The 72,089-nt window shown below is 37.7% G+C and overlaps 1 non-coding gene across 1 annotated transcript; it reads right to left on the bottom strand.

Moving 5' to 3' along the window:
- Positions 1–35,163: 35,163 nt before the first annotated feature.
- On the bottom strand, positions 35,164–35,268 carry LOC114050257. Its single transcript, XR_003569964.1, has one exon. It is a non-coding gene; the product is annotated as a U6 spliceosomal RNA (small nuclear RNA).
- Positions 35,269–72,089: the final 36,821 nt, after the last annotated feature.

The raw sequence follows: 72,089 nt of genomic DNA on the forward strand, positions 1-72,089 counted from the left end.
AAGGACTATATACTTTTCAAAGTAGACATGTAAATCATTCTCTATATAATATTGAATGTATAAGCATCAGTAAGAATTTATGGAACACCTGAAATTTCTAAAGGGGAGATGTTAAAGAAATACAAATCATTTTTCCAGTCCTTGAATATTTTCCAGTTCAAATGAAGTGAATAAGCATTAAGAGTTTAGCTTGTCCCAGGCACTGTGCTAAGCGCTGGAGAAACAAAGAAAGGTGAAAATAATCTTTACTCTCAAAGGCCTTAAAAACAAATAAGGCATTCATACATACATTGCAACCAATTTTTCCTCCCAAATCAAGTAAAGACATTTTTTGGGGCAACACAACACAACATAACACATAACATAACCAAACAGGGTCCTCTGCTCCTTAAGGGAGATACAAATTAAGGGAGACCCCAGCTTAAGGGGGATGCCCACTAAGGGGGACACCTTCCAGTTAAGGAGGATGCCCCCTAGCCAAGAGAGGCTAGGGATTCTCATACTGTAAAACCTGCAGTGGGCTTGGAGATGAGGTGACCAGAGACAGACAGGCAAAGAGGGTGAGGAGTTGAGATAACCAGGGAGTTTTGGGCATCACCTATTCCATTGTTGGAGTGGGAGAGGGGGAAAAGGTGAGGGGACTCTGTTAGTTTAGGTTTTTCCTTGACCAGCCTACTTGAATCTCATTGTTTCCTAAAGTGCCTTTAAGTGGTACTTGAGATAATGGGCCTCTCATTGTTCACTCTATTTGAGTCTCATTATTTTTCTCCTCAAGAAGTAGACACCCAAATTCATTTGGGAAAAAGGATAAGGGTCATGCATTCTTCATCAATCCCTCCTCAAATAATAGGGACCCAAATTTGTTTGGGGACATGGGCCAAGGTCTCATCTTCCGGAACTACTTCAGGCTGACAAGGTATGTAGAGCTGTGCCTGCCTCACTGGGTCCCAGGGGGAGGTTGACTGGAACTGAACATAGGTCACATACTTGCAACCAATTTCAAGACAAGATAGTCATAATGGCAAAATAGTATTAGGCAAACTAAAGTAACATGTATCCTCTGACACTGTCTCCCAGAACCAGTCTGTTACATCTTGCTTCTTAGGGGTCTATGGTACTCTGAACAGTTCAGATATCTCTTTCCTCTGTCATTTGCTTAAGCCCCCACCAACTCTGTTCTCTGCCCCCACCCCACATTCATTGTTAGGGGGCCAGTGGCTAGTTCCTCAGTTACATTTAACTACTTAAAATTGCTTTTGCAATGGCTTTTATACATTTCACAAAGGGATATTTGTTTCAAAGACATAGCAAGAATAAATGTTCCTCATCCTAACACTTCAAGTGGGCATACTTCCCCATACCACCTTGGTTTATAGGGAGAGAAGGCTCCACTTAGCTCAGTTCCAACATAGCCTCTGTCCCATCATTTTCATGTTTTGATATGCCATAATGCCTGATGAATTTTATCTCAGCTATCTCTGCCCTGGTCTTGGATATTACTCCCAAAGGTCTCCCCTTGCTCCTCAGGTAATCGATGCTGTAGTGGTCATAAACCCATGGACTATGGAACAACAGGCTATAGAAGCAACTTCTGGACCTTTTGAATTCATAAGGTCCAGAAAGCTCAAATCCTCTCACCAAAAAGACGAAAGAAATGCAAAGTAGGACATACACCTTTTCATTGAGGTCTTTCCCCTTATACCATAGACTTTTACTGAATGCAATCAGTGAAAAAGCCATCAAGATTCCCCTAGAGAGAAAGAGGCAAAAAGAGGAATGGGCTAATGCTGATAGGACTTTTTTTAAAACTTCTGTAGGCAATCACAAGAACATTCAACACGTGGGTCGCTAACTTCAACCAGTTTGATAAACATACAAGCTCCTCCCCTCTCTCTAAGTTATTTCCATCCCTTATCATGATTCTTCATGTAAAAAACTTCCCAGGTTCTCCACATGGAGGAATTGCACTAAGTAAACAAACTGATGGGATCTGTACATGATTCAGCTCCCAGTTACCTAACTTCATAAGTACTGAAGAGATAGAGCATAAAGCAGAGAAAGGTTTCTGGGGTAGGTAAATTGTGAACTGCATGATGAAAGTTGTAGATGATAGAATGTGCAAGGAGGAGAAGCCAGAAAATCAGAGGATAGAAAGGTAAGACAATTGGCTTTCTGGGACAAAGAAGTCATAGTGAGTACATGAACAAAAATCCTAGATCGAATTAGCAGCCAACAGATATTCCCATCAAAAAGAAAATAAAGTCTCTCTCTGTGTCTGTGTCTGTCTCTCTGTGTCTGTCTGTCTGTCTGTCTGTCTCTGTCTTTCAAGTATCTTCTGGCTAGAAATTCCAAGATTCTATAATCTTAAATGAGTTTCAAGAGATACACTCAACTAGAGAAACAAACAAAGAAATGTTTTGACCTGTGCGTAAATTGGATTTAAAGGAGGCAGAACTTTTCAAAGTCATCAGCCTCATTCTTTCTTCCAGAGTTATGGAAGTCCAGGGACAAGACAAAAGTCAAGATGACTGGTGATGTTTAGAAGGCAGTGGATGACCTTGGCCTTTATATATTAAGGTCATTCCCAGACCTCCGTTTGTCTGAGACAAGTGACTAAGGAATAGCAACTGAAATTCTGGAATTGTCTTTAAAGTCTCCTGTAAGTTAATAAGGGGCAGCTAAATTGCATAGTGGATAGAGCACCAGGCCTGGAGTCAGGAAGACCTGAGTTCAAATCTGGCCTCAGACACTTACTAGCTGTGTGACCCTGGGCAAGTCACTTCACCCTTTTTACCTCAGTTTCCTCATCTGTAAAATGAACTGGAAAAGGAAATGGCAAACACCATCTTTGCCAATAAAACCTTGAGTTGACCATGGCTGAAAATGGCTTGAACAATAATAAGATAATTGATAATCCTTAATTATGACCTGACAAGGAGAGGTTGGCTTCTTTAGTAGAATGTTGACTTTGAACTCTCATTTATAATATAGTTCATCCCTAACTTCCAAAAGTACGGACACTGCTCAAACTGCAAAGCCCCCATTTATGAGCTGGCGAGGCAGTTTTCAGGAAGGAGAACCTCCTGAGCTCAGCAATATGGGGACAGGTGCTATTTTTCCTTAATAGGGCCAATTTGGAATTTAGTATGTCATGTACCCAGACATGATGTGACATTTCATTGGCAACAACCCATGTCTTTGGAATTAACTGGAAAAAAAAAAGTGCCTCCCCTGTCATTTGAAAGTGACTTGAATAAATTGTCTAAAAGGCCAAGAGAATGTTTTTTTTTTCTTTTAAAGACAAAATTTCCATTCCATTTCTTTCCAGACAGGCTCTTATTGAAAACATTGATCATGCTGCCACTAAACTTGGATTTTTTAGACTTCAGATTTTAAATAAACAACTATCTGTCTCCTTTCCATCTCTTCTTTTACCCTTTCCACTAAGGAAAGTTAAATATCACGTTCTTTCCCAGAAGACCAGGAGCAACAAAACTCAGAAATGTTACTGACATATTTAATAGAAATTATTGAAGCCAAAATGACAATAATAGATCCCCCTCAACCAATAAAATACTTTCTGCTTTTAAACTACAGGCTCAGCCTAACCCCAGATTTTAAAGAAAAAATTACTTACATGTTATTAGAATCCCCATTTATGATATAAATCCAATGAATTCTTAGCCTTTTGCATTAATTGTCCCTTTTTTTCCATTGCTTCTGTCACTACTTTAGTCCAGTCCCTTATCATCTTATTTCTACATTCTGTAATTATCTCCTAGTATGTCTTCTGTCTCCAGTTTCCCCTTCCCACCTCTTAGTCCATCCTGAAAACCTCACCCAGAGTACTTTTTTCCAAGTTGTAAACTACTTTCTGTAAAATATGCAATGATTCCCTATTGGGAACTCCACCATATCTAGATTCTGATCCTGGAATTAAAAACCCTCCATCATCTACCTCACCTTACCAATACATTTTTACTTTCAACTTATCACCTTCTGCCTTCTGGTCCATTAAGGTCATTCTCATGACTCCTCCTACTTCTCTCAGTCATTTACTTTATGATTCTTCTATGATTCGCTGATTCACTATTCTCTCTATATAGAATGTCTTCATAATTCTCATCACTGATTCTTCCCAATGAAACTTTTCCTGATGATGCCAGCCCAAGTTGATGTCTTCTGTCTCTTATTCTTCTTTTAATTCATAGGAACATAGATGCTCAGATTGGGGCTATTTTTTTTTAGGCAATTGGGGTTAAGTGACTTGCTCAGGGTCACACAGCTACTAAGTGTCAAGTGTCTGAGGCTGGATTTGAACTCAGGTCCTCCTGATTCCAGGGCTGATGCTGTATTCACAGCACCACCTAGCTGCCCCAGATGTTCAGATTGGAAGCAACTTCAGCTACCATTCAGTCTAAATCTTAACTGAAAAATGAATCAATAACGTTACTAACAAGTGGTGATCAGGGCTTCATTTGAAGATCTCTAGCATTAGAGACCTGACAAGATTCCAAAGGCAGGTAATTCCTTTAAAAAAAAAATAGATAGCTTTAATTGTAAGGTAGTTGTTACTTATTTTGTCTCCCTGGAGCATTTATTCATATCTATATTCTATATCCATATCTATAGTCTTTGTGCTGTCATTTGGGTCCATACAGAATAAATCTAATATCTCTTCTAGATGACAGTTATTCAAATATCTAAAAAGAAATTATCATCTTTATCCCTCAGATCTTCTCTTCTCCACCCTAAACATTCCCATTCCTTCAAACCAACTTTACTATAGTATGGATTCAAGTTCTCTTGGAAGCCTGGTTTTACTCCTTTGGAAGTATTTAAGCTTGTCAGTGACCCTCTTAAAATGTAGTTCCTGGAATTGAGCACAACATTGATGATGTTGTCTCAAAAAGGAAAGATACAATGGAATTAATCATTTCTCTTCCTTTGAACATTATGCTTTGATTAATGTAGTCTAAAATCACATTAATTTTTTCCCCACTTTTTCTATCATGTCACATTTTCAGCTCACATTCAGGGACTTTGGGGGAAAGCCCTTATCACGGAGCAGTGCTCTCTATGACACTTCCAAGAACTGAAATTTTCCTAGTAGTGAGGCACAAGGGAAAAAGTGAATCCATTGGTCAAGCTCTACAAGACAATGAAAAAAAAAAACTGCCAAGAAGGGGAGGTTCCAGAATGGATAGCTTGGAAATGTTGATTCCATGAGGAATACAGAGAATAAATAGAGATTGCTGTTGTTTGTTGTTATTGTTAGTCCTTTGTCCTTAAGGAGGACCAGTGAAATCATCAGGATGTCTTGACTTGCAAGTGAATTGGACTTAAGGCAAAGCTGTGAGAAGATTTCAGCCCCACTCTCTCCTCAGAGTCATCAGAGTCCAGGGGCAAGATATAGGTCAGGATGACTGCCAAAGGCCCAAGAATGTACTAGGAGACTTTGACCTTTTTAAGCTAAAGTCTTTCCAAGGTCTTAGTTCGTCTAAGGTAACACCCATTCAGTAGTTAAAGTATATGTAAGAATTAAGGTAAAAGATGACCTACTTTACCTTCATGAAAGAATCAATTAGGGAGGGGAACAATTGCTATTTACATTCACTCTGAGCCATCAAAACCCAAATCTTGAGCAAGTGAGGCTTGGACTGGGGCCTATTATTGGCCAATCAGTGAGAGTCAGAATGACTTGGGTTTAAAGGCATAGTCAAGTAGCTCCATTTTAGTCCCAATGGGCTTTGTCAAAGCCTGGTTTTCCAGAGCTGTATTTCAAGAAGTCAGAAATGAAAACTACATGAGACAAAAGAGTTAATCATCCTCTTTTTTTTAAATGATAGAACAAATAATCAGGGAAGAAAATAATCTAACCCCCCAAACTCCAAGCTACCTTGAGAAGTATAAGTGATTAAAATTTATAATCCTTTGGACAGAGCCATACACATGTAAGGGTATCCAGTTGGACAGAAGAAGAAGAAGGAGGATGAGGAGAAGGAAAAAGAGGAGGAGGAAGAAATATAGCAGCATTGCCCAACTGTAACTGGCCTGTTGGGTCCCCCAGAAGGGCAGCTGCTACTACTAACAGATTGTTCATTCCCAAAGAGGACCAATGACATCAGCAGGGCAATGTCTTTACTTCGAAGTGAATTGGATTTAAGTAAGGTAGAGCTGAGCAAAGTCATCTGCCCCACTCTTTCCTCCAGAGTTATTGGAGTTTAATGGCAAGACATACATCGGGACAAATAGCAATGGCCCAGCAAATAGAGATTGTCTAATTCTAGGGGTTGTGAATAGAAAATGGGGGTCTAGAGTAGACAGAAAGAGATGTTGAATAATGAAGAGAGTGGGTGAAACTCTCTAGAAAAGGGGCACAAAAAGGAAATAAAAAAACTATTGAACAGGACTAGTTGAAAGGGAGAAGCTACTTTACTTGACAGGAATCTACTTGATTAATTGAGAGGAAAAGGCAGGGGAGGAATTGTATAGCCATATAAAAGTAGAAAAGAAGGAACTAATGAGCAAAGTCCAAAGGGATAGAGGGTAATAAATGAATCAAGTGGATAAGAATGAGGGATAGGGACTCATTGGAAATAAATCCTCCTTAAAAAAAAAAAAGAATAAATTAAGCTTAACTTAAGCATAACTTGATAAAAACACAATGTTAGAAAAAAATGGATGAAAATATAAACTTTACTCTCATAATTTTAAATGTGAATGGATTGAACAATCCAATAAAATGAAAAAGAGCAACAAATTGGATAAGAAAAAAAAAAGCCCTACAATCTGTTGCTTATGAGAAACACATTTATAAAACAAAGACAAACTGAAAGGCATGGAAAATTTTTTTTACTATGCATCCAGGGAAAACAAGAGTTTCAATCATTCTATCTGACAAAGCAATAACAAACATTCAAAAAATAAAAAAGTGATAAACAAGGAATCTACATTATACTAAAGGAACCATAGACAATAAATTAATATTAATAAAAATTCATATGCTCCAAATGCCTTAGCATCAAAATTCAAAAAAGAACTATTATCTGAGCTACAAGAAGACATAGACAGTAACCTAATAATGACAGGAGACTTTAGTATTCCTCTTTCAGTTTTGGATAAATCTAACAGTAAGATAAACAAATGGAAAAATATGGAACTGAACAAATTGCTAGAGAAACCAGAGTTATAAGATTTATGGCATCTTCTAAATAGGACTACAAAAGAATATACATATTCACAAAACCACATAAAACTTTTACAAAAATTGACCATGTACTAGGGCACAGAAATATGGAAAACAAATGTAAAAAGGCAGAAATAGTTAATATGTCCTTTATAGATTATAATATAATAAAAATAGTAATTTGTTCAGGAATACAAACAAAAGACTTAGATCCAAATAGATACTTAACTTTGAAATCCTAAATAATAAGTAAAAAAAAAAAGCCCCAACAAATCATAGAAACAATAATTATGTAAAAATAACCCAATAATGATAAAACAACATCCAAAATTTCTGGAGTGCATCCAGAATTTCTGGGGTGCCACTAACATAGTCTTCAGGGGGAAAATCATAACCCTATAAACATACACAAACAAAATAGAAAAAGAGAGGATTAGTGAACTGAGTATGCATTTAAAAAATCAGAAGGCCAACAGATAACAAATGTAAAATCAGTACAAAAGAGAAAATATTAAAAAATCAAAGGTCACTAGTTAAATTGGAAACATGATATACATGATGATAAATAAAATGATAGATGATAATGATATTGTTAGAATTGATAAATAAAACTAAAAGCTGGTTCTTTGCAAAAGACTAATAAAATTGATAAACTTTTCATTAATCTGATTAAAAGAAGGCAGGAAATTAAATAAATAAAATAGCAAATGAGCAAAGTGAGATCCCAGAAAAACCAGGAGAAATAATAAAAAGAATCAGAACACATTATTCACAGTTATATGCTAACAAAACCAAGAACACAAAAGAAATAGAAGAATTTCTTCAGAGGTAGAAAAATATGCAAACTATCAGAAGACTAGATGGAATTTAAAAAAGTGATAAAGGAGATGGTTTCAGAAAAACTGAGAAGACTTATATGAATTGAAGCAAACTGAACTGAGAAGAACCAGGAGAATGTTGTACATAGTAACAGAAATATTGCAATGATTAAAAAAAAAAATTGTGAAAGACTTAGCTACTTTGATCAATGCAATGACCCAAGATAAATTTCAAAGGATTCATAATGACAAGTGCTATCCACCTCCAGAAACAGAACTGATAACTTTTGAGTGCAGATTGAAGCATATTTTTTCTTGCTTTTTTTGGTACCGTGGCTATTATAGAAATATGTTTTGCATGAATTCCCATGTATAATAAATATCATATTGCTTGCCTTCCCAATGAATAAAGAAGAGGCTGGAGGGAGGGTTAAAATTTGGAACTCCAAATTTTAAAAAAAAGAACATTAAAAAAAACCCTAGGGAAGAAAGAAAAGCATATATTTTGAATGTTGCCAATGTGTGGATTTGTTTTCCTTGATTATGCTTATTTGTTACAAGGTTTGCCCCACTCCCACTCAAGGTGGAAGGATTTGGGAAGGAAAGGAGTACTAGCAATAATGCTGCTAAAAAAAAGAAGAAATTTAAGAAAGGCGAGTACTTATAGCCTTTTTTTAAGCACAGAAAAAACAGGAGGAAGTTCAGAAAGAGAGACAAACAAAACAATTTTGAAAACAATATGTTGACTTTATTACATTCTTTTTAAAATAAAACCTGGATGTAATAGAGATTTGTGGTTTCTTGTACAACCCTGCTTTTCTGTTCTTCTGTGTCTATGGAAATGCTCATGTTTGTTGATGATTGTCAAGTTCAGAATTACAATATTGTTTTTAAGGAAAAAACCAGATAGAGATCTAAAATAATCCAATCTCAGAAAAAGAAATAGATCTAGCTGTAAAGGAACTACCAAAGAAGAAAACTATTGGTCTCGATGGATTCGCAGGAGAATTTTATCAGGTTTTTAGGGAACAATTAGTATTCATACTTCACAAATTATCCTCAAAAACTGAGAAAGAAAACACTCTAATCTTCAGCACAGCATTCAACTTTCTGATGGGAGATCATCTAGCCCATTTGTGTCAATATCTGAGCTCAAGTCTCATTAGATAACTGACCCAGCCTGTCTTTTGGGGGTAATGTTCTCTCATGTTTTCCTCTCCAGGCAAAGATTACACTTCTCTACCCCTCCTTTATCCTCAATCCTCTAATTACTGGTAGGTGCTGGCTTTGCCTTAGGTGGTACATGACAACCCTGTTATGTTTTTATGCAATTAAAAAAAATTAAATGTATATATTTACCATGATTTCTATGGATTAATTTTGAGATTTTGTTCTAGTTTGCTAGGGTTTTTTTTTTGTATTCTGATCTATTATCTAAAATATTAGCTATTTCTTGCAGTTTTGTGTTATCTGCATATTTGTACTTCGCAATTAGTGTCTTCTTAAATACCTTACTATTCTCTCATGATCCTAATGCATCATTTTTCATAAATAATATACATATTATACATGCATATGAGTAGATGGACATACAAATAAAATCATAGCAATTTAGAGTTGGAAGGGACCTGAGAAGTCATCTAGTCTAAATTTCTGCCTGATTCATGAGTCCTCTCTACCTGTAGTATGTGCACACACACACACACACACACACACACACACACACACACACGAGCATGGGATTTAAAGTCAGGATGATCTGGTTTGAAGAACTTTCTCTGACACATATCAGCAAGGTCACTATGCTATAGTGACTTGTTTCCTGTATACCAGGCATTTTTCTCTCTCAAATTACAAGTTACAGACAAGTCATTGAACTTAGAAAGAAGCATCCCCATGGAGGATGGAAGAAGCAACTACCCTGAAAATACTTTACATAGATCAAGTCATAGGCCTGAACCAAAAAAAAAATCAAATATGTTCATCTCTCTTTTCTCTCTCTTCTCTCCTTTTCATCCCTCAGAATCAAGATAATCACAGATGCACATAAATGAATGAACAAGTAGAATATTCTTTTCATTAATTGTGTTACATACCTATGCTTCATCACTTAACCTAGGTTATGTAGTACCCCCTCTGAGCTACCACAAACATTATTTTTCTTCAGGAGTTCAGAAGGTAGCACCTTCATAGACTGACTGTAGATATACACATAGATATATATATAATATATATCTATATGTACAGAGAGAGAGAAAGAGAGAGAATGAGAATGTTTATCTTGCCCAATAGATTTAGCTCTGGTAGATACAGGAAGTCTGGAAGTCTTGTTACCTAAGTAGATCTCCAGGCTTGTGGCCACCATCATGTTTGCCCCTCCATTCCCCCTTCCTCCATCCCTTACACATTATATCTGGGCTTTGCAGGATGCTGAGTAGCAAAGCCAGTGCAACCAACAGGGATGTTCTCTACTCTATTCAGAACCCAAACCCATCTTTCCTCTGTGCAGAGACTTCATCAGCAGCAGCTTCTTCACGATGCACTATAGTGATCTCAAGGCTTTGGGAAAAATGGAAAGCATCTCCTCCTTAAAAAAAAAAAATAGGGTCCCAGCTTATGTGAAACTTCATCTGTTGCAAAGTCAAAGGGAAACAAGGGTTAAGGAGCCTTCCAGTAATTTCAAAGCCCTCCACAAAGCCAATCTGGATAATTGTGATAAAGATAACTCATTGCCTAGACTGACCCTCTGGATAAGAGGGATGGATTCTAGAATCCATCCAAGGACAGGATTGCACAATCTTCTACTTGGCTGTTGTCAAAGACACAGTTCTGGATTATATCCAGCAAGACTCCAGCCAGTCAAGATAACAACAGATCCCACTGAACCTCTCAGGGTGTTTTTCCAGGTGCTTCACTAATCTATCTTCAGTCTATCCATCATTCCATCCATTAGTATCACTACTTCATATCTATTCTTTTGTATTACCATTCAGTTATTAAAAAAAAAGATATTAGGAGGCCAAGCAGATGTCTTTTTTAAAATCACTAACATGAAATTCTCCTTAACTCTTAAATGTTGTTAGTGGATTCTCCTCTCCAATATTTTGCATATATTTTGCATCAACGTATTGTCACCATTCTGTAGAATATAAGCTTCACCATTTCACTTTTCTTTTCATATCCCCAGCACCTGGAACAGTATCTGGCACATAGTAGGCACTAAATAAATCAATCAAGCAATCAACAAGTAGTTATTAAGCTAGTTTGCACAGTAGCATAGAATGTTAGGCCTGGAGTCCAGAAGACTTGAGTTCAAATCTGCCCCTCCTTACTAGTTATGTGACAATGGGTAACTTAACCTCTGTTTGCCTCAGTTTCCCCAACTATAAAATGGACATAATAATTGCATCTATCTCTCAGGGATGCTGTGAGTATCAAAAGGATTAATATTTTTAAAATAGCCCAGTTCCTGGCAGATAGTGGGCACTTAAAAATGTCTATTTCCTTCATTGCTCCATTCCTTCCCCACTGTGTATTCTTCACAAAGCACTGTGCTATTTTGAGGATACAAGTACAGTTGAATTGAAATGAAACAAAGAGAAACAGCTTAATTGCCAATTCAGCTATTTAGTTTTGCTGTTTTCATACCTTCTCCACTGCTGTACCTCTTTCCTTTCCCAATTTGTTCATCTCCTTCCTTCCTTCATCCATCAAACAGCTCTGAAACCTCAGTTATCTCATAAAGAGATATAATTTTCTTTCAATCCAACACTGTCTCAATGTGTGGTACTCTGTATTTGTGCTACAAAATACCACTTAGCTTGACTTTATTGTTAGTGTGATATGTGTTTACTGAATCTATTTAAGAACCTGTCTTCAGTTTTTACAATTGTTTCAGCATCTGTACATTCTCAGAATGTAGATTTTTCAGCTTTCTTAGATTATAAAAGACTTACAAGGCAGGTTTGTATTTAACTTGTTTTAAACAATTACCTCTCTACAGACAGGGACTAAATGATTATTTGTTCATTCACTCTGATTAGGATAGTGCTATGGACTAGTTGTCCAAAATCCATAAAAAATGGCTTATAATTTCTTTGGTCAGTTTTATGTCACTTCAAGGTGGCCTAAAGGCTGGCCCCCAGTGTGGAGATGAGAGTACTCCAATGTAAAATACCCATTGAGTTCAAATCCCAACCCTGATACTTGTTATCTCTGTTATTTTGGCTTATGGACTTAACCACTATGGGCCTTAGGCTCTCATCTTTAAAATCAAGGGTTTAGATTAGATGACTTCTAAGATTCTTTCCAGGACTATATTCATGTTCCTCTTAAAATAGCCACTAAAGTAAGTTGCATTGCTAGATATTCCTCTATTGCTTCATGGCATAAAGGTAGCCCAGGTCTTCCTACTCTTGTTCCAAATCCTACTCCACTGTGTCAATAGTAGAGCTCCACTGTGTTGGGAGGGCAATATGAGTTGTAGTGTTGTCGGAAGGCCAGCAAATATGGAACCCTAGCATCCTCTGGCCCCCTTTTGTTTACATGGTTCAACATGGCTTAGGATCTGGAAGAAAGCATTTTCTCAATAATCTGGCATCTGTCCCCATTTTCCTCCCAGAAGCAAGGCAGAGGAGAGTTTGAATCTCAGTTTGGGGCTGGTGTTGCATCCATTCCAAAGTCAGCGGGCAGACTCCCAGCACATCTATTTCAAAGGAACGGCTGTCAGAGGCAAGGCTGCTGCTGGGTAGGAGACCAAAACACAAAAGGAAGCCACATATTTCAAGATCTGACGCAGTCAGAATGCTGTCTCCTCTGTGACAGATGACAAGATTCCACAGCCAGTTAAATAACGCTTAGCAATGTGTCTCTTACACCCTACTGCTCAGAGATGGGCACTTTGCACATTGTGGGCGGACTTCTGCTTTCTGCCCTCTGTAGATGCCCTGATTCGTGATTAATGGAAGAGGCAGAGGGATTTGGGAGGTGTGTTGTTATAGGGAAATGGCATTTTTACTGAGGTCTCTAGGCAAGCTGCCTAAACATATTCAATTCAACAAGTTTTTATTGGGCATCTACTCTCTGCCCAGGACTGTGTTAGAATTACAGAATCTTGAGTTGGAAAGGACCTCAGAAGGCACACAGCCCATCTTGTATGTATACAAGAATTCTTTTTATAACATGCAGTCTTCAAATGAAGATCTCTACTGAGACAGCCCACTCTGATCCTGGATATCTGTAATGGTTAGAAAGTTTTCCTTAGCTGGAGCCTAAGTCTGGCTCCCTACAATTTCCACCTACTGTTAATAGTTCTGTCCCCTCTGGGGCCAGGCAGAACAAATTTAATTCCCTTTCCACCAGACAAACTGAAGACAGCTATCATGTTCTCCCTAATTCTTCCATTTTGCAGGGTAAACATTCCCAGTTCTTTCAATCAGTCTTCACAGTACTTAATCTGGAGTTCAGCCTGGTTTTATCCTCACAAAATACCCCTGCCTGGATAAATTAATCACTTCTAATCTCATCTGGGGCAGCTAGGTGCCCCACTACATCAGTGGATGTAGTGTCAGGCCTAGGGACAGGAAGACTCATCTTTCTGTGTTCAAATCTGGCCTTAGACACTTACTGGCTGTGTGACCCTGGGCAAGTCACTTAGTCCTGTTTGCCTTAGTTTCCTCATCTGTAAAATGAACTGGAGTATCTTTGCCAAGAAAACCCTTAATGGGGTGACAGAGTCAGACATGACTGGATTTCATCACTGTGCTGTTGATTCAAGTGTTGGATACTATCTCCCTTAGCCTCCTCTCCTCTCTGATTGGATGGCCAGAGGGTAGAGTACTAAAGTTCTCCCAGTGCCTTGGACTTCCAGCTCACTCCACTTTGAATCTGAAGCTCTGCCTGGTTTCAACTCCATGGAATAAGATGCCCTCATGCTGAGTAGTCCCAAGTGTCTACCTCTCTTTTACAGTTTTTGGGGGTGTGTGTGTGTGTGTGTGTGTGTGTGTGTGTGTGTGTGTGTGTTGTTTGTCCTTACTAGATGGTAAGCTCCTTGAGGGCAAGAACTATCCTTTTTCTTATTTGTTATCCCTAGCATTTAGCACAGTGTCTGTCACATGTTGTTACAGTTGTTTTTCAGTCATCTCTGACTCTTCATGACACCATTTTGGGTTTTCTTGGCAAAGATACTGAAGTGGTTTGCCATTTCCTTCTCCAGCTCATTTTACAGATGAGGAAACTGAGGTAAACAGGGTGAAATGACTTGCCTAGAGTCACCCAGCTAGTACATATTTGAGGCCAGATTTGAACTCAGCAAGATGAGTCTTCCTGTCTTCAGGGTCAGTGCTCTATCTACTGTGCCACCTAGCTTAAAGAATTTTTATTAATTGAATTGAATTGGTATGGCATAATCTTGAGGTCATTCACCATCTAGATGGTCCTCCTCAAATTCCTTTCTATCTTATCAGTGTCCTTCCTGAAATGTGATCCTCAGAACTTAAGCAAAACTCCAGACACCGTCTGACCATGGGAGGGTATAGTAGGACTTTCACCTCCCTAATTCCTCACCCTGCCAGCCCCTATAAGCTCCAGAACCCATCTGGGATAGCCAAAATATTGGGGCCCCTGCCAATACTGAAGTTACCCATGCCCTTACTGCTTTACTCAGGCTATGACTGCTCACAGGGCTTTGATGACATATGAGCTAACAGTTCTTTTCCTTCTGGTGAGATGAAGGACTTCCAGGCCTTTCCATCTACCCTGACACTGCCTCTTAAAATTTTCCAGGCTTTACAATATGTTCTACTTATATGCCCTGTAATCCCCAGTTATAGTCCTTGGACTTACTTTATATAATATAAGGACCTTTGGATCTTGTCACCTACTGTACTGCTAGATCTTTAGTATTGTCAAGTTTTTTCATCTGCCCAACAACTAAACTTTCTTTTATGTGTTCTTTTCCCCAGTTGAAGTGTGAGTTCCCTGAGAGCAAACTGTTTCACTTTTACTCTTTGTATATCAAGCACTTAGCACAATCTTTGAAACACAGTAAGTGTTCAGTAAATGCTTGTTCCTTCATTCATTCATTCCGTGGTACAGGACACTATGACTCTCTTAACATACTATGTGATTATATTTGCTTTTTGGGTTACCAGATCAGCTGTTAACTTGAAGTCCGTTCAGACTCCCAGATCTTTTGTTTCAGACAAATTGCTTTTGGCTGTCCTAAACATCTCTAATCTTATACTTGTGACATCTAAAGTCACACCAGGGGTGAACACTGCCTCTAATATTGTGACTGATTCACATTTCTATAGCAATTAATGGTTTTAAAATAACTTAAAATACTTTCTCATTTGATTCTTCCAACTCTGTGAGGCAGATAGTGCAAGTAGTAATTATACCTATTTTATAGATAAGAAAACTGAGACCCAAAAAATCTAAGGCATTTTTCTAAGATCCTAGAACTAGTATGTGGCACAGCTGAGAACTGAATCCAGGTCTGTTGACTCCAAGTACAATTCTATTTCCACCAGCTAATGCTGTCATACAAAAAAAGTCCCCTCCCTTAAGGCGATTACAGTAGTTTAATGAGACAGTAAAGGAACACACATAGGAAATAATTATACAGAAACAAAGGAATGAGAGAATTTAATGAATTTTTAAATTTACTATAATTAATTTCCAAAATTTATGATATAGGCAATAAATACTATGGGCTATTTAAATTCAATGTTGTCTTGAGGTAATAGTAATTCACATAGTCTGAGAACTGGGTTGCTGTTTGTCCTTCATTCTCTAAGAGGACCATGACATGTGCCATGACATGCAAGTGAATTAGATTTAAGTGAGGGAAGCTGTGCAAAGTCACCAGCCTCACTTTCTCCTCCAGAGCCAGCTAGTGACCAGATATGCATCAGGACAACTGGAGATGGCTCAGGATGCATTGGGGGACTTTGGCCTTTTCAAGCTAAGGTCTGTAACAGGTCTCAATTTGACTGAGGCATCACCCATTCAGGGATTAAGGGTTAGTAAAATGAGGCAAAGAATGGCCTCTTTAAAAAAAAAAAATCTGCTAAGGGAAGACCCTCCAGGTTGCTGGCCAAAACAGAAACAATTATTGTTTGCATTCATTCTGAGACAATCAGTTGGGCTTGGTATGGGACCAAAATTATTTGGGATTAAGGCTGGTCTTTTAAGAGAAAAAAACAAACAACACCAAAAAAAAGTTTCAGAGATTAAAATTTAAGATCACAGCAGACACCTAGCTTGGGCAACTCACTTCAGAGGGATTTTCTTTAGCAAAAGCATAGTATGACAACAGTTATTTGAGAGGGAGAAACCTCTTTCCTCCACATCTTCACCTGGTTACCTGGCCCATTCTGGGAGGCTTCTAAGACCCATCAAATGGGACTTCCTATCCATATAATAGGGAGAACTCTTCAGACCTGAAAAAAAAAAAACTCTTGGAACAACATTTAACATTGATGTTAAATGGTTCTTAAAAGGTGAGAGCATCTATCAATAAAAGAACCAGTTTCCTTCCCACAATAATAGTGTTTTCAAGTTTGCAAAGCATTTTCCCTCTACCAAAAGAAATACCTTGCACTGTATTATAAGCTCCATTTTATATAAAGAAAGCTAAATCTCAGAGAAGTTAAATGATTTGTCAGGGCCAAATATAGCTATGGAAAGCATCAGAGGTGGTATCTGATAACAGGCCCTTTTTCAAATCCAGTAGTATTTCTATGATAAACACTATCTCCTATGGTAGGGAAGGTTTTGTTGTGGAGGAGCTAGTACCTGAATCACTTGAAAAATCCTTGAAGTACAGGTAGAAGGGAGGGCCTTCCAAGGTAGGGGGACACCTTAAGGAAAGGCATGAAGGCTTTCCAGTACCTGGAGTAATTGACAGTTACCCAGAATATATATAAGCTTCTGTTTGACCAAAAATTAACTCAAAGCAGAAAAAAGCATTAAATCTTATTGGTTCAAACTCTTCCTTCTTGCCTTACTTTGACAGATTTTCTTCATGCCTTGGAAACAGGTTCATCATATATACATATATATATATATATATACACACACACACACACACACACACATATGTATATATATGTATATATATATGTATGTATGTATATATATATGTATATATATATATGTATGTATATATATATATATAATATGAGTTGTAGTGTTGTCGGAAGGCCAGCAAAGATGGAACCCTAGCATCCTCTGGCCCCCTTTTGTTTACATGGTTCAACATGGCTTAGGATCTGGAAGAAAGCATTTTCTCAATAATCTGGCATCTGTCGCCATTTTCCAGACTGCAGACTGCCAGACTGCATCAGAGACAGTTCTTTCAGAATAACTAATTCATTTGGTCACTGATGGCACTGTTTACTCTTGATGGATTTGTTCTGTGCAACTTGGAAAGGGAGCATGACCCAGGATAACTAGAGAAAGATTGGGTGGGCAGGACAAGAGGGGTGGGGAATTCAGAAAACTGCATCTATTTTTTCTTATTGGTGAATTGGAGAACAAAGTCCAGAATCTTTTTTTTTAGTATTTAGCCTATAAGTTAATGATGACTGCCCTGGCATTCCCCTCTCCATCAAGATCTAGGTCTTATTTTAGGGGAGCTTCCTAAAGTGGGTCTTCGGTTTGCAGTTCATTCTCTGCTATATATTGCTATATATACTATTTATTGTATAATTTCATGGAAAGAACATTGGATTGTCTGTCAAAAAACCCAGATTTTAATACTGAGCCATTTATGATGTAGTTGTATGACATTGGGGAGGCCACTGGATCATACTGACCTTTTCTCTTCTCATCTGTAAAATGAAGCACTATAAGATTTCAAGTTATAAAAAACCTTAGAAATGATCTAATATAACCCTTTCATTTCACATATTTCAGAATTAGAGAGTGGAAGGGACCTCAGTAGCCATATAGCCTAGCCCATGCCTGAATGGAATCTCCACTGTAACATAGCCACAACTGGTCATGCTACCTTTGCTTAAAGACATCCACAGTGGGAGAACCTATTATCTACTGATATGGCTCATAGCATTTTTGTATAGTTCTAATTGTTAGGGAATTTTTCTTGATGTTAACTTTGTCTCTTCCCAACTTCTACTAGTTTTTCTTGGTTTTTCCCCCTGAGTCCAGAAAAAACAAAACAAAACAAAAAAAAGCAACAGTCTAACTTCTCTTCTACATTGGAGTCCTTCACATACTTGAAGACAGCTATTATGCCCCATGTGAATCTTCTTTTCTACAAGCTAAATATGTCCAGTTACTTCAGCCCATGTCCTTGATATGATGTGGACTCAAGATCATTCACCATCCTGGTTGCTCTCTTTTGGACACTCCAGTATATCAATCCTTTTCTTAAGCCATGGCACCTGGAAGTGAACACAGTCCTCCAGTGGTCTGATAAGGGTAGAGTCCAAAGGAACTACCATTTCCCTGTTTTTGGAAGCTGTGTCACACTTATTGCAATCCAAGATCACATAAGCTTTTTTGGTGGCCACATCATACAACTGATTCACTGACCTTGCATTCCACTAAAATCTTAGATCACTTATGTACTGTTGTCTAACTATCCCTCTCATATTTTTGAGCTTGAATTTTTTCATATGTAAGGGCAATACTTTATAATATTATTTTACATTAGTACCATTACCCTATAAAATTTTCATTTAATTAGATTCAGCCCAACCCTAATCTGTCAAGGTCCTCTGAATCTTGATTCTGTCAAACACTTCGTTAGCTATACCTATTAACTTTTGTGTCACCTGCAAATTCGATGACCATAGTATATGTCTCTATTGTTTGTTCAATTATTTTCAGTCTTGTCTCACTCTCCGTGGCCCCATTTGGGATTTTCTTGGCAAAGATACTGGAATGGTTTGCCATTTCCTTCTCCAGATCATTTTACACATGAGGAAACTGACGCAAACAGGATTAACTGAGTTGTCCAAGATCACACAGCTAGTAAGTGTCTGAGGCCAGATTTGAACTCGGGTCTTTCTGACTCCTGGCTCAGTGCTCTAACCACTGTGCCACCAAAGTGCCCTCCGTACCATCTATGCTTTCATCCAAATCACTGATAAAATAGTTAAACAGTACAAAGTCAAGTACAGATCACCAGGGTACTCCACTAGATATCTCCTGTCATGTTGACATTGAACCATTAACACCTAGCTTTTGAGTACTGTCACCCAGTTAGTTTTTAATTCATCCAACTACATTATCATGTAATTTATACAGCTCTATAATTATTATAAAAGAAACTTTATTGAAAGCTTTGATAAAATCTAGGTGAACTATATCTACAGGATCCCACTTATCTATTTATTTAGAAATCCTATCTAAAGGGGAAATTCAGTTAGTCTGGCATGACTTCTTGATGAAGCCTTGTTAGTTCTTTATAATCACCATTTCTCTTTTTGCGTGTTCACCAAACATCTCTCTAATGTTCTGTTGTGGAGTTTTCCCAAGGATCAAAGAAAAGTCTATTGATCTATAGTTTGAAAACCTCTTCCCTTCCCTTCTCTTCTTCTTCTTCTTCTTCTCCTTTTCCTCCTCCTCCTCCTCCTCCTCCTCCTCCTTCTATTCTCTCTCTCTGACTCGGGATAACATTTGTCCTTCTCTAATCTTGTAGTACCTTTTTTATTTTCCACAATCTTTCAAATATCACTGGTGGCATCTCAACAATTATATCTGTCAGTTATTTAGGGATCTGATAATGTAGTTTAACAGATAGATAGTTAAATGGCTAGTCAGATAGACAAATGGATGGACAGATAGATAGATAGATAGATAGATAGATAGATAGACAGATGCATTAATTGAGTGCTTAATATTTGCCAGGCACTGTACTAGGCATCATGGGTCCAGTGGCTGTGTAGTCACAATGGAACGTGTCTTGTTCAGAAAGCTCATATCCTTCCTCCCTGCCTGGGAGACACTGGCCTCCACAAGAAGGTTGGCAGTGGTGGGTAGAAGTTTCTTCAGTGTACACTAGGGTTAGAAAGTGGATATACACCTGAAGAACAGATACCCCGGCTGCCATGTCTCAACAATTACAGAACTGATGTTTATTTGTGAAATTAATTGGTCTAATAAATGGAATCTGTTGGTTACAAACTTGAACAGTTTGGCATTTCTTCAACTCTTCGTCTAATAAAAAGTAATTTCCAGTCTTTTGAAGAAAAAACAAGAGATCTCTGGTAGAAGGACTATTTGTAGAATTGCAAATAATTGGTCACATGGAACACAGTGCATTCCCTTAAACAGAAACAAAGAGATCAAATGCTGACATTGCAGAGACTCAATTTCCATCCCTCTTCATTCTCTTCATCTACCCACCAACATACCCTTCATGCACAACACCATGAATTTCAGAGAATTTTCCCCAAATATGGAATGGGAATCTTAATGGCATGTATATAAATGAATGAATGGGCCTTTATCTCCATTCAGAGGTTGGAGAATCAGGTTGCTTTACTGATAATCTCATGGTGCGCCCTACTATGATGGATTGGGAGAGCGGGGGAGTGGAGTATGGACTAGAGAGGTTTATATTTTTCCCAACACGGGTATGTGATAGTATTATTATTTTTTTGAGAAACCCTAGGTAACTGTCTTTATCAATACAATGACTTATCTATGCCTCAGGGTGTTTTGGGATGTAAAATTCTTTGCAACTTAAAGTCTTAAAGAAGGAGTTCTTGACCTTGGGTTGGTGAACTTGTTTTTTAAAATAATTTTGACCATTCTATTTCATCATAATCCATTTTCCTTATAAAGCTATCTATTTTTATGCATTTGAAAGCATTATTCTGAAAAGAGATTCGTAAGTTGGACCAGACTAACAAATGGGTCTATGACACAAAAAATGTTAAGAACCATGTCTTACAATATTTCATAGTGGTAAGTGAATAAGTGATTTACCCAAGGTGACAAAGTCAGACTGCATCAGAGACAGTTCTTTCAGAATAGCTAATTCATTTGGTCACTGATGGCACTACTTACTCTTGATGGATTTGTTATGGGCAATTTGGAAAGGGAGCATGACCCAGGATAACTAAAGAAAGATTGGGTGGGCAGGACAAGAGGGGTGGGGAATTCAGAAACTGCATCTATTTTTTCTATCTAGTCTCTTTGTATATGGGTGGTGAATTGGAGAACAAAGTCCAGAATCTTTTTTTAGTGTTTAGTCTATAAGTTAATGATGACTGTCCTGGCATTCCCCTCTCCATCAAGATCTAGGTCTTACTTTAGGGGAGCTTCCTAAAGTGGGTCTTCGGTTTGCAGTTCATTTTCTGCTCCATAATTGGGGCCTGCATGGACTTACTTAGTCTCCTCCTTCAGAGAAGGGGGAAATTTTCTTTAATTTCAACATTTTTCTAACTTACCAAGCAAGTATTATTATTGTTATTTTTATTCCATGTGGTTCCTCCATTTAATGAAATAGTTACCAAATTTGACTTGGCATTTCAAAGTCAGGCAAAGAGATTTTCCAACATGCAGGGTGCTTTGGGGTATAAGATTTTTATGCTAATTTAAGTTATTAATATATTTGAAAGTAGAATACTGAAATGTCCAGGAGAGAAAAGGACTTATTTTTAGATGTTCATCATAGCATATGTATATGACAAGTGTTAAATAATAATAAGATTGATTCCTTAACCTCTCCAAGCTCTGAGGAATAATAGCTCCATATGTACTCACAAAGGAGCAATGACCAGCATGTGCTGAAGATGGTACTGGCAGCCAGAGGAGTCCGTGTTTCTGTCAACTGCCAAAATGACTTTGTGGTGCCTTCCCCACATCCCCATTTGATTTACTTCTTTGAGACCTTTTACAATATTAAAAGGGACTTAGTTGGAGGCAACAAAAAGGACCAAAATTTGAGGATCCTCAAGGTTGGGGTTGTGGGGAGGGGTAAGAGGAGAAGTAGGGAACATTTCTATTGGGAGGGAAGGGAAAATTTCCTTATACTTTTTAGAGACACATGCACAAAAAAAATGTAAATAAATAATGTTCCTGGATCTGGCATGGATGAGGAATTCTGAGAGAGAAGAATGAAGTTGGAGTCACTTTTGTATAGCAATTTGCTACAAATATCCAAACTTTGGGTTCAAATTAAACATTAAAGTCAGTGAAAATGTACATTGGATAAATTGGTAATCAGAAACTGTCGTTCTTCCAGAAACAGTGATACTTTTCTTAAAAGAAAGAGGAAAAAGAGAGTAAAGTCAGGCACTGTACAAAGCATTGGCAATACAAAGAAAGGCAAAAAAATCCCGATTTTTAAAAGGCTTACACTCTAGTGGGAGAGAAAATATGCTAAACTATGTACAAATGACATGCAGATAGAATAAACTGGAAGTAATCTTAAAAGGAAGGCATCAACATTAAGGGGGTTCAGGAAAGGCTTCTTGCAGAAGGTGAGATTTTAACTGGAATCTGAAGAAAGTCATAGAAGTCAGTTGACAGACATGAGAAGGAAGAGACTTCTAGGTGTGGAGATAGCAAGTGAAAAAGTAGAGCTGGGAGATGGAATATTGTGGGCTAGGAGCGGCCAGGAGGACAGTGTCACTGGATCACAAAACATGTGGAGGAAAGCATGCTGTAAAAAGCCTGGAAAGGTAGGATGAGATCAGATAGGAAGCCTTTAAACATCAAACAAATCTGATATTTGGACCTAGAGGTAAATGGGAATCACTGGAATTTATTGAATAAAGAGATGATGGGGTCAGTCCTGTTCTTTGGAAGACCAGTTCAAGAGATGAATGGAAGATGGACCGGAGTGGGAAAGCCTCCTCCTTCTTTATCAAGAATGTTCCCTAGTGCCTTCTAAGTCAGAAGGAAGAAATTAGTGGTACACTAGGTAGGCTGAGAGGCAGCAGTAGTGGAAGCAACAATATCTTGCTATCTGGCTTGTCTCCCTACCCAATAGTCATGGGATTATAAATGCACTCTACCTCTTTTATTTTTCCCCTCTGGATTTATTATTTCCCAATCTTAGGTAAGTGAATATTATACACAGAATACATAAGGTTATAACTTGTGAGCTTTAAAAGGTCAGAAGAGTTATCAAAATTCTCCTCAGTTACCAGAGATGGCAGCAGGAATAGTCAAATCCAGGGAGAAGCCAACCTGATAAGTAATCTGCTTGCCCCTGCCCAACAGTGAACCAAACTGGCAGCTGAGAAACCATGCCTTAAAATCAAGGGAAGTAACTTGTCCATCGGCTATGATACACTGCAAGTGAACTTGATAGAGATTTTTTGGACCAGGAAGTAGCACTCCTTTCTGCGTGGGGGGAGTTTATTTTGTTTTGAAACAACTACTTTAAATTTAAGTACCCTATCCTAACATTTATTAAGTACACATTATGTGCCAGGCATGGTGCTAAGCATATTACAAATATCACTTATTTGAGGGAATACTATTGTGCTATGAGAAATAATGAAGCATGGGAAGATTTGTATGAACTGATGCAAAGTTAAGTGAGAAGAACAAGGAGAACATTGTACACATTAATAACAATATTGTCATGATGATCAATTGTGAAAGAATTATCTACTCTGATCAATACAATGATGTGAGACAATTCCAAAGGACTCATGATGAAAAATGCTGTTGACATACAGAGAGAGAACTGATGAACTCTGAGTGCAGATTAAAGCATACTTTTCCCCCTTTATTTTTCCTACTTTTTTAGGGAAACATGTCCAATATGGAAATATGTTTTTCATGACTTCACAAATATAATCGACATCACATTGTTTATCTTCCTAATGGTTAGGGGAAGGGCTGGAAGGAGGAAGAAAATTTGGAACACAAAATTTTTTAAAAATCAATATTAAAATAAATGAAGTATATGTTAAAAAAACAAATATCACTCATTTAATCTTCATAACAACTGGGAGGTTGTAAGGGACTGTCTGATGTTGGCTACTGCCAAGTGGGGGTTGTGGCAAGATTGGGGTAAGATCTGGGTATTTGGAAGTAATCGAGGCAGGGGCTGTGGTAGGCGGAGTTGTGGTGAACTGGGATGGGCTGGATACGGAGAAGCCCTGAGGCAGTGGGCAGTGCTATGTGAGATAAACTGGGGAAGGATCAGGATATGAGGAAGTAGCAGAGCACGTGCTCCTGAGGCAGGGGGCTGTGCCATGTGGGAGTGGGACAGCAGAGGACGAGTTCCCTTTGCTTAGTCCCCTCCCTATATGCAACGTCAACCCCAGACGCCTCCTTCCTATGTCCTTCCTGACTTCCTGGGTCACATACCTTCCCTTTGTGTAGCACTGACCCCAGACGCCTCCTCCCGGTATCTGGGCCTGACTTCCTAAGTCACGTACTCTTCGTCTATGCACTAATCCCAGACGTCTCCTTCCTGTATCCGGTCCTAGCCTCCTGCGTCACTTCCTCTCCCTTGGTGCGCTAAACTCAGACATCCCCTTCTGGTATCTGACCCTACAATCATTGACTAGTAGGCAGGCTGAGGAGGAGGGGCTAAGTAGGTAAGTAGGTATTTAAGGAACGATCGTGGTCGGATCACGCTCTCTTTGCTCCTGCTCTGTTGCTCTGGCCTTCCTGCTTGGCCTTGCTGTGATGGCCTCTGAATAAAGCTGTGGTGTTGGCACCTCCTGGTAGGCTCGTCTCTGTGTTTATCCAGTTGAATACCGAAGACTGGTAAGTATGACTCTGGCAGCCTACTCCTTATAGGAGGAGAGTGCATGGCGCGGCCGGCACAGGAGGTAGGTACTATTATCATCGTCATTTAACAGTTGGGGAAATTGAGGCAAATAGAGGTTAAGTTACTTGCTCATTGTCACACAGATAGTGATTATCTGAGGCTGGATTTGAACTCATCTCTTCCTGACTCTAGGACGAGTGCTCTGTCCACTGTACCACCTAGCTGCCTAGGGACCAAGTGAATGGTTAGAGGAGAGAGTATACCTCAGTTTAGAGGGAGTAATGGTGGTTGTTTTTGGACTTTGATTTCTGCTATACCTTCTCAGTAAATACCCCTTAGTAAACACAAAGATTCCTACTGCTGTGCTTTGCCTCATCTGAGCTCCTTTGCCTGAGCATTCCTCCCTTTATCCTGTAAACTTTTGGGTGTCCAATCTACACTGGATAAACCTAGTCACTCTAGTGTCACTCTTTATTTTTTAATTGATATTCAGTTTAGTGGTCTTTTATTTTATGTAGAACAGATATCAGCAGAAGAGAAGACCAGTTCTAGGATATTAGACAATACATTGAGATCCAGTAGAGATTTGCAATTGTATTCAAGTTTTTAGAAGCCATCATAACATAGCCCTGACCAAAACTAAAAAAGTCCTAATTCAGAAAATAAAGCTAAAATTACAAATAAACATAAACCATTGAGGATTATGGAATTGTATGGATCCAGGAATGTTCAGGACACAATCCTATGAGAGATTAAGTCTTAAGCAGATACAAAGGTTCAGGTATATGGATGGGTGGGCCACAAGACTGCACATAATTAAATGATGCCACAAGAAAACAGGCAATGTTAAAACAAAATAAAATGTTGAAAATAGAAGAAAATTGCAGATATCTCTTATAAAAGTAACTTACCTAGAAACTAGATCAAGTAAAGATAATCAGATTATCAAATAACAACTTCAACAATATCCTAGATACCATATTCCAAAAACAACATGAATGAAAACTTTGCAAACCAGAAGGCACAGTGGAAATAGAAGGAATCCCTTGGTCATTTCTTGAAAAAGAAAGTATCTTAAAATGAAATCTCCCAGGAATATCCTAACCAAAGTGAGTGTGGGAAGTAAGCATTTATTAAGCATTTATGTGTCAGGCACTGTGTTATGTGCTTTACAAATATTACCATAATTCATATAGAACTTCTAGACTAAAGAAAAAAATTTCTACAATCAGAGTTTATTATCATAGAACTACAGTCAGGATCATATAAGACTTTGTAGCTTTAACTATGAAATATAGGAGAATTCAGATTCATATATTTCAAACGGCAATGGGCTAACACTTGCAATCAAAGGTAACTTGCTTACTAAGTATAATCATACAGGGAAAAAAATTGATCTTTAATGAAATAGAAGACTTCCAAGCATTCCTGATGAAAAAAAAATCAGGACTGAACAAAATCTGTGAAATGAAAAAAACAAAAGTAAAGAGAAAGCTAGTCATGTAAATATATTAGAGCCATTGGAATGGACTATATGATGAGAAAATATTTATATTCTAATGAGCAAGAAGAATTGAGTGTCCCTTTAGAAGCCTAATATTTTCATGAGTCCAAAAGAAAGTTAAGTAAGACAGATAGACAGTTTTGGTCTATTGTTGCTATATTGAATGAAGAAATAAAAGGGAGTGGTAAATAATAAGCTGAGAAGAGAAGGGGAGGAAGTGGATAGAACTTACTAATTCATATAACCATGGTGCATGAATAAAAACTTTACAAATAAGGAGGAGAAAGGAAGGGGAAATGGGCATCATATGAAATTCATGTTCATTTAAACCAGAACACATATACACATAAACAAACATAGATTGGTGTAGGAAAATATAAAATTTAAAACAGAAACAGGCAAAATAAAAGGAAAGGAGAGGGTAGAAATGGGGGAGGATTGGTTATAAACAAACAAATTCCAACTTTGGAGCATGAAGGAGACATTAAAAGAAAGGAAAGGATGAAAGCCTATACTTGGAGTCAGGGCAAAGAGAAGAGAATAGAATCAGTCAGGTACCCTTTTTAGCACCTACCACATGCCAGGTGTGGTGTTAAGTGTTGAGAATATGAAGAAAGGCAAAAAATTAAAAGCAGACAGCTTATTAGTGTTGAGCAAATTTTCTCTCCCTAACTACTTTATAAAGAAGATTGTGTAGACAAGGAGAAGAAAAAGTATAAAACAAGGGTGGGGAACCTTTGGCCTGGAGGCCACATGCAGCCCTCTAGGTCTTCAAGTGTGGTCCTTTGATTGAATCCAGGTTTCACAAATTTGACCTAGAGGGCCACATATGGCCTCCAGGCCAAAGGTTCCCCATCCCTGGTATAAGAGGATAAGATGGAGGGAAATGAAAAGTTAGCTATCATTACTGTGAATGTTAATGGGATGACCACCCATAAAATGGAAGAGGGTTCAGAAAGCAGGACTGAACAATATGTTGTTTACCAGAAAAAATATTTGAAACATGAAGATCCACATAAAGTTAAAATAAAAGTATGAAACAATGTACTATACTCCAAGTGAATTCAAAACAGCAAAGGTAGTAATCATAATTTCAGACTGCAGCAGTAAAAATAGAAATGGTTAAAAGAGATAAGGAGAGAAACTACGTTATGCTTAAAGGCATACAAGTACAATGAGCTCATGTTAATTTGGCGACATATTCACCAAATGACAGTGCCTGATACTGTACTTGAAAGTGTTAATTGATTTATAAGGATAAATAGTCTATAAAATTATAATAACTAGGAACCTGAGTATTCCTTTTTTTAGACCAATCTAACAAAAATCAATCAATATATTTATTAAGTGCCTATTATGTCCCAGATACCATGCTAAGCACTGGGGATAAAAAAAAAGGACAAAAGATGGTCTCTGCACTCAAGAAACTGACAACCTAATGGTAGAGACAACACACACACACACATGTATATATACACACATATATACGTGTGTATATTATATGTGCGTTTATGTGTATATACATATACATACACACACAAACAAGCTATATACAGGATAAAAAGGAATTAACACAGGGAAGGCACATGAATTAAGAGGGTTTAGGAAAGGCTTGCTGTAAAAGGTAATATTTTAGTTGGAACTTAAAGGAGGTCAGGGAAGCTAGTAGACAAAGTTGAGAGAGAGCATTCCAGGCATGGAGAATAACCAGAGAAAGAATCAGAGTCAAGAGATGGAGTTTATTATATGTGGAATAGCAAGGAGGCCAGTATCATTGGACTTAGGAGTATGTGACAGGGAGTAATGTATAAGAAGCCTGAAAAATTAGGAGGGGCTAAGTTGTGAAGGGTTATGTATTTGATACCCGAGGTGATAGGTAAACACTGGAATTTATGGAGTAAGGAAGTGACATGATCAGACTATGCTTCAGGAAAATTACTTTGGTGGATGAATGGAAGATGGATTGGAGTGGAGAGAGACTTGAGGCAGGCAGATCCAGCATAGTCCAGGTGTGAGGTAATGAGTGCCTGCCCTAGAATTAAGAAGAGAAGGGGATGTATCTGATGTATGTTACAAAAGGTGAAATGCATAGGCCTTGACAATAGATTGGATATGAAGGGTGAGAGATAGTGAGGAGTTAAGGATGGCTTTAAGGCTATAAACCTTGGGGACTAGGAAGATGGTGTTGTCCTCTATAATAATAAGAAAGTAGGAATTTAAGAGAGGGTTTATGGGGAAAGCTAATGAGTTCCATTTTGGACGTGTTTAAGATGTCTACTAAACATTCAGTTTGAGATATCTGAAAGGTAGTTGAAGATGTGAGATTGGAGAGTAGAGAGTTTGGGGTAGATTTGAGAATTACCAGCATAGAGATGGTAATTACATCCACAGGAGCTGATGAAATCACCAAGTGAGGTAAAATAGAGGGAGAAGAAAAGAGGGCCCACTATATAACTCTGTGTGAAACCTATGGTTAGAGGGTGCAATCTGGACAAGGATTCAGCAAAGGAGATTGAGAAGGAGCAGTCATATAGGGAGAAAGAGAATCAGGAAAGAGTGGTGTACCCAAAAACTAGAGACAAGATACAAAAAGAAAGAAATTAAGAATGTAGCATTGCAAATATTAGATATTATGGCTCTCTGGAAATGACTGAATGTGAATAAAAAGAAGTATACATGTATTCTAAGCTGTACATTGCATCTATACAAAAACTGGACGTGTATTAAGGAATCAAATCCTCATAAACAAATGCAGAATGGTAAAAAATATTAAATATAATCCTTACTCACCACAACACAATAAATATTATAGTTAATAAAAATACACTTGAAGAAAGAATTACAATATATTTGGAGAATAAATAATTCAATCCTAAAGAATTAGTAGATAAAAGAACAAGCCCTGAAAATAATAGCTACTTTTATCAAAGAAAACGAGAACATTGAAACAACAAACCAAACCTTTTGAGATACAGCCAGAAGAATCCTTTAGGGGACACACACACACACACACATGTACACACATGTACATATATGTGTATGCACATGCACACACACATACATATACATGTACATGTATGTATGTATAAAACCAAACACCTACATTAACAAAAAGAGAAATAATATATAAAGGATTTGTTATGCAGCTAAACAAATAAATACACACCTAAAACCAAAAGACATAAAAATCCATTTGAACACCAAAATAAAACTTTGGGAAATGAAAAAAGAGATTTTTAGAATTAAAAACAAGTCACCATTAAACTAATAAATAAAACATACCTTTTTGTTACAAAATATAAAATGGACAAAAATTGCCTAATCTGGTTTTTAAAAGAGGAAAAAAACTAATTGCCAGTATTAAAAATCAAAAAAGAGAATTTACAATAAAGTAAGTTCAATTAAATGAAGTTACCAGAAATCATTTTGCTCAATTGCATGCTAACAAAATGGATAAATTAGATGAATAGATGAATGAATTAATGTTACAACTTTATTCTAAGATATTGGGGGACATAATGGAAAAAAAAAAAACAGGATGAGCACACAGACAGACACAAGACCATATGCTCTTATATGCACTCCCTTCTCTCCTCTGACATTGTTATCACTCTGGCGTAGGCCCTCATTATGTCATGTCTATACTATTGCCTATAGCATGCTGGTTGGTCTATCTGCCTCAGCTCTCTCCCCACTTCAGTCCATTCTTTATTCAGCTGTCAAATTAGTCATCTTAAAGCATAAATCTAACTATGTCACTCCTCTATTCAGTGAACTATAGGGGCTCCCTATCACCTCCATAAAAAATTCTCTGTTTGACATTCAAAACCTAAAGCCCCCTCCCTTTTCAGTTTCCTTATACCTTTCTCTCCTCTGCCTCCACATATCCTTTAGTCCATTAACACTGGCTTTCTTATTGTTCTTTGTATGAGACAATTGATCTCCAGACTCTGGCAATTTTAACCAGCTGTTCTCCATTCCAGGAATATTCTCCCTTCTCATCACTGCTTTCTTGCCCCTCTGGCTTCTCTTAAGTCCCAGCTGAAACCCCATCTTCCATAAGAAGTCTTTCCTGATACTTCTTAATTCCAGTGTCTTCCCTCTATTTATTATCTCCAATTTATCCTGTTCATATTTTATTGTAATTGTTTGCATGTTTTCCTCCCTCCTTAGCCTACGAGATTATAGCCTTAATCTTAAATCTTGATTTTAAGAATGAGATCTTTAAAAACATTTTTTGTTTGCATCCTTAGTACTTAGCACAATGCCTGGCACATAGAAGGTACTTAATAAATGCTTACTGACTGGCACCTGCGCACACATGCTTTCTAACACACACTAACATTTTTAATTGAGCACACAAAACATAAGCGAAAGATAAAACACAAAAAATAGAGAAAAGATGTTTTGGGGTTAGGGGCTCATAGACTGGGTAAGAAAGAGAAAAGGTCAATGAAGTGAAAGATATAGAGTCAGTAGGTGAAAAAGTGGTGATGAATGTGAACCAGTGGGTTGGCTGGTAGCAGAGAGAAAGATTGGTTGGATAGGAAACAGTATTGCATTAATCAGCAAGTAACCGCAGGATTCTAGTTTTGTTGTATTATTTTTTTGAAAGCATTATAATGCCAAGGCATTGGGGGGAAACGTAATAACAACAAAAGAAGCACAGCCTAGTTAATTAAGAATAGCTTTTTTGGGCATTTCAGCATGTTTTCTCCAAGCAGAGAGAACAAGGTAAGAACTTTACTATTGCCAGTTTCACCAGTGGTTCCTTGAGAGTCACTATTTCTCATGTTAGTTAGCCCCTTGCCTTTTTATTGAGGCTAAAAAAATGGGCAAAACAAAAGCAAAACTGACTCAGTTAACCTCTTCATACCAAACAAAACAATGGCATGTAATGTAGAGTGCTGAACTGTGGGTCAAAAGACTTTGATTCTAGTCCTGACTAGTTTTTTTTTTAACTAGTCCAGACTAATTACTTGTGTGATCAAGAGCAAGTTGCTTCACTATGCTAGATTTTCATTTCCTCATCTGTCAAATGATGGGGCTTAATTAACCTTTTTGAGATTTTCACTTAATGCAAGGATGAAACTTCTTAACAATTGCAGGGGACCTAATGTAGAATGGATCGCCTTCAGGCGTAGTGCATTTCTCCTCAATAGAGGCCTTCATGTTGGAAGAACACTTTCTTGGTACATCGTAGAGAACACTACTGTTGGTTTGCTCCAGGTTAAACTCAATGACCTTTGGCATCCCTTCTATCTCTAACCCTGAGATTTCTGGAGGAAAAAAGACTGAATTCACTTTTCAGCTGGATATTTTGGCATGGTATAGACACAGCTGATTGTAGCCTTGTTTCCTAAGTTAGCAAAGGTTTGGTATAGCTGACTCTTTAGGCCAGGAAATTTGTAATGTTGACTATTTTATTTCTCTTATTCTATAAAATCAAGCTATTCCAGATTGTATATTAACTAAGATAAGAAATGATGATGCCTAGTCTTTTAACATTTGGAGGTAACAAACATGCCAGGCTGAATGCAGAAAAAAAGATGACTTTGGAAGCTGGACAGAACTTCAGAGGTCATTAACTGATATCTGAACCATGAATCCCTTCTAAATATCTCTGACAAGCGCTCATTCACTTTTACCTTGAACAATTGAAATGATAGAAAACTCATCACTTCTCAAGGAGGTCCTTGATTTTTAGATAGCTCTAATGTCAGGAAATTCTCTTTATGTTGAGTTGAAATATGCCTCTTTGCTACTTCCACTGATTGGTTTCAGTTATCCCTTCTGGAACCATATCCAGTACAAGTCTATGTGCTTTTCCATTTATCAGCCATGTATCTGAAGACAACATCCATGTTCTTCTAAGTCTTCTTTTTTGCAAACTACGTATCCTTATGTCAATCATTCCTCATAAGACATCATTTCCTAACCTCTGATGATAATGAGAACTGGCTTAAATTTGTCAATATCCCCCTTGAAGTGTGGCATTCAGAACTGACTCTCATGCACCATATTTAATCAGATTAATGTACAATACAGTGGGAATATCACCTCCTTCCTTCTGGAAAATATACTCCTGTGATTGACTGTGTGAGTAAAACATATCATCCCTTTGCATTACTTCCTTCCTGACTCCATTCTTGGAGACATGAATTGCAACAATTGAAATATTGATGGATTCCTAGTTTTTGTTCCCTTCCTCCATCCTCCCCCACACCTCTTGTTTGACCCTCATTACGTTTTCTGACCCTACAAGATATCCCTCATTTGTTCCCTAGAGTATTCCCTTAGATCTGCACATCACTTTGATTGCTCTAACATCTGGGATTCGTCACATGCTTGTGTTAACCGTGACCATCTGCAGCATTACCCAGCAGGATTTAGGAGACACTCAGTCAGAAAAATCATCCCTACTAAGAACAACATATGGAAAAAATTAAGAAAAGACATCTTCCATTGAAAGCCCTTTAAATATATATTTATGACAGGCACTCAGAGAGAAAGATACTGTCTTTCCTCCACAAGGGTTAAAGGAAGAAATCTACTTCTTCTGAAGATTACACAATTAATTATGCAAAATAAATGCAAATGTTTGGCATGCTTATGTGTAAACACAGGGATTTTCTCACAAAGTCTTGTTTAGAACCAGGCGTCGCCTCCAATAGAAATGTCTCTCATTTTCCATGGACTCTCCTGATACTTCATATGAGAACAAATGAAGATTTCATAATTAGGGATAGGGGAAGCCGGCCACGTTTTCCTGGGTTGGTTCATTGAACATCTCCAACTATTTTTCCAATGCTTTGGGTTTGGCAAAAGCCAAAATAAGTTTTGCCAAGCATTTTTCCCTTAATTTCTAAATCCATGTGCATTAAGGGAAATTTAATCCGTATGTTTCTGATTCATTTACACTTAACTCATCAAAATGTTGTTTTGTAAGAGGCATTTGGTCTACAACAAGACTTATGAGCCCTGTTTAAAAAAAAAGCATACAAAAACATCCCTGTCATCTTAGGTCCAGAGAAGGCTGTTCACCAATTTCAAATGCATAGACTGAATGCCATTGATTTCTTTGCAATGTAGCTATTGGGCTTCTGTTGAGTCCTAGACTTTCAAAACAGCTCTTCTTACTTTCATCCATCTATGGACTGGGGACTCCAAGTGTACAGAGTAATGAAGAACTAATTCCTTACAATTTCTGTATATTCTTGCTTTTGGTCTGAGTGTCCTATAATACTGTGGTCATGTGTGGCTGTTCTGACTTTCCTGATAGGGTCTTTCTGCAGCATACTATGTTCTTTCAAGGATGGATCAGATTAAATACTGACAAATATTGGTTTTGGGGAGTTGTGTTTGTTGTGATTGTGGGACCTAGAGAAAGCAATGGCAATGAAAAAAAGGTCAGATGACCATAGGGATTGGGGGTGGACTTCCTATATGAAGGGACTGAGATTGAAAGGAACACTAATTCAAATCAATAAAACAATTATTAATGTTGTATTATGTTCAAGGCAAAGAGCTAGGATGAGATATTTGATAGAGAACTAGCTATAGAGTGAGTGAAATCTATGTTCAAGTCTTACCATTGATATACACTGGTTGCATAAACATGCAGTTAGTCTCTCAGTGTCCTCAGATAATTCTGTGAATGTCCCATGGAGTATTACACCAAACATAGAGCGGAGGGTGAAAAGGAAGCCAGACATTGATTGCTTCCTAGTTTAACTTATGATTCTTGTTAAGTAAATAATAAACTCAGCTTTTTCTATGCTTCTGAAGAATTATTAAATGCTGTCAGTACTCTCTCAACATCCCCCAGACTAGCTGCTAATCATTGTTATTGGAAATTTCCATACTGTGGGTTCCATACTCTGATGAAAAGAGATGTCTTGTACAAAAACAACAACAACAAAATACAGCATCCAAGGCCCTATGCTAAACATTGGGGATACAGAGAACAATAAACAAATGAAAATAGTCCCTGCCCTAAAGAAACATCAGGTCCAAACTTAATTTTACAGCTGAAGAGGTTAAAACCCCAGAAATTTTTCTCCAAAGAGGTGAAATGATTTCTCCAAGGTCACACATTTCATTTCCATTAGAAAGAAGATCTATTTATCTGGACTACCCAGTTTAGAAGTCACTCAATTTCACCACACAAGAGGTTACTTCTGCAGAATAGAAGAGAATACACTATTTTGGGGGTGTTGCAAATAAATGCCTCCCTAAAAGCAGCAGAACAGAGTAGATAACCTCCCAAATCCTTACTAAGTCCTATTCATGACCACCACTCTCCATCTGTTAGATGGAAAGTTGGAATGGTACAAGATAGTGTAATAAAGGCCTCTATAGTTTGTACAGGTTCAGGAGCAGTTGATTCAATTCAGCAAGTATTGTGTTTTTACTATATACAAAGTGTGAGACAATATTGTGTAGTGGAAAGATTGCTGAACTTGAAGTCAGGAATTTTGAATTAAAATCTCAACTCAGTCTCATACTACCTATGTGACCAAGGCCAAGTCATTGAATATCCATGAACAACACTAACAACTCTCCAAGAGTATAAAAGATAGATGGGTTCCCATTTTTCTTGTTGGAGGAAGTTCCTTCCCCCCCCCCATTCCCCTCCCCACACAAAATACATGGCCTTGGTATTGTTTTAGGTAAAAGGTACTGTTGTTATTCAGTTGTTTCAGTCATGTCTGATTCTTCATAACTCTTTTAGGGTTTTCTTGGCAAAGAAACTGGAGTGGTTTGCCATTGCCTTCTCCAGCTCTTTTATAGATGAGGAAACTGAGGCAAATAGGGTTAAGCAGCTTCCCTAGGGTCATACAGCTAGTAAGTGTCTGAGTTCAAATTTGAACTCAGGTCTTCTTGACTCCAGGCCTGGCAGTCTATACACTGTGCCATCTAGATGCCCTAGAAAAGAAATATGAAATGCTTCACAAATTTGCTGCATTCTTATGCAGGGGCCATGCTAATTTTCTCTGTACTGTTTCAGTTTTAGTATATGTGCTACTGAAGTGAATATAAAAGGCACTCAGAAATAGGAAAACAAAAATAATGGAAAAACTGACATGGTCCTATCTCAAGGTACTTATAATTTTGTATTGGAGATAAGGTATATACACAAATAATTATAAATTAGAATATGCAGATCAATTACTAGAAATTTTTATACTTGGGGAAAACTATACAATATGTACTGAAGAAAGAGAAAGTCATTGCCTCAAATCAACTTTTAAGACAAATCCATTTGGTTTGGGAAAAATATGAGACACTAACAAGTCATGCAGAGGAGAGGGACAAGGGATTCAACCCATTTGATAGCTTCCTATTTTAATTACTGATCCTTGCTTAGAGTCTATTAAACTAAATTATTCTAATACTTCTGAAAAACCATTAAATGCTGTCAGTGCCCTTTCAATTTTGGTACTCTGTAGCAAAACCCCAGTTCCTTCACACTAGTTATTGCTCTACTACAGCCGTATACAGATACATGTACATGCTTCTGAGAAAATAAGTACAAAAATATGAGAAAAAAACTATGAGAAAGTTGAGGAGGGAGGTCTTAATTCTTGCTGAGGGGGATCAAAGAAGCCTTCACGGAGGAGGGAATATCCCTTTCCTCAGAGAACAAAAACTTACTAGTTTTGATAGTTGTGTTATCCTCTGTATTCAGACTGTACAGATGAGGACATAATTCAGTAACTTTCTGTACAAAAAAAGTATGACCATGGTGGAGTGGGGAGGGGATTGAAGGAAGGGGTTTACCAAACTTTTTGAAAACCAGACTTTTTAACCAAAAGAAATGGTTTTATGCATTTCTACCTTCTATCCACATTATCACAAAGCTTTTTTCTATCGCCCTAAAATGACTGTCTCAGATTCTCCTTTCTAGAACTGGCCAGGCTTGCAGTGAATGAGTAGGATGTAACAAATAGCCCAGGCTGGAAATTTCACTAGTTATTTCCAAATGAAATTACGCTAGTTTAATTCTGCCTTGGATTAGATACTGTTTATATTAAAATGGAGTAATGTGTCCTTTCCAAATCTTTGAAGTAGGCATCACATATAATTGGCCTTATAAAAATAAACTGACTAGCCAATCAGACCATCCATCTAATCTGTTTCAGGAAAAAAATATTAATGTGGTAATGTTTTGGTTTCACCAAACCTCTGTATATTTAGATTAAAAAAAAAAAGAATTATTTGTTCCTGAAACTTTTCATTTTTCCATGATCACCCTCCCACTTAATTAGAGCCACTATTCTCCAGAGAACTATAATAAAAGGGAACTTTTTCCCCTTCTAACTTGGTGCAAACTTGTGATATGCAGTCAATATTGATACTTTCCTTAAAATGTTTCATGTCCTTATTTCTAGGACAAATGAAGGGCTAAATTTAAAAAAAAAAACAACAATGAAGAAATGCTTTAGTAACAACATGTAAACAGATCTTATTTCACTAGAATCAAAAATAATGACAGGCTCGTACTTTTCATGCTTGGTTTCAGGCCCCTCAATTTTGAATTTTTCCAAAGTTGAAACATTTATTTCTTTCATCCCTACAAAAATAACTTGACTACTTCTCTGTTTTCTTCTTTGGCTCTTATTCCTCGTCTCTTCACTGGCTGCCTTTTCTCTTCCTGCACCTTAAATATGATATTCCTACAATACTCTGGCCTTCTCAGCCCTCTTCTCTCTTGTCTCTATGGTCCTTCTTTGGCAATCACACCCATTTCCATGTTTTCAGTAGTCCCCTATGAGGTTGACTTTAAAAATAAATCTCCAGGTTAGATCTTCCTCTTGAGTAGCCAACCAGTATTTCCAACTACATTGAGGACATCTCAGCATCAATGTCCCATCACCACCTCCAGCTCAAAATTGAAAATTTTCTTCCAAAACCTACTTCTCCTGACTTCCCTGTTTCTATCAATGTTAGCATCATTTGCACAGCTACTTATACTCAGAACCATAGAGGCATCTTTGATTCCTCCCTCAAGAACCATGTTGTAACTTTGCTTCTCCTTGCCCACCCCATGCCTACGTAGCGCAAAGCTTTGCCCATAATTGACGCTTGATAAATAGTTGCTGAATTAATGAATGAATGAATGGCTTCTCTCAATTGTCCACATTCCATCCCTCTAAGATTTCCTCCCATTTACACCGCATATATCTTGTGTGTACATGATTGTTTATATGTTGCCTTCCCATTTAAATGTGAGCTCCTTGAGGGCAGGGATCTTTTTATGTTTGTTTGTTCGTTTTTGTTTTTCCTTTCTTTATATCCCCAATGCTTGGCACATTTAGAATTCTTAATCAGTGATTAAGTTAACAATCAGTGATTGTTGATTGACTGACAGGTATCTCTCAAAATGATCCTCTTCTTTCAGTTTCTACTGATGGCAGTCCGGTCCAGTTTTTTTTACCTTTCATTTAGACTATTTGAAGAGAATCTTTTTATAAAACATTTTTACTTCATTAAACATTTCCTAATTATATATAAAATGTTTTTTAACAATAATTCAAAAAATTTTGAGTTCCAAATTATCTCTTTTCCTTCTGCCTCCCCCCCAAGGCAAGCAATTGATTTTGATTATACATGTGAGGTCATGTCAAACACATTTCCATATTAGCCATGTTGCAAAAGAAAACACAAGCAAAATAAAACAATACAAATAAAGTAAAAAAAGCATACTTTAATCTGCATTCAGAATTCATCAGTTCTCTCTCTGGAGGTAGATAACATCTTTCATCATGGGTCTTTTGGAATTATCTTGGATCATTGTCTTGATCAGAATAGCTAAGTTTTTTCACAGTTGAGCACCCTTACAATTTTGCTGTTACTATGTACAATGTTCTGGTTCTGTTCACTTTACTTTCCATGAATTTGTATAGGTCTTCCCAAATTTTTCTGAAACTATTCCCGTAGACTCTTAATTAATTTTCCTGTATCTAATCTTTTATTCCTATAATGCTTCCTTCCTATCACTGACAGATTAATCTTCCCTGAGCAAGTTTTTTTCTCATGTAACTCCTTTGATCAAAAAACATCAATGATTTCCCATTACCTATTAGATAAAGTCAAATTTACTTGAATTAAGGTCACTCACCTTGTCCAATTTATCTTACCAATCATATTTTTCCTCCCACAATTTACATTGTAGTCAAATTAAACTGTTTTCTGTTCCCCAAATATATTCTTCCAACTTCTACTTCTGTGTATGTGCTCAAATCATTCCACCACACTCCAGAGAGTAAAGACTACCAGACCACAACAGGACCTGCTTCTCTCAATAGCCACAGTCCAAACCACCCCGCCCCCTCTTCCCTACCTACTCAGAGTTTCACCACTGTACTCCTAAGGGCCACTGGATCATTGGAGTCTCTTTCCTTAAAACCTCATCCTACTTCCTCATTAGGTCGCAGTTGGATCTCCCTTCCAAACAATTGTGGACTCAGCTCTCTTGTGACTCTTGACCGTGGAGTCAACATCACCATTTATACCTTGCTCTGCCACTATATCCTAATTACCTCTGGGTTTTGTCCTCCAATCCATCATGGTACCCTAAGGAACACTGGGCCTTTCCATTGACTGCAGCTAAACTCTCCTACATGTGTTGTCTCCTTTAATAGATTGGGAGTTCTTTGTGACCAAGGACTGTCTTATATTTATGTTTGTGTTCTCAAAGCATACAACAGTACTTAGCACATTGTAAGTGTTTAATATAAAGGTTTTCCATTTGATTTCATTCCTTTAACATGAATTGTCATGGTGACTATACTGTGCTTCCATACACATACACATCTACCCTTTGAGATTCCAGATCTTCTTAAAGTCCAGCTCAAATACCTTCTCCTCCATGACACCTCTTTTGACTTCTAGCTACTAATTTTCTCTCTTGCTTTTCTCTCTGGTACCAAATTGTACTTCTCTTCTGCATTTATCTCATTCATAGTTGTACTATAACAATTTTATGTATCTAGCCTACTAGATGTCATGCTCTGTAAGGGTAGAGGCTGTGTTTTATTTATCTTCATATTCTACTAGCACAATGCTTTGCACATAGTAGGTACTAAAAAATAAATGGACAGTTAGACAGTATAACTAGAACAAAACCTTTGAATTTATTTTGAGTGGGTGATATATTTTACATGACCTTGAATTTAGTTATGAAGGTTTTTTTTGTTTTGTCTTAGCAAAGCACACAAGTATAATAGACATCTAAATGTCTCAATCATATAGCTATTTAGAATGTGAAGAAGGATGAATTAGAGAGCTGCAAAAGAGAAGAGAGGTATAAGAGAGAGAGCACAATTAGGAGGTGACAGAGTATCAGGCCTTCAATGATACTCTAGCAAAGGGTTAGTGAGGGAAAGAAACAGGTTTTCCATTTGGAGAAGAAAACATTTGAAGAAACATGGCTGTGGCATGTGAAATCATGGCATGATTCTTCCAGAAAGGCAGACAGCCATACTCTTCTTATGTTTTACTGGCTACACCCAAAGGCTAATGCACCAATTTTTTTTTTTTCATTTTCATTTTCTCCCAGAGTCTTCAGTGGTTTTTGTTAAGATATAGTTAGGGTACAGGACAAGATCAGAGGTTCAAACTTCATGGATTAAAAAGTTGGGTAGGTCTCCCTCTTTCTACTACTGCCAAAGAAAAAAGTCATTGAATTATTTTTTTTCAAAAACTCAGTTTAGTTTTATCAACATCATTAAATACTATGTGTAACAACACCCTGTGGGCAGCTAGGTAGCACAATAGATAGAGGCTGGGCCTGGAGTCAGGAAGACTCATCTTCCTGAGTTCAAATGTGGCCTTACTAGCTTACATACTTACTAGCTTTGTGACCTTGAGCAAGTCACTTAATCTTGTTTGCCTCAGTTCCTCATCTGTAAAAATGAGCTAGAGAAGGAAATGCCAAAGCACTCCAGTATCTTTGCCAAGAAAATGCCTGGACATGACTGAAAACGACTGAATAGTAACAATAAAAAAAGATACTATACTAAACTCTGAGGGGAAAACTTATATTCTAATGGGGGTTCCAACATGTAAATGGAAAATGAAATATAAAATCAGTTGAGGAAGAAGAGAGCACTAACATCTGAAAAGTTTCAAGTATAGTGCCCAGAAAAATAACTTCATCTGAAGAGATTTACTTCTGCTTTCTATTCCTTTCTACCCCTTTTCTCTGATAAAATTAACCAGAACTAAGCTTTAATTCCTAGAGGTTCATTTCAAATAGTCACAAATGACTGATTCCATGGAATTTTAAATTGAAAGCACCATTTCAGTGTTTGCATAGACAATGAAAGGGAAGATTTTGAATGAATTCAGCAACAAAGCATAGAAAAAAGAGACAGGAGTTGCTATATTAAAAAATGGTTTCTGGAAGTCACCCAAGGATGCTTACTTTAGAAAAATCTTGGGGTTAACTTGCCCCCCAGAATATCTTCTAGAAGAGGTTTTGTATCAGGGCATCTCTATGATACTGATGGATTAGAAATGTAAAGGGTCCTCTGTGTAGTGCCTTTTAATTTACTCCAAATCACATTATAAGAATGTTCTGGAGGAATTCTGTGAATCCAAGAAGGTCATTCCTCCATTAGTGGAGAGAGTTTCCACACTAGTGAGTCCCCCATACCAATGAAATCATAGTTCCATATGCCCCTCCCCCCCAAAAAATAACATTAAAGCGGTGTCATACTGTGGAGGGCCTTTAATGTTGGAATAAAAAGACTGGGGTTTATGCTATAGCAAACCATTGGTGGGTTTGGGTTGGTTGGAGTGCTATGACCCTTCTCTCGCTGCTAAGGATTCCCTCTCATCTCTGGTCCAATGCCCTGATGTCCTGGCATATCAGGTTTATAGGAACATGGCAGATAAAGCAAAGGCCTAGTTAGGTGAGCTGTGCCTGGGCTATGGGAGCACTGGCTGACTTTTCCATTTTGTGTTTCTCAAGCGTAGATGACCAATCAGCAACTCTGAGATGGATACCATGGGCAGTTTTGTGAATTCAAGAGGTTAGTGCTTCTGGATTTCTCAGGCTCTGCTAGATGTACTATAAAAAGAACTCTTTCTACACCCCTTACAGATCTTCATGGAGGAGAGGTGGCAGGCAGGAGGCAGCCTGCAAAAAGAGGGGTCAGGCTATATTGTCTCATTGTCTCTGACTAATTCTACCACCTATCACAAAGCACTGAGGAAAATATTTAAAGCTTAAGTTACCCTGCGGACACTTAACCTTCTGTAACTGTTTCCACATCTGTAAAATGGGCATAATAATAGCACCTTTATTCCAAAGCCATTGTGAGAATCAATTGAAATGACATCTAAAATGCTCTGCAAACCTTAAAGTACTATGTAATGCTAATGATTATAGTAATAGCAGCAGCAATAGTAGTAGTTATATTTCACTTGGTTCTGCACTGTGCAAAATTTCCTCTAGGTCCATGTTTTTGAGCAAGCCACCCAAGTCAGGGATTGAGATCCTTCTCTAGCTGGTATTTATCTGGGATACATCTCCTCCAAGAGGCTCTGGAATAGGTGTAGAGAAGATACCTTCTGTAGTAAATGTGGCAGAACCTCAGGAATCCAGGAACACTGTCTTCTCAAATTCACAAAATTACCCCCAATATCCATTTTAGAGTTGCTGATTCATCACTTATGCTCAAGAAACACAAAATGGAAAAGTCAGTCAGTAGCCCCATGGCCCTGGCCCAGCTCACCTAACTAGGCCTCTGCTATAGCTGCCATGTGCCTACAGTTGCTGTGTTTCTGGGGTGGGGAAAAGGATGTTGTCCTTCTCTCCAGCCCCTTGTGATAAATCTACTGAAGGGGAGCTACTTGTCACATAAGAGAGTGGAAGGAAGAATGCTAGTTGGAAGTTGTATCTTCTTTTTGAAGTGATGCAGCTGCTCCCCCTCCACTGAAGTCACTGAAGTAAGGCACCAGTATAATGATTGGTTCTGTTTAGTTGTTTTTCAGTCACGTCTGACTCTTTGAGACCCCATTTGAAGTTTTCTTAGCAAGAATACTGCAGTGGTTTGTCATTTCCTTCTCTAGCTCATTTTATAGATGAGGAAACTGAGGCAAACAGGGTTAGGTGGTTTGCCCAGGGTCACGCAGCTAGTAAGTATCAAAGGCTGGATTTGAATTCATGTCTTCTTGACTCCATGCCCAGCCCTCTGTCCATTGCACTACCTAGCTGCCTCAATGATTGATTTATCATCCCCCAAACCATATAAATCGATCATCATTGAGCCAGCACTTTGTTGGCCAGAAGTAGTTCTGTTCATACTTCATGAGAGTGCAGCACCACCGTCTTCCCCTTAGAGTCACCAGGCAATAGGAAGTTCTAAAGGGTTGTTCAGAAGTGTAATGACGTGACCTTATCTGCAATAAAGAAATTGAATAATGACAGTGATATGAAGGATGGATTGGGGGCAGATCTGGGATGGGATTTATCATATATCTGAGTCATGGTGAACAAGTACTAAGAAACTCAGTTGACCTGGATCTCCCCAGATATTCCTATGACAATATAGCTAATCAATTGTGTACACATCAGTTCTTTTAAAGATGTAGAACATTTTAATATAATAGGAAATTAGTCAAACTGATGCCAAAGTCAAATTATTTAGTCAGTTACCATGCACCTCGAAATGTCTGGTTTTTTTTTTTTCAGTAGCGATTTGCACTGCTCTATCTGCCTCCTATTGCTTAGTCTGCCTTGAGACCAAGGGCACAGATTTGCAAGATGATCAGTTAGAAGAACGAACATAGTCTATGGCCATGAAATTGATCCCTATAGTTATAGAACTTCTTTCTTTGCCTGCGTTAGTTCTTAACTAACAGCTTTTTAGTTACAGGCACAGTGAGTCAAAGCATTTGGGTAATGGAGAGAATATTTCACTTTTCATCTTATAGATACAACCCCATTGGTCCCATAAAGAAATAAACTTTGTCTTTGTACTTTCATCCAACATCTAAGCAATTAAGTAAAAAAAAAAAATCAATGGATCCATTTATGGTTGCTTCTGGAGTGCCCATCTCTCAGGCTAGCTACCAGAAGTCTCAAATGGCCACTAGATGTCAGGCTTGCAAAATAATTAAATGGACACTGCAAGGCCATCTCTTGGACTTTAAAATTACAGAAATTTTCCTCATGTGTCTGAGTGGGATTCTGCTAACCTGGTGACTGTGACATTAAGTCACAGGTCTTAACTCATATAGAGCTGTGTCCAGTTGGGAGGTAATTTCTAACTGAGAGTTTCCAGGTCTGAGATTTGTGCTATTGTGACTGACCTTGTTGGGAAATTGTAGTGCCAGGGACACAATTCTGCTTCTTTTCTCTTCTCTTGACTACCTATATGACATCATTGTTGCCAAGGAAGAGTCAGTCAGTTAACAAGCATTTTTTAAGCGATTACTATAAGAGTCAATGAGGCAAAGATAGCTTTGTTTTGCTAGGTCAGTGATTTGTACTTCAATTTAACAAGACTTTATTGAGCTTCTAATGTGTATAGATATGGGGTAGATACTAAGGTTATCTAAGCTGTTATTATACTTGTGGAGCTAATACAGTGATAGAGCACATACAAAGATAACTATAAAAGAAAATAATACATAGTAAAAGAATTATAAAATAAGTGTTATGTGAGGCTCAAGGGGAAAATTCAGGAACAGCATGAGACTTTTCAATCCCAACTTTTGCCTCTTTGAACATCCTGACCTTCCTATTCCTTAACCTCCTCAACTCCCATGACCTCAGTCTATGAGTATTTCAACTACCCATAAAAATGTTCGTATATTATATATCTATCCCCTCACCCTGCTCAAGTGAATCTGTCCCAGGCCCAGAATTTCTCCTGGGTTATCCCCCCAACTCACACTCACAGGTTGAGTCCACAGGGGACCACTATCCCGGGTTCAAAGTACCCTGTGAAGCCTCAGTCTTAGAATTTTAGGATATGAGCCCCCATAATAGTATGTTTACCTTGTCTCTAGTCAACCAGAAGACATAATCAAGTCAAAGGCATTTATTAAAATGCTAGAATAAAAGGACCGACGTAAAAATATTCTCTCCCATAAATCAGGGGCATACTTACTCATAAATATACACCATGTCAGTAGGAAGAGTGGGCACCTACAGAGTTCATGAATAGAGAGGCAAACAGATAGGAAACTCATGTGGCCAAAGCACATGAAAAGAGGAGCCACTTATACTTCAGATGCTATAGGGCCACTAAGCGCTTGTACAGTCTCATATCTCACCTCCATGCTGTTTCACTGTTTGCCTCAAGTTGCTGTGGCCTCCAGATTCTCCACTAAAATCCTGGCCTAAGTATTACAAAACAATTTTCTAATAAGAGAAGAACTGAATTCAAACCCTACCTCAGATACTTACTAGCTGTGTGACTCTGGACAAATCACTTATACCTCTGTTTGCCTCAGTTTCCTTATCTGTAAAATGGTGATAACAATAGTGTCTACCTCTCAGGGTTGCTGTGAGGATGAAATGAGATATTTGTAAAGAACATGGCAAACTTTAAAGCACTATATAAATGCTAACTTATTATTATTACCTTGGAATCAGCAAAGACTTCTCCAGGTCTCATTCTTTATAGTCTCCTTTGCTGGACAACCTGACAACTCCCCATGGCCTCTTTAGCCGGGTTGGCTTCTTTTCTCTTAAACTCTCTAAATTACTTCTCATTCAAGTAAAGAAGTTGGTAAGTAGGTGAGAAAAGCCTATTATCTTTTCAATATTTCTGATTTGTTATATGCAAATAGTCCACTCAAAATTTCTGGTTCCTTCCAAATCTAATGGACCACTTTATAAGATGAGAATGTGCCACTCAAAAAGTAAAATGCTTTTATCGGGTAAAAATGGACCATTCAGATCCCTGAAAAGGTAGTTGCTTTATAACGTACACTAGTTAGGATTCTGTCAAGGTGGGTAAGAAATAGAAGGTCACTACTGAGGAAAGACATCAGAGAAATCTTAAAGGTGGTAGCATTGTAAATGAAGATTAAAGGATGGTTAGGAATCCATCAGGGAGAGAGGAATTATTCCAGATATATGCAAAGATGTAAGAAAAGCATGGAGGTGGGAAAGTACAAGGTGTGTATGGACGAGAATGTTTAGGGAGAGTAACAGGAGAGGACAAGGCTGGGGAGCTAGATTTGATTGCTTCGAATGCCAGGCAAAGGATTTGCAACTTTTTTTTTTCATCAGGTTTAGAGCTGAAAGTGACCTTAGTGATCATCTACCTCCTCAATTTTCAGAAGTGGAAACAAAGCCCTAGAGAGGTGATTCTACTCTGGAAACTAGAGACGAAGGTAGACCTTGAATTCACATTTTCTTGACTCTAAATTCAGTGCTTTCCACTACACTAGGCTCTCATTTCTCTTTTTCCCTACCCTTTAGAAACTGTAACTTCTGTAGTTCAGAGGGAAGTCAGGGAAAAAAGTGGAAATGACTATTGTATCTGGAGAAAAAAAAAAGACAGGCCTCTGTTAGAGGGATATAACAGTTATAGTATCTTATAGGCTGCTCCTTTGACACTAAAACCTTCCTAACAAATCAAGACAAGTTAGGAGAGGGAGCCTGACTGGAGAGGTGAGGTCAAATTGTTAAATCTCTCTGAGTCTGAGAGTAAGGCACATGGTCAGACTGTTCTAATTGAATAAAAAAGCCAATGTACTAGATCTACTGAAAGTCTAAAAGGCTGACCTTCAACCTATCTTGGTTAATTGATACTACAGTTGTTATTCAATAGAAGAAATGGGCTTGGTCAAAGACTAAGACCATATCCTAAGAAAATAGAGTCAGAACCAAGCCCAGAGGCTGAAAAATGGCCCTATAGAGGTGATCCTGGATAAGTCGCTTCCCCTTTTTGCACATAGATTTCTTCATTTATAAAATGAGGATAATAATACATGAACTATACCTACCTCATAGGGTCCTTGTTAAGAAAATGGGAAATAAGCATTTAAATAGCTACTCACTTTGTGCCACGAATTGTGCTAAGTGCTATACTGATAATATCCCAGTTGTTCCTTGTAACAACCCTATGATGTAGGTATTATCCTGATCCCCATTTTACAGTTGAGTACACTGAGGTATATACAGGTTAAGTGACTTGCCCATATCTGAGGATGGATTTGAACTCAGGCCATCCTGACTCTGGACTCAGTGCTCTATGCAGTGTGGCATCTAACTGTCTTAAGAAGCTCTGTTAACCTTAAAATGCTTTAGAAATATGAATTATCTCTTCATTTTGAAAGTGAAGCTGAAAAACAAAAGACAAGATATACAGGGATGCTATTTTTCCTGGGAATTTCCTGTGTATAGTGTGTTATTATCTTTTAATACAACAAATGATGGTTCGAGGTACAATTGAAAACAAGTCTGATTTTGAGTCAGAAGAACTGATTAAGTTTAAATGATTGAATTTAAACTGAGTTTCAATCCCAGTAGTGCTGTTTACCCTGTGAGTTTGGACAAGTCTCTTCACCTCTCTGGGCTTCGTTTCTGTTATCTGTAAAAATGAGGGAGTTGGGCTACATGCTCTCAAATGTTCTTACCTGCTGAGAATTCCTGGATTATTTTAAAATGAACACAGGCCTGTTTCTGAACAAATCCAGTCTAGAGTGACTAGGTGAGAGGCCTAGAAATAGTGCCAGTTGAGAAATGATTAAAAGAGCTGGGAATGTTCATCCTGGTGAAGAGACTATTTTAAGGGCAGGAGTGATTTTCACCTGCAAGTATGTGCAGGCATATGGAAAAAGGATTACATTTATTCTCTGAATTCCAAGGGTAGAAGTATGCCCAAAGTGGGAAAGTTAAAGAGAATAGATTTGAGCTTAATATAGAAAAGAACTTTCTAATTATTCCAGTCCAAAAATGAAACCCACTGCCTTGATTGCTGGTGAATGATATCTGAAATTGTTTGAGCAGAGGCTTTCTGTGTTCTTGTCAGGAAGGTGGTAGTGTCTGGCTAACTGATATTCATTTCAGAAATAAATGTAGCACTCTATGGAGCATAAATTTATTTTAAGAAAACTTTAATGGTAATGCATTGTAGGGAGGCTATATCTTAATAACAATGCTAAACATTTTTCAGAACTTAATCAGTTCTAACATATACACATCACCAAAAGCTAACAATAAACAGGGGGAGAAATATTAGCTTTAACAAACCTCTCATTGGACATTTTCTCCTCTCTAATGATGTATTTGTTGAAATTTAGCCACAGACATTTAATACACATTCAATGATTAATTGATTGAGAAAATTCCTGCATCCAGGAAGATGCACTAGATGACCTCAAAGATCCCTTTGAACTCCATGATTCTAGATTTTATGTGGTTTATCTGAATACTTTTTTTTTCATTATGAGCTTATTTAGTGGGTTGTATTTCCAGTTCTATCACTACCTGTGAAATATAGGTAAGACACCTGATATTTAATTTCTTTGCCTGTCAACTGAAGAGATTATGATGGCAAAAAAGGCCCCATTTATCTTATATTGGTCAAGAAGGCATTAAGATAGTATTCATTGTCAGATATCTGGATAAACAACCAAAAGGCTTTCCATCTTGTTTGTTCTAGAAATTTCATGTGATATAGATCAACAAGCATAAGTAGGAGATATAACTCCTGACTTAGGTCAGGGTCTGAGAATAGCAGGTCCACATTATGCTACCCTTTTATTCAGGGCTTTACTATTTTCATGACTGTCATTTAGAATCAGATAACATTGGTAATGTTTTTCTGTGTTTACTTGGACCTTGGTTAGATCTCTGGTCCATTGATCAATCAAGTATCAAGAGTATAATTATCATTTACCAAGAGAAGTGCTAAGCCCTGATGATACTAATACAGAAGTAAAACAAAGACTTCCTTGGAGGGGCCTGCAATCTAAGTATTCAAGAATTATATTGAGGCCTAGACTCTGGAAAGAGCCAAAGGGAGAGGGACTTTTGTTAAATTCAATTAAAAAATATTTATGAAGTACTTACTAGATAGATAGATAGATGGATGGTTGGATAGATAGATGGATAGATGGATGGATATATTTGTATGCATATGTACATATGTATATACATATATATGTACATACACAATTATATTCAATTCAATTGAACAAACACTTATTAAGCTGATAGCTCCAATGAGAGATACAAAAACAAACTAAAGCTATCATGCTTTCATTCTAGCAGTTCATAATAATCTAGCTGAGCAGGGATGACACGCATATACGAAGTATTAAGTATAGTAACTCTAGTCCACTTTCTCAAGCCCAACTGTGCAGGAGTTAAGATCTCCAGAACCATGCTGCTACTTCATCTCCCCTAGGGGTTCTAGAGGTACTCGTCCAAGGGTGTATATGGTTCTTCTAATAATATAGTTCTGAGCTCCATTCTGGTGTATTCCCCTCAATATCATTGTCAATGATTAAAAGCCCCATTATTATTTGATAGTGCCAGTTAGCATCTCCCCAGTATCATTAAGCCAATTGATATCTCTTTAATATATATTATTAATAAACAATAAATATAAGTTAGCTTTTTCAAAGGGATGTTTATTCAGAAGATATGGCAAGAACACAATATAGACACATTCTTATACATAAAGTGGCTGCTACAAATATTCTTCACACCAAGTTCATCTCCAAATGTGGCATAGACAATGGAGATCACTCTTTATTTTTTTTTTTTTTTGGCAGAAAGTGGTGACTTGGCTTCCAGGTTGATTGACTGCTGGGCTGAATCATGGTGGTCAGTCCTCAGGGCTGCTCTGTGTTCTCCTCTGGCTCAGCTATGGTGGCTGTTGTAGTCTGTCTTTTTTTTTTTTAATTACTCGACTTATGTTATTTCTTTTCACCTTCTGAAGATCACTGGGTCATTCTGCTTCCAAAACTCTTTTACCTAAGAATAAGAAAGAGTAGACATGCCAGAGAAAGCAGAAACAAAAATACCATGTGTTCCAGGACAAACACCACCCTTGGTGGTGATAGGTCATTGTTGCTATCTCTCTCCCTACCTAGAGGCTCGCTTTACCTGCCAACAGAGAAAGAGAAAGGTTGAGTTTCTTTTATTGGATTATTTTGTATGTAGTCTTAACTTTAGCTCAACAATAAATTAAAAGACTCTTCTTGACTACATAGTAATAAGAAAGGAGAAAGGAAGCAATCATAGGATACATGCGCATTTTATGAAGTGGAGGGCAGGGCCCTCCTTTACAAAACACAATGATGCATTTCTGGAAGCACACTCTCTCAAAACTCCTTCTGAATTAGCATCAGAGCAGAAAATAATAGAAACTTAAAATAAGAATGAACCCCAGAGCAATATGTTTTGGGCTTAACTGAAAAGAGTGGAAGGTATAGTGGACAGAACATTCAACTTGGAGTCTGGAAAGCCTGTGTTTAAATCCCACCTTGATCTGTCCAACCAGGGCAGTGATTGCATCATGTTTCAAGCATTCTTTCTCACTACCCAAAATCCATACCAGTGAGTTTGCCTGCACCTTTCTGGGAGGGTCTCCTGCCCTTGCAATGTCACCATTGTATACCATTTCAGGTACCCTTTACTAAACATCACTTAAACTCCACAGCATTGGGCTTGCCTCCACTTGATCTTGCTGTCACCTGCAAATGTACCATTTCTATATTTGTGAACTCTGATTTTTTTTTACCTCAATTCTTTCCCAGGCTAACACCTCTACCCTAACTAACCTCTCCTGCCTTGTCTATCTTGACCTCTTGGTGAACTAGTTGACTAGCCTCTTCTCTTGCTTCCTGAGCTCTTTATCCTATTGTAAATCTTGCCTTATCTTGCCTTTCCTAGGCTCAGACCTGGATTTTCCCTATGATCTATTGCTTTCCCTCCTACTCATGCACTGCTGAGTACAGCTGGAGAAAATCATGAAACCATCTTAACCGAGTTGACCACAAATTTATGTTACATAATCTCAATTGGTCCCTCACTGTAGTAAGGCAATCCTTTCACATCTCCCTAATTGACTCACTATCCTACTCACCATGCATCATCTCCAGGCCTTTTGATTTCTTTTCAATCCTCCCATGGTTCCCCACTCTTGTTCTATGGAAAACTGCCTCATATTTCATTGAATAAAAATTGAAGCCATTTGCTGAGATCTCCCTCTTCTCTACTCCTCCTCATCTCACATCGCTAAACACCTCCTGCTACTTTCTTCTCCTTCACCCCTGCCTAACATGAAGAGATAGCCTTTCTCCTTACCAAGGCAAACCCCTTTACAGGCACAAGTGCCCCCTTCCATTCCATGCTCCCTAGCATATTGCTCTTGCTAACTATCATCCCCACTTGCATTTATCTTCAATTTATCCTAGTCTACTGCCTACAAACTCTTCCATCTTAAATCTGTGATTCTATGAATGTCCTCTTTCTGCATATTTTGAACCTAAAGCTGTCACCATTTAGTGTCAAACGGATGTCCAACACTAGGCCATTAGTGGCACTCCCGCTCTAGCTGGCAGGAATTGATCACTTTCACTGCATGGTCTCTCATATTCCCTCGTATTGGACGGTATCAAGCCATGCTTCGCCTATGTCATCCTTCTCTAGCTCCAGGTGCCTAAGGCATGTGACTCATAGAACCATAGCATGGGAGGGATCTCAGAGGAAACACTCAATTCAACAACATTTATTAATTATTTCCTTTAGGCAAAGAACTGCTAGTGCTAGGCATATAAAGAGAGAGAAAACATAGTCCTCATATAAAGGAGCTTACAATCTAATGGTAGAAAGAATAAGTACATAAATAGCTACGGCAGAAGTTCAGAGGAAAAATCTAAATTGATTAAATCCAGCCTCAGACTTTTACCCGCTGTGTGACCCTGTCCAAGTCCCTTAACCTCTGTTTGCACAGTTTTTTCAACGTAAAGTGGAGGTAGTATTAGCACCTATTTTCCAGGGCTGATGAGAGGCTAAAACAAGATGATATTTATAAAGTATTTAACACATTCCCTGGCACAGAGTAGAAGTAATATAAATGCTACTTATTATTGTTGTTGTTATCATAATTGAAAGGAAAATGAACATTTATATAGCATCTACTCTGTGCCAAGGACTGTGCTAAGTGCATTACAATTATTATCTCATTCCATCCTCACACTGCAAGGTAGGTGCTGTTATCATAATCATTTTACAGTTGAGGAAACTGAGGCAAACAGGTTAAATAACTTGTCCAAGGTCACACAATGTCTGCAGCTAGATTTGAACTCAGATCTTCCTAACCCCCCAAGCCCAGCATTCTAACCATTTTGCTGTCTAGCTTACTATAAAGTATACTGAAACCTTTTAGGAAGGAAAGACTAATATATTCAGGATGGATAAGGAAGGTTTCATGGATTTTTAAAGGGGGGGGAGTGGATTTCACTTGATGAAATGGAAGGAAAGTCTCTTTCAGATATGATAATTGTATGAGCAAAGACTCAGGGATAGAAGAAGAAAAGATTTGAATATGAAACAAAAAATAATTCAATTTCACTGGAATGTATAATACATGAATTCAATTTAATTTCATCTAACAAATATTTACTAAACTACATTAAATGCAAAACATTTTACTTTATTCCTAGGGATACAAAGATTAAAAAAAAGTCCCTCTTCACAAGGATCTTATAGCCTATTGGGGGGAGAAAACATGTAGAGATATAACTATATTAGTATAGATACAAGTTAGAGTGTGTCAAGGGCAAATGGGAATATGAATCTTACTCAATGGGCAACAGGAAGATTTTTAAACAGAAGAATTACCTGACCATGTCTATACATGAAGTATAGCATTGGCCTAAAGCATAGACTGGAGGGAAGAGAGTGGAAAGGCAGATCTGTTAGAAGTATTACAAGAGTATGGAATAGGGTTGTGATAGCAGGACTGGAAAATTTCGATGTGAGAAGTAATGTAAAAGTAAAATCTAGAGGAGGGCAGCTGTGTGGCTTAGGGGTGCTGAGCCTGTAGTCAGGAAGACTCATCTTAGCCCTGTTTGCCTCAGTCCTTCATCTGTAAAAATTAGCTGGAGAAGGAAAAGACAAACCACTACAGTACCTTTGACAAGAAAACCTCAAATGGGGTCATGAAGAATCTAGAGGATCTGGTAATTAATTGAATATGGCAGGAGAGAGAATGAAAGAGTTAAAGATAACACCAAAGTTCCCAATATGGTAGAATTTTTACAGGTTTGAGGGTGTGGTTAGGAACATTATATTTATTTTGGGATCTGTTGAGTTTAATAGGATAGTGAATCAATTAGGGAGATGTAAAAGGATTGCTTTACTACAGTGAGGAGCCAATTTAGATTATGTTTATTCACTTAAACTGTTTATTCAGTGGGCAATACAGGGGAAAAGATCATATAGGTACATTAATCTGGAGCTCAGAAGTGAAGGACTTCTGAATGAAGATTAAAAAAAAAATGGGATGAATGAGGAAGTAGGAAAGGAACTGGGAGTATTTGTCCTGAAAAAAACAATGAAATGGTGACAATAATAGATATCTTAAAGTATATGAAAGGTGATGTTGACCAGCCATTGTTCCATCTAAATATTATAGGATCAAAAGATTTAGAACTGGAAAAATAGATAAGAAGGAAGGAGGAAGAAGAGGAGGATGACAAGAGGAGAGAGAGAGAGAAAGTGAGCAGTTTGGGTATGAGAATGGAAGCTATCACTCTTGTTAAATTTCTTAAACTGACGTGGCACTCCTTGTCCTCAGCAAATTAATTGGGCTGCAATTGCAGCATTTAACCATACTTCCAGTTCCATAAAGTCTCTGAGTTTCTGTGGAGAATCAAGCAATTTCCTTTCATGTGCCGCTCAACAAAGTCCACATGTCATAACTCCCACTGGCCTCCTATATGTCAAATAAAAAGTTCCAAGTAGTTCCTTCTGCAGAATTTTTCACACTGTCCCAAAATTACAGTCAGGGGTAGTCTACAGGCAGTAGAACAGGGAGAGATTGGCCTGGAGACAACTGTCATCCCCAAATATAGGAAATTATACAAATTCAACTACTAAAAGTTTGCTGTGTGTGTGTGTGTGTGTGTGTGTGTGTGTGTTTAGTATACAGTGCTTCATTATATAGTATGTTCACATAGGTCTTTCTTTGCTTAAGGGCCATGGAGAGTTTATTCTTTAATTTCCCAGGGAGGATGGGTCCTAACAGTAAGCAACCATCATCCCTAGAGGCATCACCAAAAGCATCAACAGATTGACATGGAAGCCAATCTGGGCTCACCTTTCTCTGCTATCCATCTCCAACTTCAGCGAAATCATATTCTCTTACGATATTACACACCTACAACACAATTTCTAAGGTAGAACTTACTCAGGGTAGTTCTCTGATAGTTTAGTTTTGATACTAGGATAAAATAAGACACTTGTAAGTCACTCAGCTGTTAACAGAAGGAGATTGATTTAACCTTGGCAGGGAAAAGGATATTCATTAAGGACCTGGAAGTTGACTCAGCTGGGTAAAGCTCCTCTCCCTTTGAGTTGTCTATAGTTGTCCACCAGTAAAGTCTCAGAAAAAGGATGGAGCTCTGGGAAGTGATGGCCACAGTCTAAACCTCTGATCCCCCTGAGCTAATGAGGAGAGATCTTCAGACAAAGAAAAATGTTTGAGTTTTTTTTTTTTTCAAGATTCTATGGCTCTAGAAAGTACTAGAAAAATTTTCATTGAGCTATTAAGGGAAGAATTGTGTAGTCAACAAGAACTTCTGGGAAATGCAGCATATTTGAATGATTTTATTTTAAAACTTCACGTCTTTTTCTTTAGTAACATGATTGCAGTGTTATCAGGTTGATGAAAAGCTGGACTTGAAATCAGAAAGGTAAGGGTTTGAATCTCACCTCTAGCTGTGTGACCCTATTACCTTATTTATAAAATGAGGGTTTTTTATTAGGAGGTCTCTAAGATTTTTTAAAATTTCAAATCCTAAAATCCCTAAGGGAATGGATTCTATTGCTATTCATCTTCTTATCCCCATTGCCTAGCACAGTGCTTTAAATATAGTAGGTGATTAATTATTATTATGAATAAACATTCATTAGGGCATTTGTTTAATTGTATTGCCACTTAAATATGTGAAGAAATCAAGCTTAGATTTTTATATCAACTTATGGAAAAAGCATGAACCAGGAAGATACAATAGAAAAATTAGTATAACTGGGACCTATTTTCAATTGAATTTTCCTTAGTTTAGAAACAATCAGGGCTCTTCAATAAAAGACCTAGTTCAACATGTTAAATGATCATTAAAGCTAATTAATGAATACATGAATATTTAATGGACCTATGAAAGATTAATCTTGAAAGGTTAAATATAACTAAGGATTACTTACTACTTATCACTTATTAATGAGTGTCAGTGCTTTAGCTGCCTAGGTTAATGAGTAGGTAGGGCCATTTAGGAATGCTTTCAAAGAGACATAAACCCAGTTATTTTCAGCCAGGAGTTATAATTCAAAACATCTTACTACCCTGACAGTATGACACTGAATTTAAAAAGGCCTGTCACTCATAATGGTACTCAACAGTGTTATCATTAGCATATTCACCATCATTTTATGAAAATCTTATATAATATTGTCTAGCTAATCACAAAAATGCCAATAAATGCCAATGCAAGCTAATGTTTAAATACCACTGTAATCCTAGTTGTCTTAATTCCTTTGAGCATGTCTGCCACTGGAGCAAAATGTTCTTTAACATTGTTTTGCCCAATATTGTGTTTTTACCGGGAGGAAAATGGAATATTTGTTTTGTGCTTATATTGGTATCTGCATCTATATATAGGACCATAGTGTCATAATTTAGAACTGGAAGGTGCCTCAGAGGGTACGTAATCCAACCTCATCATTTTGCAGATGAGGAATCTGAGGAACAAGAGGGATAAATGATTTGGCCCAAAGACTGTTTTCCTTAGAGAAAAGCAGAAGGAAACTGAGTTGGATAGTTTAGCTCTTCCAGAGTCATCCATCCTCAACACTGGTCCTCTCTCAAATGAGTTAGCATATTAAAGTGATTTTGCAAATCTTTAAGCATGATATAAATGCTAGCTAGCTAGCTCCTCTTGCTCCAGTGTAATTAAAACAATCCGTTTTTCTTGTCTTTAGCGTTTATCACAGGCTCATTTGGGGATTTATCTCCTCTGATATTCTTATAAGGCTGTCCTACTTTTCTGTATTCAACTATTGCCTTCTCTTGCTTCTTCTATACATAATCTTTCAAAAGTCTAATTTGGTCAAAGAATTCTATATTACCCTGCATTGATCTGTTTAGTTAGTTTACTCTTGTCCTCTATCAGCATGATCTTTGATATTTATTCAAAATTTCCTTCCTGAGGGCTTTCCATCTCTCTTGAGCCAAATTCTCTTGCGCATATCAGGCCAATGGGTTCTTCTACATAGGAAGCTAGGTGACATAGTGTATACAGAGCTTGGCCTAGATTCAGGAAGACCCGAATTCAAATCCAGTCTCAGACACTAATTGTGTGACCCTGAGCAAATCACTTCACCTCTGTCTGTCTCAGTTTTCTCTACTATAAAATGAGGATAATAATAGCACCTATCTCCCAGGGTTGTTGTGAGCATCAAATGAGATAATCATAAAACATTTAGCACACAGCCTGACAGGCACTTAATGTTTGCTCCCTCTCTCCTTATCTGTTCTCTGAAACCTTTGAAACACATTGTTCCAAAATCCAGGGTGTAGTTGATGCCATAACTGGCTTTCCTTCCTTTATTAAAAAAATAGACACACTTGCTGTCTAGGTGAAGTGGGCAATGAGGGACTGACTTCTAATTGACTGAAAGAATGCTGAGCATTGTGCTATCTATCTAAAGAAGGAGAAGGAGGAGGAGAAGGAGGAGGAGGAGGAGGGAGAGAAGGAGGAAGAAGAGAGAGAGAGAGAGAGAGAGAATGTGAACTTTTTAATGGTGGACTAGAGCCTGGACATATAAGAGGAAGCTGGCCCCCCTATCATGCCTCATGACCTCTATTGCTTTCAACTCTAAAGATTGGAGAGACTGAACCTCCTCTTGGTGAGATCACCCTTTCTCTCTCCTGGTTTGAGTTGAGATGCTTTATCTTTCTCCAAGCCAAAATGCTCCTTTACTATTGAGTATGCTTTATTCTCTCCTAATCTATATAACTTCCCCAAGTCTGTTTGCTGTTTTTCTTAGATAAATGGGTTTACTTGTTATACATTATTTTTCTGATGGCCTTTTGTATAATTGTTTGGTAGGAAAGGGGTTAATCTGGCAGATGTAAGCTCAGAACTATCCTACCTCCCTTGAGAGTGATCAGGGATAGAACTTGCATTTTCTTCTTAATTCCTTAGAATCATACACATAAACTTGGAATATTTGAGGGGGTGGAATATAGTCATAATTCAAGCCCAGTATCTTTCTGGGAGACTGACAGAGAGATTGCCCAGTTTAAGTGATCCTGTAGCCTCCCTGCTCTGCTTCTTAGATAGGTGGTCTTCAGTGCTGGCACAGCCTTTCTGTGACTTACCATAAAGAAGAAAATAGTTTACTCGGAGACATGTTGGGTCAGATTGGATCTCAGGTCATCTATGCAGTCAGCTGTGTATATACATATATATGTATGCATATATTTATGTAATTATGGTCCACATATACTTTGCAAATTTTTTTATTAAGGTTCCCCCTCTTTTTTTTTTAACGTTGCTGTTATTGCCCATTGCTGCAAAGAAGTACAATTAAGCAAAACGAATTAATAACTCGGCCATGTTCAAACCACTTGTCTTATTTTGTACCTATAGTCCACCATCTGTGCTACTACTACTATGAGTATTTCAGATAGTGCAGGTTATATGGGAAGGGGATTACTCTAAGAACCTTGTGTCTAGAGTTCTAGGAATTTTCCTTTATCTCTAGAAGACTGGGTTCTAGGATCCTCTTCTCCCCTAGAGTCTAGTGCTCCAAAAAAGCAGGAATTTACAACAAAGGAAATAAGTCAGAGACTCCTGGTTTCACCTAGTGCTTTTGTTTTTGTCCCTAGTTATATTTGCATAATGAAGTAGAGTATGGGGGTAGGGGTAATGGACTAAGGGGTGCCTTTTTGTTGCAGGTACAGAGTATTTTTATGTTTTTGTTCAGTGGGGACCTTGATATAGATTGCTGGGATGCCTGACAGAGATTTGTCAGGAGCTAAATTACATTTTTTTTCTAATTCCGTCATAGTTGGTTAGATTTAGGAGCTTTGAGGAGTATCCAGAGAAGGATCAATCAAAAGAAGACTTAGTCCTAGACTATGGACATCTGCTGGCTTTTGCTGGCTACTGGGGTAAGTAAAGTTTTCATAGCACCTAGTCTATGTCTTGCAACTTTGAAGACTTTCCTTATAACAGGTTTACTAGATGCTAGATCAATATATGGTAGCTATAGGCAAAACAATACCAGGCTGAGAGGTAATACAAGCATAGAGATGACATCTGGCAGAGATGATGCCCGATGGAGAGTGGAAACAAGACATCCAGCAGAGAGCAGCATGACCACATCACCTGAGTGTACATAGACCAAAGTCCAGTCTACAAGAAAAACCACTGAAGCAGAACTTTGAGTGAATAACCATTTATTAAAGGGGCCTGGATCCCTGTAATGAATGGGACCTCAGACCTTCCTCATAACCTGGGATGCCCCCTTCCTCCAGGGCCTTAATTTTATAGTGCTTGCTACCCAGACAATACAGGTGGAACAGGCCAAAAGTACAGAGTCCAATTGGTGGATAAACCTTTCCCTTGACCTTCCAGGAGGGTCTACACAAAATACAGAATCCCATTGGTTGACAGACAGGTTTGCAAGTAAACCTTAACAGACCTCTCTTGACCTTTCAGGAGGTCCTACAAAAATTGAGAAGCAGGCTCATGGAGTTGGGCTGATGAGCAGATATCAAAATATCTACATGAGCTGATAGATGGTTGGAAAGTCAGGCCACAGCCCAGCAACCAGGGTCACTCATTAGCCAAATGCTTTCAGCCATCTGCTTGTGTTGGGCAATAAGGAGATAATGAAGGGTAGAGGGGCAATGGAATAGCTGGGGGACTTTCCATGTAATTGAGTCACATCCTGCTCAGCAGGAGAAAAGGGTGGAGTTCCTTTAGTTAGCTTTCTATGATTAGGCAAGTGAACTTCTGATTATGCAAAATTTGGGGCCTTCTATAAGTGGTTTGAGGCATTTTATAAGAGACAGGAGTCCTTTTATAAGAAAAAATCTATCCAATTTGATTATTCTGATTAGTTTAATTAAATATGTAGATAAGTATAATATGTTGATTAAATATATATTGATAAGTATAATATGCTAATTGAGTAACTATTTATAACAGTATATTTATTGAGTATATTTATAACAGGTATAATATATTAACTGATTAACTAAGACTAAATGTATATTGATTGTAGGTATAATTTATAGATATATTGATAATTTCTACCAATCACCACCCCTATAAAATCGTTAGCTGATTAATACTGATTAGGGGAAAAAAGGGGTCCAATAATTTTTTTCACATATCAATAGGTCTGCAGTATAAAGGTATATATTGCCCTGGCAAAATGTGTCCCTATTTGTCTGTGTGTATATGTGTGTGGCTTTCCCTTCAGGTTCCCTGATCACATATGTTCTTTCCCCTTGTGTACCTTACCATCGATAGCATAATAACTTGTAAAAGTGTGTATCTCCTATGGAAGTGAAGGGATAATTTCTTGTCACTTAATTTGCTATTTCATGTCTTTTTGCTTAGAACTAATACATCCCATCTGATTATCTTAGAAAAAGTAAACACATTGGTGAGGGCTTTGTGAGCATTGATAATGAGTGAGATTGGTGAAAACCCTTCATAAAATTTAAACTTAAATAAGTAAAGTAAGGTAAAGAACCCTAATAATAATATATGTGTATATGTGTGCCCAGGTCAGGAAGCTTGTAAATAGCCCAGATGGATATGTTCAAATTGTTGCAAAAATAATCACCACCACAAATTATTCCAGGGTCTGAAATGAACAAAAACAGAATGTACTAAGAGGATACTTGAAGGAGTGAGAGGCAGGTGAAACCTATGTAACGATTCTGTAATTTCCTCTCCTGTTGCTGGAGTAGTTTTTTTTTTTCGTGTTCTGATTGTGCCCTCTGAAGCCCAGCCAATAGGATAAGAGATAGGGGCTAGGGAGGAGTTGCGGTTAGAACCCATGAAAATGTTTGTTTGGCTGACACCACCTGCTGTCTTTCATTGAACTGCCTTTTGGTGTGAGTTGCCCTTTCTTGAGATTGAAATAAAATCCTTTCTACTTTCTACCTGGAGAAGCCTCTGAATTAATTTGGGTAAGGGTCATTGCTGTCCCACACAATAATGTTAAGTAGGAATGGATCCCCAATGGGTCTCAAACTTGGAGTAGCTTTCTAAGGACCTATATGTGGGGGATAACTGTGCTGCTGCATGTTCATATACCATAATTTTAGTCTAGCTGGTCCTCAATTATTGGGCACATATTTTGTTCCCAGTTATTAGTTGTCATAAGTAATTCAGCTGTTAATTGTGTATCAAGATCAAATTTTTCTTAGTTTATTTATAATTAACTCAATGTTTCTTTCAAAGATTGGATTGTAGATGATCTATTTTATATTTCATTAATATGAGTATTTTATGTATTCAATCAAAATCAGTAAACATCATTAAGCACCTAGTCTGTTCCAGGCACTTTCCTAAGTACTTATGATACAAATAAGAAAAAAGATAGTTCCTGCCTTCAAAGAGTTAATAATCTAATAGGAGAATTCTATATCTAAAAGGAGGCTTTATACACACATAGGTAATTATGTAGATTGCCCTTTTGTAACTATTGATTCATTTCATTTGTATTTAATTTTTATAAATTAATTGTGTAGATGAGTAATTCCTCAAAATGTATTTATTTCCTTTTCTTCTGCTATGTGTTTTTTGAGTTTTTATTTAGATAATTTGGTTTGCCTTTCTGGCTTGGAAAAGGTTGAGAAAGTGCTCAGCATGGAGGCTGCAAAGGCAAACCACCCTAAGCAGGATGGCCAGTGCCAAAGTGAAACTTTTGATTCTCAAATTTAAACTGGAAGAGATTGCAGAACCCAGGACGTGTCTGGGGAACTTCAGGATGAAAGAAATGTTATTGAGGAAAATGTAGTTGATTTCTCAGGACTGTCAGAGATTAAGGGAGCAACTTTGCCTGTGGAGATCCAGAGAGCCTGTTTAGAAATAGAAAAAATGAAAAAAGAAAAAAGAAAAAAAAAGAAATAGAGAAAGTGGTGGTGATTGTATTGAAGTGCTGTGATCACATATCCTGCAATACAGAGATAAATTCAATGCTGACCACCAGTTTATTTATATCATCTGGTAAAACAAAACAGGCAATATAATTTCCTCTGGAAATTTTTATTCTCCTTAAAGCAGTGCATAATCAATCTGGTTTGACTTTTCCACAGGTTCAGATTTCTGTAAACTTTGCATCAAGAGAATCACTTTCTAACTATACTATATTATTAACATTGGAAGATTTCACTTCAAGAGTTGGGGCTAAGGCCAGGAGAGGGAATTATTCTTGTAGGAGGAAGTGAAAATTCTTTTCTCTTTTTCTTCCTCTTACTATTGACCATGTCATAGGAGACAAAAGATCACTAGCAGACAGTGCAACTAGTTGAGATGAAAGAGACTGGACTAGTAGGAGACTAAATACATCCAAAGAAGGTTAAGCTTTAGAGCATGACCCCCCTCATAGCAGAGCAAAGCCCCAGATATGGATTCTCTGAAGACACTAACAAGCAGAGAACAGCAGGGCATTACACCTAAAGGGAAGTTGATAAGGACTCTTAAAAGGTAAAGGAGGATTTCTGGTATCTAGAAGTTGTAAAGTATTACTTTGCCACATGTGTTCTCTATATATGTACCTTTGTACTTAAAGTTTGGGCCCATTCTACCCACAGACCCTGTGCATATTTGTGGGACAATATGCTGCAGTCTTTGAGGAAGAATGTTTTTGTCACTTCTATTCTTGCTCTACTATTTTGTGTGGGTTTTTTTCTTTTTTCCCTCTGAACATTGATTCTGAGATGGATTTTTTTTCCCTCAGATTGGGACATCCTGTGGCTTTCATTCAGTGCTGGCTGTTCAATGAGAGGTAGTCTTGCAGTTATTTATGCATCTTGGAAGAGAAGATAAAGAATATCTTTATTAAAAGGCTAATTAAGTCTGGCTGATTATTCATGTGCATTTATGGGTTGTATTATTAGAAACTCAGCCCTTCACAATTACCTGTAGAACTTTGAGAGAGCAGTATCACACCCCTCTGAGGAAAAGTGGGGGCAGTGGATCTTGAGAAAGTATTATAATTAAGACATTTAAACATGGAAAATTTAGTGCTGGGAGTCTTACTCTTTTAGGTGGGGGGAGGTGATGGGGTGGTGGGACCTGGACCCCAAAAGCCCTAAGACCATGTCTATGTAACCCACTCCACCCACCCCTCCTGAGAAAATTCTCTCCTTGCTTATAGGCATATACAGAGTTGACCCTGTAATTCCTCAGATAAAAGCTATCTCAGGGGAGCCTGCCCCAAGGACTTTCTTTGGTGCCTGACCCAGGGACTTTTTCTCTGATGCCTGGCCCAAGGACTCTTTCCCAGGCTATCTTGTCCCCTCAACAAAGTTACCTCTGTTGACTCCCAGAGTTTTCCTATACATTCCAGCAGCCCAGCCCTCAGACTGCTTGCATATGCTGCTGACCACTCCTGAATCCCACCATGCATCACTGCCTAATTAGCATACTTCATATCCTTTCACTGTCCCTTTTCCATATAAGCTTTAATGTCACCCTCATCAGGTTGCAGGTTCCCTGAGAACTCTTGCCTACTTCTGCAGTAAACTTTTGCCACTTGACTAAGAGAAGGCTTGAATGTGTGGATTCGTTCCAGGCACCTCTGCCTTGGCATTCTCAGGGTCCCCAGAACCTACTATGTGCCAGGCACAGTCATAACCACTTTATAAATTTATCTCACTTGATACTCACAACAACCCTGAGATGTAGTTGCTATTATTATTATAATTTTATTTTATTTTTTACATTTTACAGATGAGAAAATGAGAAAGAAAGTGACTTGCTCAAGGTTTCATAGCTAGTAAGTGTCTGAGGCTAGATTTGAATTCAAGTCTTCTTGACTCTGGGCCCAACTTTCTGTCCACTAAGCCATCTAGCTACCTCAAGTCATAAAGCCTTTCTTCTTATTCTGGAAACAGATAGTGCTGGGCAAAAATCTAGTGAAATGCATGCATCTTCTGAGAATTTAGGTCAGGCTAAAAGCTTTCTACTTTCTAGTCAAAGATTGTGTTACACATTTTTCTCTTTATTTTCCCCTGCTGAAAAAGGGTCACTGGTCTTGTCTCCAGAGTTTTTCCTTGCCACCTGTGTGACTAAGAGTTTTAGATTTAAAATCTGTTTTTAGGATTACAAACATTTTTACCATTTGGTAGAAGAAAGAGTCTACAAAGCACTTACTTTTTAACCTTAAGCACCTATTATGTGCTAGGCACCAAAGATACAAAGATGCCAACAAATCATCCCATACTTTTTCAGTGAAGGAGAGAACAGACATATATATGTAGAAAACACACACACACACACACACACACACACACACACACACACACACATATAGCTGATACAAGGTAGCCTTGGCTAGGCTGGTTTCAGCCACTATAGGTATCAGAAAAGTCTTCATACCACATGTGTTATTTGAGCTGAGTATTGAAGGAAATAAGTAATTTTAAGAGGCAGAAGTAAGGAATGGATGTATTCCAGCCATGAGAACAGCCTAAATAAGCAAGGAGATGGGAAAAGGAGTCTTACATGTGAGGAACCTCAAGAAGACTAGTCTAATGTAGAAATAATAAGTAACAAGTCCTGAGAGATAAGGTGGGACCACATTGTGAAGAGCTTTATCAAATAAAAAAGTTTATATTTGATCTTAGACATAATAGGGAGCTACTGGAGTTTCTTGAGTGTGTATGTGTGTGTGTGTGTGTGTGTGTGTGTGTGTGTGTGTATGGTGGGGGGGTGACATGGTTAGACATAAACTTTAGGAAAATAATTTTGGCAGCTGCGTGGAGGATAGATTGGAGTGGGTTGAGACTTGAGGCAGGAAGAATGATTAGGAGGCTGTTGCAACAGGGAAGAGAAGGGAATAAAGGTTTATACAGTGCTTTTTATATTCTAGGAACTGTGCCAAGCACTTTTATAAATACCATCTCATTTAATCCTCACAACAACCCCATGAGATAGGTGCTATTATTATCCTCATTTTACATTTGAGGAAATTGAGGCAAACAGATGTTAAGAAACTTGCTCACAGCCACATAGCTAGGTGGTATCTGTGGTGGGATTTGGAACTCAGGTCTTCCTGACTCCAGACTCAGTGCTCTCACCAGCTGCAATAGTCCAGGTGAGAGGTGATAAGGACTCTGAACTAGGGTCCATGATGAATCCTGATCGGGATATGTTTTTTGAGATGCCCTTGGAAAAACCAGTTTGAAATGTCTAACAGGCAATTGTACTGGGACTCAGAAGAGAAACTAGTACCACATATGTAGATCTGGGGGGTCATCTGCCCAGGAATGGCACTTAAATACATAGGAGATGATGAAGTCATGAAATGAGATAATGTAGAGAGAATAGAAGAGGATATGTATGAAAATATCCACAGGAAATTATCATTGGAAACACCTATTTTCTGATAGCAATGACTGTTGATGAGGATGTGAGATTACTATCACGTGGAATTATTAATTTAAATGAAGTTTTATAATGATTATAGTAATTTCACAGTATCAGGCTTAGGAAAAGGATAAAAACTTTTCCTTGGGGCTTATCCTGTTTTGCAGGAGGCAAGGACGGAGTAAGGGTGACTTATTTTTCTATTCCATTGCTTGAAGTTCCACAATTAGGGATTAAAGTCTTGCCTAAATCCATAATATCCTATTTTCAATTAGTTTTTAATTAGGCTGATTTCTTGGTCTGTGAAGGTGTTGTGGCTTTGAAATTGAATTCAGAAGGTAAATTAAAACCAGTGAAACCAGATGTGGATGGCAGGGGGAGGAACAAAATCTTCGCAACCTGTGTGAATTTTCCAGAGTTAAACTTTTCTTAAAGGTCTTCAGAAATCAAGATTTCTAGAAGCCTTGGAGATTTCTAGTGTTCTAGTCTATTTAGACCTTACCATCAGGAAATCGTTTCTTATGTATGTAACTCAATTCTCTAATCATGGTGGGAGGTTAAGGGAAATATTTTCTCTATAGTATAGCTGTCTTCTGTAGAGAGGAAGAACAGATGCCAGTGCTTTATTCATAATATGTTCTTGTTGTTGAGTTTTTCAGTATTGTCCGACTCTTCATGACCCTATTTGAGGTTTTCTTGCCAAAGATACTGGAGTGATTTGCCATTTTCTTCTCTGGTTCATTTTACAGATGAGGAAACTGTGGGAAACAGGGTTAAGTAACTTGCCCAGGGTCACGTGAGCCGTTAAATGTCTGAGGTTGGATTTGAACTCACAAAGAAGTTTTTTTCTGGACTCCAAGTCTGGCACTCTATCCACTGTACCACCTGGCTGCCCTTACTTATAATACGGCTTCCTTTTTAAAAGACAATATTTGTTATTCATCTCAATAATTTTCTCTAGATTACCAAAAAAAAAAAAAAAAAAAAACCCCTCAACATCAAAAAAAAATCCTCAACATCTTCTTATATCAAGTAATTGTCCAATCCTTTAATTATTTTATTTTCTAGAGGTATTATGTCTTCTTTTCATATTCTTAATCATATTGAAGTTTAAATATATGCTGTGGCCTTCAGACGGATCTTCTACACAGCATGGAATAGTCAAATTATTCTCCATTTTTTAAAATGTAAAAAAAAATGTGTGTACATATGTGTATACATATGTGTGTATCTAGCCGTGTGTGTGTGTATATGTTATAATATATATATATATGTATATATATATATATGTGGTATACCATACACACATACTCACCTGTGTATTATTGTTCCTAATTGTCTTTCTTGCACAAGCAAGATTGAACATTTTCCCAGCTGGTTTTGTGATAACATCCCTGTAGTCCCTACTATGGGGGAGGCTGAAGCTAGTGAAATGCTTGAACTTGAAAATTTTGAGTTGCAGTGGAGCTAAAGACAGTCCACCTTAAATCTGGCACCAAAATAGTGAGCCCTGGAGCAGAGCACCACCAGACTTCCTAAGCAGGGGAGGGTTCAATCTAGGTCAGAAATGGAACAGGTCAAAGCTTCTGTGCTGATCAGCAGGAGGAGCAGTCCTGTGGGGGGCTGTTTCATTTTCAGTCTAACTGAGATAGGAAGACCCAGTCTCTAAGTAACAAAAAACAACAATATCATGGCTTTGTCAAAATGATTTTGAATCTGTTTCCTCCTTATAAAGAGAAAGGAATCAATAAAGGACAACTCTAAAGAAAATCAATTTATTTAATTAAAATTGAATGTATAACATTACAGACATTTGAAACTGATGAGATTATATAAATATTTGATACCAATAAGCCATATGAAACTATAACCATTTCCATAATTTTAGACACATGAACATGACTCTTGATAAATTTCTAGTGCAATAGTTCCCAAAGTATAGTTTCAGGGGATCTGTGAGGTCGAAACTATTTTTCCTATAATACTAAGACATTTTGATTTCTAATATGCCAAATGTTGATAGCTATCACTCACATAAACAAAAGCTCTTTGAGGTCCTCGATAATTTTTAAGAGTGTAAAGGGGTCCTGAGACCCGAAAGTGTGAGACTTGCTGTATTACTGGATGTAATTGGTCTAGGTCTAGGATGATCAAGTAGAAGTCATTTTCCTCTTTCTCTTTTCCCTCTATATCAGCGATTCTTAACAAGAGGTCCATGGATAGATTTCATGGAATCTGTGAATTTGGATTTAAAAAAAAATTAATATCTTTATCATAATATAATTGGTTTCCTTTGTAACTCTATGATTTGCTATGGATCTTAAAACATTATTCTGAAAAGGGGTCTATAGGCTTCATCAAATGTCCAAAGGGGTCCATGACTCAAATAAAGGTTTTGAACCCCTCCCTTGATCTTAACCCTTTATTGTTACCCTTACAGGCCCCCATCTTAGAGTCAGTCATTTCTGTACTGCATCTGAGGCAGGGTCTCTTTAAAACAAAGGTTTCTAGTTTTATGACTATCCTCTGAAGCAGAAATCCACAGCCCAAGATTTGTGAAGAAGGAATTAGGCCCAGAACCATCGTTAAGGTATGGCAAATAAGAGCAAAGGTGCCTTGGAGATGACCCACATGGCTATAGGAACCCAAAAAATGGAACTATAAGAAAGCAATGGGTGGAACAGATGAAGGTATTGCCTGAAAGCTGCCACTAAAAGTACCTCTGAGTCATATATGAACGACACAGCACTTTTGTGGGGGAAGGGTATTTAGAGAGGAAAGGAGAGGGCTCAGTCTTCCTATCTCCTGAGAGTATACTCCTCTTCTCCTTTAACACACACCCTTTAGGATACTTGTCATTCCTTTATGATATTTCTTCCCTTTCAATGCTACTCTTGGTGTCCATTTTAACCAGGGTTCATCTGTAAAAAACGTATATAAGGGTGAGGGAGCCAGGAGAGAAGGCCGTCAAGTATAACTGTTCTGGGTTGGCCCCAATAAGACCAGTCTTTATTTTTCTCCTCCTTATCATAGGCCCCATGGCTAGGATAAAAAAAAATGACTTTATTTTATTTCCCTGCTGCTACAAATGTTTCCAATCAATGAACATTGTAGACTTACTATAGGAAGCTGAATGTGTTCAGCCTTTTCCTTTTACATCCCTGGTTCATCTCTATGTAGACAATTAGCAGAGATTATCTCAGTAAAAAAAAAATCTTCCAGGAAGGCCGCAAACCATCACAAACCCACCCAGACATTGCACATGAGGATTAAAGCATGTACCTTACCTCAGGTGATCACAGTTAATTGCATTTTTATTATTCTTTATTATTTGGCTTGCTCTTCAGACTCCAGAGACAAGGTATTCAGCAGAAGACTTGCCAGCCATGAGATATTCGTTTGTGATCCCAAGGAAGAACTTCAAACTCTGGCTATTCAAGCTAGAATTTTCCTGAACATTAAACACTGATAGTGCTTTTTAATTTTCCCCTTGCTGTACTGCCTAATCCCAAAACCTGAAAAAGCTCTTTCTGATAGGCCCTTCTAGTGGAGGAGGGGAGAGGAATAAGCTTTTTCAAGGACAAAAGCTAACAGACAGCTTCTGCTTAGATGTTTATAGATTCCCCAATATTCCCCATCTAGACATTTTGACAGAGGTGACTAGAAAAGGACTTAATACCCAAAGGTTGCCATTTATTCTCTTTGAATCTGGAAGTCATCTTTTCTTAACAGCGATTGGATAAAGCTCCCTCTGCTCATCCTGAGACACTGCTGCCATCCATATGCATGAATTGTTTAAGAGACTTATTTTTTGGGGGGGCAGGAATGGGGACAGAAGGATATCCAAATATAAGATTAGAAACTTCAAATAGGCCAGGAGAAATTATGGCAAGGGATGTAAGGACAAAATGATTTCCGCTCTTACAGATGATACAAATCATTTAATGTTTCAGAGCCTTCCCAGGACTCTGATCTGCTTAGGAAAACCTTCTGGCCTTGTGCCATTTTCCAAAATATTCCCTTCCAGCATTCATTGGTTTTTCTGCTTACTCTTCACTTAGTAGCACTAGCCAGTTTGGAATCCATGTCTTCATTAAATGGGGAAGAAGTAATAATATGCACCAGTAATACCCCCTCTTTTTCTCCAGTTTTTGTTCAGTCATTTTTCAGTCTTGCCCAACTCTTTGTGACCCCATTTAGGGTTTTTGTGGCAAAGATACTGGTGTAGTTTGCAGGTGAGGAAACCAAGGTAAACAGGGTTAAGTGACTTGCCCAGGGTCACACAACTAGGCACTGTCTGAGGCCAGATTTGAACTCAGGAAGATGATTCTTCCTGAATTCAGGCTTGGCACTCTATTGTCAGCATCATCTAGCTTCCTAGAACTTAAAACTCTTTTCCTACATAAGGATGAAGTATCTTTCTTAATCACTTAACCCAGTTCAGCATGGCAAGGTGGAAAGATGGGGGAAATAGAGCTACAGACATGAATTCAAATCCCAACCCCACCATTTACTAGCTAAATGGTAATGGCAAGTCATCTAATCTCCATGGATCTTAGTGAATTCCTATATAAAAGGGGATTATAATACTTGCAGTCTTTACCACATACGGTTTCTGAGAGGAAAATATTTTGTAAATCATGACAAGCTTTATAAATGTGAATTGTTGTGGCCCTCACATGATAAGCATTGCTCAGATACCAAACTTTAACTAGGAAAGGCAAAGCATAGAATGTTTAGACCTCTGAGTCCAGATCTAGGAACTGAAGTCCAGTCATCTATTTATTTGGTCATAGAATCAAAGGATGAAGATTTAGAGTTGGAATGGACCTTAAAAGCCACTGAATCTAAATTCTCATTTTACAGATAAGGAAACTGAGGCCAAGAAAGCATGCATAATCTGTCTAGGGTCACACAGCTGTAAGTGTCAGAGTAGAGATTTAAACTCAGGTCTTCCTGAATACCCAGTGTCCTATCCATTATGCCATATTGGTATTGGTGTTCAGCCAAGAATCACAAAGCTCAACATTCATTGACCTGTCTGCACTCTGGTCCCAGATCCCTGATGACATACTGCCAAATAGGCCCCAGTTTTATTCCCAACTCCTGAGGCACAGTTGAAACTAAAGTAATTCTGGGTCATTTTAGGGCACTACAGAAAGCTGTACCTAAGTTAACATATCATTCCTCTTTTAAAGCTGAGGCCCCAGTTTCTTGTTGCCAGCAGAGAAAGGGGGATTTTAACTGAACAAAGACTGAGGCTATTAAATACTCAACTGTCTAAGGATATTCTAAACAAATCTTTATTCATGGTGAAGGCACAGCAGTGTAGAATATACACTTACCAGTTCTACTGTAATTTACTATAGAGAGACTAAATTTAATAAATAATTGTCTTCAATCTTTTCTTTCTCTCATCATTAGCTGCGAGGAGTAAGCTTTTATCCTTTTCCAGCTGAAGAATGATCTATATTAATTAATAATGGAGAACTCTGCCTTTTCTTCTCATTCCTACAAACTGGAATGCAGTATATTTGAATACCTTTATCTCTTTACACTTGAAGTATCTTCCTTCCTCTTTCCCTCCTTTTTCTTTCTTTCGTCTTTCCTTCCTTCTTTTCTTCTTCCTTCCTTCCTCCCTCTCTCTCTTACTTTTTCTTCCTTTCTTTCTTTCTTCCTCTTTCTTTCATACCTTTTTAACAGTATTGCATTATGGTTTAAGGCTTTGAAAGGTAGACTCTGAGTCAAGACTATGAGTCACTTTGCTTCCGGTCCTGCCTTTCACACACACACACACACACACACGTATGTATGTATGTAGTATGTACACATGTAGGTATGTATGTGTGTGTGTATCTATATGACCCTGGCCAAGTCACTTAACTTCTCAGTGCTCCAGACAATTCCCTAAGACAATAAATTGAAAAGCATGGGCTAATCTGTAATCTTAGAGGGAATTCCCTCATTGGAAGTTCCCTGTTCCAATGGGATCACAGGTCTGCTTCAGAACAAAATGTGACTGTAGGAAAAGCATCATGGTACAGTAGTTAAAAAGCTTTGAAATCAGAAAAAATTGGATTGAATTCTTGCCTCTGACACATATAACTTTCACCATGAATAAGTCATTCAAAGTCTCGGTGGCCTAAAGAGTTCTCTAAGACTGTGTTATAGGTGACTTGTGGAGATGCATATTGGTAAAGGGAGCTTCCACATAGGTAGCCCCCCATCTTGATAAAACCAGTCCTCTCCCCACCAAAGAAAATGGAGTGCATGCAAATTGAAAAATAATTCTGAAAGGAGTCCTTGGAGGCTTAGTTCTTCAGTTAATGAATAGAACTAAAAATTAGTTAACTGTCCAAACTGATGATAGATTCCACAAATCTATTTAAAACAAGTTCTAGTACAAGGGAATTAATAATATACTCAAGCAATTCTATCTCTTCCCTTCCCACTAGCATTCATCATCTAGGAAGTATTCTGAATTTTTCCTGTGTCATGGATCCTTTTGGCAGTTTGCTGAAGCCTATGGACCCCTTTCCAAAACAATGATTTTTAAAGGCATAAAATAATTTTTAAAATCATAGGATTAAAATGAAACCATTTCCATTAAGATGCAATAATTAAAATATTTTAAAATAATTAAATATTTTAATAATTTTATTTTTAAAAAATAAATAAGGCTAAGAAACCCTGCTCTTGTGGATGCCAGTTTAACTACATATAATCAGACTCTGGCCAACATCTAGGTAAAATTAGTATTTATTATGTAACTATTGCATATCCAGACTGAAATGGAAATATATAATTTAGTGAAGGCCAGAATAGCAGAAGCATTAATATTTCACAGCATGATTTCCTAAAGTGGTTTCTCAGGGTTAGGATGCACCCTTATTATTCAGTACCCCTACCTATTCATCTATTACCTTATCTCTTATCATTTTATAAAAATACCCTTATTGGGAGTGTCCAGTATATATTAAATGTATATTTTTGTGTACTAGATATCTATGTGCATACATTGCCTACATGTATTAACACATATACAGATTATGATTACAATTTCAAAATGTAAATAGTATATTCTCAAGGGTTAGATGAATTGGAAAATTAAATTTCATAGAATCACTGAATGTTAAAAATGGAATAAATCCTAGATTCTAAATTCCATTTAATCAACACCCCCATCATTTTATAGATAAGGAAATTGAAGTATGGAAAAAGAAAGTGAGTTGACTAGTCTCATAATTTGTAAAACTTGGCAAAACTTGGACTTGAAAACAGGCTACTTTGATGGAGAACTACATTTTGATTCACAATAGTGGTACCTGTCTTCTTGATACAATTCTTTAATATCTGGCATTAAATTTATTGATTTTATATGCATACATTCTCTCTAGATCAAGAGGATCTTAATTTGAGGTTTCTAAATGTTCACTATCATTGGACTACATGGGACCTTGGAATTTAGCAATCCAATTTAGAAATTGCTAAAAATTGCTCAAAATCTAGACCATCAGAAGGGGGAATCTGAGGGCACCTAGGACAGGACATCATGAAAGTAATTAGCCTCTTGGTTGACCTCTAGTGCTTTCAAGGGTCACTGAAACCCAATCTAGAGTTTGTTGGGAATCTAAGGTCCAACTAATAAGGATAGCAGACTAGATGGAAGCCTCAAAGAAGCATAGAGAGCTGCTATCAGTACAAACTGTTCAGAGGAAAGTCTTCTGACTTGTGTTTATGTGTGAAAAATTCCATAAATGCACTTTTACCAGTATTTTTTATTCTTTTTTCTTCTTCTTTTTTGGCTTATAGTCATGTATTTGGGGTGATAGCATAGAGTAGGGGTTAGAGGACTTCCCCTGCATTCAGAAAGAACTAGGTTCAAGTACTGCCTCTGATCCATATTCTGTGTAATCATTAACAAATCATTTGACTTCCCATTGCTGCAAACATTTCTCTACAAATATATGATACAGACAACTTACTTTGATGGATGGAGTTTGCACAATAGAAATCACCTATTCTTAT

Source organism: Vombatus ursinus, unplaced genomic scaffold, assembly GCF_900497805.2.
Source record: "Vombatus ursinus unplaced genomic scaffold, bare-nosed wombat genome assembly UNPS02014798.1, whole genome shotgun sequence".
NCBI lineage: Eukaryota > Metazoa > Chordata > Mammalia > Diprotodontia > Vombatidae > Vombatus > Vombatus ursinus.